The sequence below is a fragment of the Lissotriton vulgaris genome, chromosome 6 (assembly GCF_964263255.1).
Source record: "Lissotriton vulgaris chromosome 6, aLisVul1.2, whole genome shotgun sequence".
Classification (NCBI taxonomy): domain Eukaryota; kingdom Metazoa; phylum Chordata; class Amphibia; order Caudata; family Salamandridae; genus Lissotriton; species Lissotriton vulgaris.
Genome location: NC_141694.1, coordinates 1684672961 through 1684745049, shown reverse-complemented (window position 1 = coordinate 1684745049; position 72089 = coordinate 1684672961).

Here is a 72089-nt window from a genome sequence, read left to right as displayed (position 1 = left end):
TTTAAATTTACATGATTTTTTTTTAACAGCGTGACAAAAGGGTTGCTTTTCCTCTTTGAATTTCTATTACTTTGGGGAATTTGAGATAAAGCCAGTAAAGGTTAACTTATATGCATAATCAACCAATTTTTAAACTTGCACACAGATTCTTAGCAAAATGTAATTGATATTCATTCTTTAAAGGAAGGCTAGGGCTGGCAAGCAATGCTTTTGTCAGCCGGATGCCGCTCTTTTGATGCTTCTTGGCTAACCCAAACTGGATAATTCAAGCATTAATCTAGCAATTGTTGTATTTCTTTGTATGGTCATTGGTCTGTTATTCATGCGATCTTGCAAGGAGGAGATGTGAGCTCGCGAAGCCCGGGATTTAAGTTCTACTGCTGTTTAAGTACCCAGAATTCCAAAACTTTGGATCTGACCAGTAATGCATCTAAGTGCAGTCAAAGCGAACATGTAAGTGTAAAAGTGACCATTGTAAAAGCTCAAAAAAATCCACCTAAATTTGCAAGTGTTAACGTAGTAAACTAAAATTGGGAGTGACAGTGAACTAATCTGGATCTGTCCTAGATATTGTTCCATACATATCTAACATTGGTGGCACTCCAGGCAGCATCTGCAGCCAAATCATAGCTGCCTCTTCAAGACAGTTGCACACTTTCCTATGATTGCCCTCTTACGTCCATCCACCTGGTGGAACTGCTCGGCCATGCGGTAATCTTGTCTGTCACTCCACACAAGTGCACAGAAGTCTTGATTATGTTGCAGTCAGTGCTGCTTACTTCCCTGCATATACATACTCCCTTAAACATGTTGCACTTGCTGTCCTTCTGAGTCCAGAGCAAAACATACATTGTTCGGGAAGCCAAAGATCTGCTTCTCTAATGGCTTCCAGTGAACATAAACTGTTCAAATTTGCATGTATGTTAGCATTACATGCTGCAACAGGCCGTTTTGGATGACAGCTCTTGCTGGTTGGAAAGACAAGTGTCTTATAACTATGATTTGAACAATTCAGAGCCAAATGGGGGTTTGCAATCCTAGAGAGGTGTTCTCTACACAGAATGGGTTTGAGGAGATTTGAATAAAGGTCACACCTGCCTATTTTGGAGCGGGTGAGCCCAGTTCATGTCACGGCTCCCCACTAAACACCCTGTGATTCTGGGCAAATCACGGTATCTCCCGTTCCTAATTATTTTGTTTTTTTAAACAATGAACCTGAATTTGTGTAATGTAATCTGGCGCTTATTTAAATGTAACGAACTCTGGCCAATTTTCTGCTTTATAAAACTACAAAAAACGTACACCTCTTTTCATTGTGGTATATGCTTGTTGCAAACAACAGAAATACTACCAAGAAAGAAGCACCCTCATAAAGGCTGCACACATTATTGTTTGGTATTTACGTTCATCAAAGGAACCACTATTACATGCCCTGCTATTAATCAGCCTGTTATCATTTAAAGCAGAGTCTAGATATAGTTGAAGTGGGCAGTGTACATAATAACATTACAATGGGTGTTAAAATGACGTAATAGCAGCAGGAGCTCAGCTCTTAAATCTCTTTGTTTTCCACTCACACCCACCATAAACTGTAGCTATTTTTAGTTGTTTTTGACAGTGCGTGGTCCAAGGGTTTAAACATAGAAATACATAACAGATTATACCTATGTATAAAATATTACCAGAGAACTCTTTTTCCACAGGAAGAGATACAAACTGTGTGAGCTTAGAGCAACTGATGTGTGCCGTTTTGTGCAAAACATTCACAATTTGCTTACTCTTTATTGTTTTTTTTTCCTTAGACTATTTTGATAGAAGCGTTGTAGTCATTGCAGAATCCTAGATTGCCGTATTGCCGGGGTAATATTTTTTTTTGATTTTTATGTATGTGGTTGGGAAAATCTTAATTTTCAAAATGTTTGTATTCATCGTTAAAATATTTAATTTTTTTTTAATTAAAAAGCATGCACGTTATCAGGTTCACATCATATTATTATACACATTTCAAGCATTATCAAAGGAGAAAAACAACATGATTCAGTGATAGTAAGAGTAACCATACACAAACAAACATCTAAAAGTGTATGTGTGTGTGTGTGTGTGTATATGTGTGTGTGTGCCTTCCATTGCACCCTCACCACTTAGGTAGTGTAGCGCTGGACTTGAGAAAATCCACTCAAGTCATTCAAGAAAAGCGTTCCCCCAGGTAAGTTGCAATCCAACGATACCAAAACCAAATAACTATATCAATATATAACATATGTACTTACATAAGCATGAGTCCAAAGGCGAGTGTATTTTTTAGAATACATGTTTATTTTCAACTAGTTAGCTTAAAAAAGGGTACTTTTCAGACTGGGAACTGTTTATTAAAAACACTTAAGTAACTACTGGACTTTACTGTGTGGTTTTCTGCAGTTAAAAGGAGAGGACAACACTTAGGGCCTGATTACGAGTTTGGTGGTCTTGGATTTTGCCACCACGCCAGTGCCCGCTCCAAGACGCCAAAGTCGCAGTCAGCTGGCCTGCCGGGTTACGAGTTGTAAGCCAGCGGCTGGTCCTCTGACTGCGGTCCCAATGCTGTGCCTTTCTAAAGCTCATAGGAGAGCCTTAGAAATGCACCGTCGTAGGAGCGCCACAGCCTGTTCCTGCGCAGAAAGAAATGCACATCGTTGTGCATTTCTGTCTGGGCAGAAAGAGTGGGTGCAAAAATACAGGGGGCCACAACATGTGCCCACCTGCATGCACCTCCATGCACAGAGACAACAGAAGGCCCGGTAGGGCCCCCATTAGTTTCCTCACCACCACCCTTTTCATGACCGGCTCACCACCATGAAAAGGGTTGCAGTGAGGAAAGTCGTAATATGCTTGGAGATGCTGCAGTAGCACCATCAGCATATCACAGCCTCACATTTCTGCGCCACCACCGCGGGATCAAGGATCCCCGTCGGTTGCCGTCGTCCTGTTGCGGTCCAACTACCGTAGTTGTAATACAGCGGGTGGACCACCAGTCTTTTGGTCCAGGGACCGCCACCACGGGTTCAGCGGTCCCTGGACCGCCAAACTCGTACTTAGAGCCGTAGTTTGTTGAAGGGACAGATTGTTGATACTGATTTTTCGCAGGGCTGCTGACAATGTGTTCTGATTGGATTTAGATTGTTTAGATTGTATTTGCCTGCCATGAATAAATTGTTGCTCAAACAATGGACAGTGGTCAGGGTCAGTGGAATTAGACAATACTGTTACAGCGTCATTTAGCGTATAATGATGGATTTACCACAATAGCCACATAATTTGCAAATAAAACAAATATTTGAAGCTCAAGTGGATCAAAATAATGCTATCGTAAAATGCTGCATAGTGCAGCTTAATTACCCTTTTCTTGCCCCATAATTTCAACAACGTTGCCTTACAATTAGGTCCTCGTTACCACATAATCCTAGTGACCATTTAAAAGCTAAGATTCTGTAGTGTGGTGTAAGTGCTGTCATTAATTATGATAGTCAACCCTTATTTGATAGCTTAGGCAAATCCTAGTATGTTAATACTTCAACCATCTTCTCATATGGATGAATGGCAGCTCTAGAGACCTATGTCAATATATGTGGCTCAAGACACATTTACAATGTCATGAAATACCCAAATCAGATTCTGGGTTAACCTATAAAAACCCAGGCTGGTGCTAAGCGGTCCTGTACTAAATATCAAAACTCATTTTCACATTCATGTGGCAAAGTCATTGGGATGGTCTGTCTACATAGTCCCAGTTTTAACAATGCAGAATAAGTTCAGTCTGAACAGACTTGGACACTTATGTGTGGCTCCCATTCTACTAATGTGGAAATGCACTCTGCTTGTGCAACTGTGAGTTGAACTCAGTGGACTGTGTTGGTCTATCTAATCTGACCCATATACACCTACATGAAGACAGGCCTTCCTACATGGTGTACATTCATTGTATGCATTCACAAGACCATCTACATGGACCTAGTATTCTCATTTGGATCCACCTTCATGCACCCAACTAATCTTACCTGAATTCCAACCCATGTAAAGTGACTCCTACTTGCCTGGGACGAATTTGTCTTCCTACGTGGACTTGCAGCCAACTTCCTGGTCCTGTGTGTGCACCTGAAGAATAAGTTCAAACTAGTAGACCTCAATCTGCATCCAGAGACCTGTCTCCACCTACTTACATATTGTTTCACAGATAATTCATTTGAATTTTTTTTAAACTGATTTATACAGTGTCAACATAGCCAGTACATTTTGAAGCACTACACAACATTGAGAAATATAAAGGAATCTACTTAATCTTGAAGACTTTATCTGAAATTACCATCAAAAGGACCATTGACCTATGAACCATTAACCCTTTGTACCAAAATATAACGTGTAAAATACGTTTTCAGATATTTAGAAGAACCAATAAATCTTGGAGGGTATAATGATCCATAGGGAAGGCTGTCTACCCAGGAAAAGTTTGTGACATACACACTAAACATAGGTGTGTGCATATTCAGGCAGTCCTGACCTGAGAAAATCCTTGTGGCCCACCTATTTGGTTCTGGATCTATCTATTCAAACATTGGTTTTCGTTTGTGGACCTAGACCTGCTTTTGCACTGCTGAATATAGATATAAGTACAACAATATGGAACTGGGCGCACTTATGAAGATCTTTGTGTACCTAAACTGCGTATAGCATGTGCATGGACATCATTATTTATACGAACATGTGAATGCTGGTCTTTAAGTTCAAGTTGTGCATTATAAACATGTATGTAGATATTCAGAGCACAAATCTAGCTACAACATGGAGTGCTGTACAAAAGGTAGGGCAGGAGGAGTGTAGGTACAAAAGGCAGAGGGGAGATAGGATGCAGAGAGGACTGGAGTCTCTTAGGTGGTCATCCATCACCTGGGATTTCAAATAGATGTGGTTTTGATTGAAGGAAAGGGTCTTCAATCACTCCAAAAATGAAGAAGAATCTTAGGCTGTCAGATCCGGGTTGGGAGGATGATTTCTAGATTTGTGCTGCCACAGATGAAGAAGGCTTGTCATCTGTTGTCTCCCTCCTGCATTTCTAATCTTGAGACAGTACTTTCTACTGCTGTGGGTACTGTGTTGGTCATCAGAGAAGACTTGTTTCTGGTACAGGGAGTACCTGGCTTGGCAGTTCGGGCTGGACTGGTCACATGAGGAGCAGGGTCAAGACTAATTTACATTTGTGCGAGTCTAAACTGGGGTGGCGTAGTGTGCCAAAAAACGATGCATCTAACCCAGATCTGTGACTGGGCGTGAATGTTTGCATTGATCAGAATTCCAATCATCATCTGTTCTTTTTGCTTTTCTCACTCTACGTGGAAATGGTATGCCCAGATATTGGCCCCATGCTCACTGTGCCTCTGGATTCTAGCTAACCTGGCTGAAGGATGACACCCCGAAACCAGTCCCAAGATACCTGTTTCCAGTCCAGGAAGGACGTGACCTGGCAGTTCGAGCTGGACTGTTCCCCTGGGGAATAGGGTCAAGACTGATTTGTATATGGCTCGGTCCAAACTGGGGTGGCGTGGTGAGCAAGAATACTACAGATTAAACCCAGATCGATGACTGGGGTGAATGTTTGCATTGATCAGCATTCCATCCATCATCTGTTCTTTTTGCAATAGTTTATAGGACAGAGAAGCCTGGGCGGATACTGCAATTTTCCAGAAAAGCTTATCTGGTTGTGATCTTTTTATCTAAATAGAATGCAGATCGTCACATTAGTTATTTTATTTGTTACTAGTTTTACATTGTGCAGTCCTTGATGTATTGGCAGCGGAGCACATTACAGGTAACAATAGCAATAATACAAATATTTGCAAAGGTAAGCAAAATAGTATATGAGTATTGATATCGAAAAAAAATAGCCTTTGTGTTGGCTTCAGGAGAGATAAATCTTTTGATCCTTTCGGAATGATTGTAGGTTGGTATTGAGTTTGATATTTTTGGGTATAGTGTTCTATGTTGGGCCTGACGATCGAATCCTGTAGGATGATAGCATTGAAGCCGAAGATGAGGGTGTTGACCAGGGTTTGATGTTTAACAATTTTAATGGCAGCAGAGAGAGGCAACAGGATGAGGAGGCAAGTATTGCAGATGAGAGACATCTGCAGTGCGTTGTTGACCTCTTAGATGGGGGCGGTTCCACTGCTGCCTTGTAGTCTGAATCCAGGCGGATGGTCCTGGAGCATGACATTCTTGTGTTAAGTTGCTAAAACCATTTCAATGATTTACTAACTAATGTCAGATGACGATCAGCTAGTACTTTGCAAAGTTGTTGGGATCATGGTTTTGTTTCATGCACTAATTGTGGGATTTGTTGAATCGAGAACGAGTTAGAGAATATGCTGAGGGTGAAAGATACATTGATGATGTTGAGGAGGGGTATGAGGAGCTTATTGGGGCTGGCCTTCATCGTTGATGCAGGAATTATGTTGTCTTCTTATGATGTGGTCATTGGTTACCTCCGAAGAGCTGAGAAATTATTAATGATATGAAGGTCGAAGTAGGTCAGTTTTGGTGTGTCCCCTGGGGCATTACAGGTAAGATAATTTGAACGTCTGTCTGTGTTGCTAATGTGCTGTTTGATTTTTCTGATCTTCTCTGTGAGGAGATAGCTTTCTTTTAAGTGTTGAATTGGGTTCCGGGGTAATCAAGCAGTGCTTGAAACACAAGGGAGTACTTCTTTTGGATATTCGCCCATACATCTGACGACCCTCTTGCTGGTGTGCATTTCCAGAATTATGTCAAAGGCTCCAGGACATTTAGTGGGGACTCAAGACTTTGCTAGAGGTCACATTACACACTTTAATGACATTGGAATGGACCCTCAAATATAACCATGGGTTTTCAGAAAGCGAAATATGGCAATGGAATGTTTACTGTTCTTGTCACACATTTCATGTTATTTCATGCACTGGAACCAAATGTGAAACGAGAAATGTTTCCCCAACATTGCAGAATGTGCAAGACTGGTGCCCCAACCTACAGGCTTTGCAAATGGTGTTTCAAGGTGTCAAATCTGCCTTTGGTTAAGTAGACTTCAACTTTCAATGTTCAGAGCTTGTTAACAGTCGAGAGACGCTAATCTATAATTTCTTATTGTCATATTGTGATTAATACAAGCGACTAGAAAGAATAAAAAATCGTGCAAATGCTTTAGCAGGTTCCTGAAATCTACATGTTTATTGTGCGTGCTTGAAGGGATCTCGTTGTTGTAGCTTTTCAAGAAAACAATCTTTGTTGTTTTCAATGTTATGTAGTTCAAATGCATAGATCCCGGGCATTGTGACTAGGAGCATTAATGAGATGCAGGTACCTTGATGGGAACATTTAGACACTTTTTAGGTTCTCGACACGAGTGGCCTCTTACTACCATTTTAATAAGAAACGTGAGTCACTGTTCAAAATTGGTTGTACGACTGAACAACGCAGGGAAACACATTGCATGCCTTAACAATGCACTTTTTATCACACATTTCTTTTACAACGTATGTTTTTACAACGGATGCAATTACCACTCATTGTTTATTTATTTCTTTCGATAACTTTAGTTCGGTCGCAACGGACCATAAAAGTACAGAATAAAATACATACAAACACTGTAATGCGAGGGATAAATAACATAAAACAGAACAAGGATAATCACAATCATATATATATATATACACCTGCTTCACTAGATTAAAATCATTACCTTAATATCACATATTAAAATAAAATTAAACCATTGAAGATAGTTATCGAGATTATACATTTAATTTCCTACAAATATTTAAATCAATGAATTATTTCAGTAAAAAATTCCTGCGTTTATGCCACATCCCGTTTAAAAAACGGGAGACGGCAAAAACGATAGGGGAGTGCGTATGATATTTTAATACTCTGAAGGCCTTAGAGCATTCTCTGAAGCCAAGGTTCCTACAAATGGGTTTCACCCAGCGTTTGCGTACAACCTGGTAGTTGGGACAGAAAAAAAGGACGTGAATCTCATTCTCAAGATGGTATTTGCACGCTGGGCACTCAGCATTTTCATTTATGTCCCATTTGCTGGTAAATGACATAAGGGGAAGACTACCCATCCTGAAATGCATGTATAGTTTCCTTGCCGAAGCTGGATAAATCAGGTCAAGGAAGTCCTCCTTTTTGTAGTCCTCTTTTACTTGGAGGAACTGAGATGTCAGTCTACCAACTGTGGAACTCGCATGAAGAGACAAAATATTATGGTGCCTATGATGGTATACCAGATCAACCCTAAATATTGGCGAGCACGCTACTTCTGGTGTTCCCCATAACCCGGGTAAGCCAATCCTACTGCAATGTTCCTTGATGTGAGTTAACCACGGGATTTTGTTAGTTCTGATTTCCGCCCACACATCCCTAAACTCATTTTTGTAGGGAGCTAATTCAGGGACTGACCATAGTCTTCTCCAGTAAGTAAGTGGCCTTAAAGCCACTTCCTCCTCTATGGGGAGTAGCCCTAGGTCCAGCCGGAGAGGTACTAATGGGGTGCTAACTGGCAATCCCAACAGGTTCCTCATGAATGTGTGCTCTACCCTTGTAAGGCTAGTGGGCCTATGGTGCCCCCAAAGCTCTGCCCCATACATAGAAGCCACTCTAGCCTGTACTTTATAAATTTCTATAACAGGAGCAGCAGGCTTGTACTCAGATACTCTGTGCACTTTCGATATCCCTCCCACCTTTGAGTTAACTTTAGAACAGCCTTTGCTACCTGAGTATCCCATTCCAGATGTTCCGCAAGGATGATTCCCAGATACTCAAAGGTTTTTACTCGCTCCAAAGGTATGCCTTCCAATACTGGATTTGGGCGGGTCTGCCTGGGAGGATTGAAGATCATAAATTTAGTTTTGGATACATTTATCCCCAGGCCTCTCAATGCACAGAAATCGGCGAAGCCATCTAAGGTACGTTGGATACCCATTGATGTCTTGGACAACAATAAAGTGTTGTCCGCGAACATCAATGCAGGTAACCGACCCGAAACTAACCTTGGGGCATCGATATCTTTTGCACCTAGTAGGTGATCTATAAGCCAGTTTATATATAAACTAAAAAGGGTAGGGGCCAGGATGCACCCCTGGCGCACCCCCTTTTTTACCGGGAAGCGAGCTGACAGTTCTCCATGCTTCCCGCACTTCACTTGGGCATAGGTTTCTGTATGGAGCCTTATTAACACATCCAGGAGGTATAGTGGGATGCCAAGATCTAGGAGTACACTCCATAGTTTTCCCTAGGGACCAGATCAAATGCAGACCTCAGGTCAACAAAAATGAGGTAGAGGCTGCCACCCTCCACACTCACTGTTTTCCAATACTGGACCTTAAGTCTGAATATCTGGGCAATAGTTGGCGTACTCGTCCTAAAACCGGCCTGAAAAGTACTCAAGATCTCATTTTCCTCAACCCAGGCCTGGGCTCTTTCCAGAATAATTCGTCCTATCAGCTTCTGGGTAATGTCTATCAGGCTGATAGGCCTGTAATTGGACGGTAGTAGGGGGCAGCCTTTTTTGTGGATGGGTACTATCTCTGCACCACGCCAGGTGTCTGGCGTGTCCATTCCCCTTAGGATGGAATTAAACAGGACACAGAGATATGGGGCCCATATTTTTGGTTCTGACTGAAATAGGTCCCCTGGAAGCTTGTCAAGACCGGGCGCCTTGTTAGGTAATAACTTGGCGATAGCAGATTCAACTTCAACTGGAGTAATCTCCTGTACCCCCCCAATCGATACTCATGGAGGGGGCCTAAAGTTGGAAGTGTGAAGTCATCATTGCCCGAATATGCATACATGGTTCTAAAATGGGCTTCCCATACTACTGGTGCTATGTTTGGTTCTATCGCTGATTTACCTTCCCTCCCCCCATCACTAACTATTGCCCAAAAGGATTTCAAATCCTTATACTGGAGAGCAGTTTTCAGATCATCCCATTTTTTTACTTCCCAGGCCTTCCTCTCAGATTGGATAACCCGCTTGTACTGCAACCAAAGTTCCTTTATCCTCGGCTTGTCCCTGCCTTTATAGCGTCCAATAAATCTCTTTTAGTTTTACGACAGGAGGCATTATACCAGGGATGAGATGGGACAGTTTTTTCCTTAGTGTTTACTTCCGGATAAAACACCCCAAGCTGCTTGGAGGTCAGCTGATTGGAGGTCAGCTGATTGTGTATTTCTAGCGGCCTGACGTCCTGCCCTACTTGAGTGCCCAATGGCCCGACCCCAGCCATTTCTCTAAGATACGGCACAACCAATGTATCTGTGGGAGGAGCCCCCACACACCTCCAAATTACCTTAAATGCATGGTAAAGGCATCTGTTGCAAATACATAAACGTTGTAAAAACAGGCATGCTTTAAAATGCACTGTTAAGTCACAACGTGGAAAAAAACTCGTTGTAAAGGCTGTTTCCCGACTGAAGATCCATCAATCAGACACACAGTCACTTGGGTCCTCACTGCACCGATTCCCACATGAACCCATAAATCCAAGGGGCAGATGTATCAAAAAAACATTTTGCGAGTCCGTAATAGCGATTTGTAGCGAATCGCAATTTCGGAATCGCAAAATGGTATGTAACATAAAAATTGCGAGAAAATAGCGATTCCTTAAAACTCGCAGAAAATATTGCGAGAAAAATGCGAATCGCATAATTGCGATTTTCGCATTTTAGGAACTCGCAAAAACGGGAATCATGCAATGCTGGCACAAGTTGATGACATCACAAGCAGGAAGTACCAGTGATTGCTTGCACCTGCTCCCCAGAGCCACACCCAGTGGCAGTTGGAAGAGTGTGCTGAGGCAGAGCAGACCTGTTTGTACAGCTATGGAGGCACAGAAGGCACAGGAGGAGCAGCCAATTGAGAAGAAAAAAAGAAAGCAGAAGTTTTCAGAGAGGGAGCAAGAAGTGCTCATAGAAGAAATGGTTTGCAACCATGAAGACCTCTTTGGAAAAAAATCTTTAAAGGTACCTGACTCCAGGAAGAGAAAAATATGGCTGGAGATCCAGGAGAAGGTCAACTCAGTAGGAGTCACCACTCGCTCCATTGATGAGATCAAAAAAAGGTGGTACGATATGAGACTGAGATCCAAGGAAAAACTTGCGGAGAGGCTGAAAGATGGCAACATGACAGGTGGTGGCAGCTCCATGGTGGACAAACCAACACCCCATGAGGAATTGATAGAATCCACACTGACAACTGAAAGTGTGAGTGGAGTGACCAACATAGACAGCTCAGAACCCACAGCACCAGCACAAGGTAAGAGGATATGAAAGTGCATCCATGTGTGTGTACCAAAAATGTGTGTGTGTGTGTGTGCACTGCATTTGAGACTACCATTAAGCCATGAACACTGTGAAACAATACCACAGCAATGCATCATGGGAGTTGTAGTCCCATTGCCCTAGTAACACTCACAATAACATTCACTTATATGACTCCTTAATGTGGGACTACGTAATACTGAAACAGTGCAGGACAAGTAATACAGTGCCATGAGTAAATTTTATTATGTCATGAACACAAATTAATATTTTGCACTCTACATTCACAGGACATACCAGTGAGGACAGGACTGACAATGATGTGGAATTGTCACCTCCCCATGTGATGTCAGATTTAGACAATGAAGTCAGTAATGCCCCTGTGACCATACAGAGGAAGCGCAGACGAGTGCTACCTCTACAACCTATGGAAGAGGAAGAAACCTCTGATGTTGAAGCAGTGTCCAATGACACAGTCACTGTGTCCAGCCAAGATGCACAACAGCCTTCACAAAGTCCACGGAGGTCACGTGCATTCCGCATAGAGCCATCTGCAAATAACACAGGACAGAGTGAAGTTGTGACAGTGTTTGCAGGCCTGGAGCAAAACATGCTTGAGGTACAACGCCTTCAACATAAGGCACTCAGATCCATCAACAGGCAGCTTGTTAAATCCAACAAGAATCAGGAACGCATGGCTGATGCCATTGATAAACTTTGCCTCACACTTGTGAACACAGAGGATGCACGGGACAGGGCTGCACAGGCTGCGCAGGACACAATGCACAGCTACACCAAAGCCATCAACCGGCTATGTGCAGTCACCAGCAACTTCACACGTCGCAGTGTGAACATGCAGCGGGAATTGAGTGATTGCACACGTTCAGTTGGACAGAGTGTGAACAATATGACTTTGGTACTGGAAAGTATACAAACAAACCAATCAGGTGCAAGGGCCCTTCTGTGCTCAGGAGAAAGTGAGGACAACTCCAGTAGGAGTAGCAGCAACCCCACACCAACAAACATCATGGTACAACGCAGGAGTGGAAGGCGTTCCACTACTGGAGCAGAGCAAGAGGCCATGCCTCCAATTGATCAACCTGCTGGCAGTCGCCAACGCAAAAAATGACTTACCTTCTTTAAGTACCCATGAAGTACCCATGCAGCAGTCATGCATGGATAATGTTTAATTTCATTAGTAGTAAGGACATGTTAAATCAAAATGATTACATATAATTTCACATACATATAGCACTGTTTTCTTGTTCTGCATTAAAGAACAATGGCAAAGTGAAAATGGTTTTCTGTATTTTTTCTCACCTAAAAATAGTTCCGTGTAATCTCTGCCCTCCTTTGCCGACCAGCCATGGCTCCTACTCCTGCCACTGCCATTCTTGGGGGAGGGTTATCATCTTCATCATCAGATGTGTCTGAGTCACTCACTTCAATTTCTGTGCCTTTGCGGATTGCTATGTTATGCAGCATTGCACATGCTGTCACTATTTTGCAACATGTCTCTGGATTGTATTGCAATGCACCTCCACTTTTGTGAATGCGTCTGAAACGGCTTTTCAGAATTCCAAATGTACGTTCTATTACCCCACGTGTGGACCGGTGTGCCCTGTTGTAGCGTCTTTCACTTGCATTTGCAGGATTCAAGTATGGTGTGAGTATGAAATCACGCACTGCGTAAGCACTATCACCTGCAAGTTAGAGAGGGAAAAGTGACTCAGAGTTACATTACATTGGTTGGGTTGAAGGGAGGATGGATGAGTATTACTTACCTAGCAGGAATCCATCTCCAAACTGACCAGCACTGAGACGTCTATGTATTGCACTATGTCTGAAGATGTAAGAGTCATGTGTACTCCCTGGAAACTTTGCCACAATGTCCTGTATTATGTATTTAGCGTTGCATATGACCTGGATGTTCAGTGAATGGTAGTGTTTTCTGTTGCGGAAAACATATTCAATGGCTGCTGGTGGGGTGATGGCAATATGGGTTCCATCTATGCATCCAATCACATGTGGAAATCTTGCTATTTGATAGAAATCCAACTTGGCTTCCTGTATGGCTTGCTGTGTATTGGAAAAATATATATGATGTTGGAGTCTACTGATCATTGCATCCAAGAAGACATGGAAAAAACGCGATAGGGCACTCTGTGACACTCCACCAACCTCTGCTATTACTGTTTGAAAGGAGCCAGAAGCCATAAGGTGCAGTGAGCACAATACCTGCACATGTGTTGGTATGGCTTGTGTTCTGGCAGTTTGGCGTGTCAAAAATGGTTTCAATTCAGTAATGAGGTCCAAAATGCTGTGAGGATGTAGCCTGTATTTTTCATATATCTCCTCCTGTGTCTGCTGGAACAGCGTAATGCGTATTCGGAATATCCTTTCCTGACGTTGTCTTCTCTGGGCAAGAGCTTGGATGCGCATCCTCCTGGCAATCAGGTACAGTCCCGCCATTTTGGAGAAAGTGAAAATGCATTCTGGGTGTTCTTTTATATATTTTTTTTTTTTACCACCTGCTTGTACCTGGTGTTAATTGCGATTCTTTATTATGCGAATATGACAAAATCGCAATTTGCGATTTTTTCATACATATCCATGCGAATTTCGCAATTTTGCACCAATGCAATATCGCGATTCGCAATATTTTCTGCGATTTTGAATTTCTCGCACTTAAGGAATTCGCAAACATGCGAATTCCTAATGTGCGATGCGATTTCTTTCTTACATCCCATTTTCGTTTTTGCATGTCGCAAACGCTGGAAAATAGAGAATCGCAGCTTTTGCGACATGCAAAACACATGATACATCTGCCCCCAAGTCTTTCTCAATGGATTAAGTCTTCCAGGTTTCAACAGGAGGCTTTATTCCTGAAACCGGTGCAGTATTGTTGCATGCTGTAAAACCTCAGGTTCCTAATACAATTTTGAGGGGAAACAGCCATTACACGAGGTTATTCCCACGTTGTGTCTTAACCTGCATTTTTAAGCGTGCATGTTTTTACAAGCGTGCATGATAAATATTTGCAGGGTAGTGTTGCGGTCGTGGTAATGACCGCGTTGTAAAGCCATGCAATGGCTTGCGTGGTTCCGTCATACATCCCTTCAGTCTGGATTTCGTCCTGTTGGTTTGGTAGTTAATTTGGGTGGTTCTGATGAAAGGTTTTCATCTTTTTCTACCCAATTCTTAATTTTGCTGTGTTTGGCAATATGTTTGCAATTTGTGACTGTTCTTCTGTTATCAACTAACTCAAAATTAGGATGTTAGTTTGAATCAAGACACAAACAAAATATTGCATTAGGAGGTACACATATTTCTTATGTTCACAATGACAACGTTTAATGAATACTCACTTCACAGTTATGCATTCTCTGCGTTGATCCAACATCTATTGTTTCTTCTCTCTGCTTTGTACGAAAAGGAACAGTTTGCATTTCTCAGTGTTTTACCTAAAACCAAGTACTCATTTTTCTCTCCCGATGTAATTCCACTTATAGGTCGCTTGATCTCACTGCCCATCGAACGCAACTATATGTTTGTTGGTAAGTGAACTGAAAAATCTGCGGTTTCATTTGTTGTGCGGTTCTAACCAATGTCACGTAGTTGTTTACATGGATGATTAGTGGTAGATGACCCAACATCGCCTCTTTGTGTATGCCAATGGGACAACTTTAAAGCAAGCAATTTTCTCCACAGTGTATCTGTGGTTTCAAAATCAACTACATGTATTTGTTCATAAGACTAAAGAAAGTATTTCAGCCCCAGGGCTGAGTTGACCTAAAATCACCTGTTGTGCAAGTTGATCCAAAGATCACCTGCTTGTTTACTTGGGGATTGAAGTTAGAAAGGCAATGATCTCCCGGACGATGTCCAGGTTATCACATCTAGAAAGGAGGGCGGCTGCAGTAGAGCCACTATCTGAAAGAGGTAACCAAGTGGCAGCTTCCGCAGTGCTGCTGTGGAGTCAGATAGCAGTCCTGTTGAGGGTTAAAGATTAGACAGCTTCACCTCCCAAATGCTGTCATTTGATTGTCTCCTAGCCATTCAATATCTACCCACTAGATACATAGCTAGTATCTGAAACATGCCTCATTACAGTATCAATCCACATATCACTATATCGCTACACTTTCACCGCATAACAGCTGCTTGTGATGATCGCAGAGTTTTAAGGAAGTATTGGCAACTCCAATAGGTCTGGCATTGGCCTTCATGCAATTCTTATTTTGTTTTGTCATGTTGTTTTGCAAAACATTATTGTTTGAGAATATGCCAAGCATTAATCAATCTAAAAAAATCATTTACTACTGGAAAAAACGATTTTGGGGTCCAAAACAAACACACATTACCATAGTACTCCCTGGCATGGAAGGTAACACTTTGAGTGTGGATGTATTCCTTGTGAATGCTGTAACGCGCAGTGAAGTCAGCCAATGGCTGACGTAGGCTCATGGTTTGGCCCTTAATGCATGCCGAAATAGGTGTAAGAAAAATGTGAATGACACAAACGACAACTAATGGATAAAGTCTGACTGAACCCCCTATAAGTAACTATGTTACCTAAATGTCAAACAATCTGACATTTGCTGCAAGCCTCAAGAAAGAAAGAAAGAAAGTAATAGAAAGAGGAAAGTGTAAAAAGGAATGCAAAAGAAAGAAGGAAAGAGAAAGAAAGCATGAATGAATGCAGGCAAGAAAGAAGGCAGGCAAGAAAAAAAGATATGAGTAAAGAGAAAGAAGGAAAGTGAAAGAAGGAAAAGAAAACAACAGAAAGAAGGAAAACAAACAAAGAAAAGAAAAAGAGAGAGAGGAAGAAGAAGATAGCTTAATACAAACCAATTTCAAATGGATATAATCAGGAATTCTGTGAAATAGCAGCAGTCAGAAAAGCAAAGCAACCCCAAAGGAATTTATAACAGCATTGGCAGGTGATGTGATCGGATAAAGATGGAAAGTGCTCTGTTTTCACATCAGAAGCATCCTGCTCTCACATCAGGCTCTAAATACAAAGTCAATATCAAAGTAACTATAACATAAAAAACAAAAATACTGGCACTGATGGGAACAAACTTGTGTGCTCCTTATCAAAGAGCAAAATGCAGTCACTCAAACTGAAGTTAACCAGTGGCCTAAGGAGGCGGACTCACTGCCCATTCTATATGCTGTAGTGGGCAGAAGCAAAACATGAACGACACAACAACAGGAGGAAGAGAGGTGGCTGAAAGCCCCAATTTGTAAGTAAGTCACATTTTGTAAGTAAACCCTAGATATTTTAGTAAAATCAAAAGGTCTTAGCTAACACCAGACCAAAAAATAATGTGCTTGCCCTGGGAGACATGTGGATGGAGTCGACAGTTTTAAAATTATTCACTTAGCTGTGCATAAGGCTGAATATGCGTACGAGAACTCTGAAACATTTCTTTTTGTATCATACTTTTAAACTGTTGCGGGTATGTGAAAATTGCTTAGTCCATTAAAGACTTCACTGAGTTTTAAAATATGTGCCTAATTGTTCTTCTTAGTTCAAAATGTTATTGATTTTAAAACAAGTTTTAATTAAATTAATTATCTTTGAATGCACTTCTTTATAAGTAAGGCTCCCCGTTTTCAATTTTTACAGATTTTTACTGATACATACAGACATAAAATCATTTATTTTCCTTTCTGTATTTCATTTTAAATATGGATAAAAACAGAAATGTGGGTAACTAGCAGCAGATATGCACAAAGTTGATACTAAAATGTTCATGTTTACATATAAGTGTATTGATTTATCATCTGTGGGTATGCATATCAATGAAACCTGTCAGGCATTCATCTAAGAGCGTACATTTATCAGTTAAATCTTGTTGAAATATACTAGTTTTAGCTATATTATTTTTACACAAAACCTCAAATAAATATGGATAAATACAGATAAAATGAACACAAATAAATACGGATAAATACAGACTGAAATATTAAAAAAAAGGATTACCATAAAACCAGAAGCCCCGTTTATAAGGTATATAGTGGAACAATTTTTAGACAATAAATATATTTTTAAACATATTTAATTATGCCCTGATATTTACTCACATTAAATAATTTTTTGAAATGAGTACACATTCATGCACTGAGATGCAATTACCGACAAAAGGAAGCAGAAAAAGCAAAACGCAAAATGAAATGTACAAACCAACTTATTCTGAGGGTCTTACTAGCCATTGTAGCAAATCTATCTATTTTTAATATGAGATCAGTCTGCAAATTGCGTCTGGCACCTCTCAAAAATTTACTTCAATACATTTGAATGGAATTTTAAAACAAATTACCAATCAAAATGTTACTGTTTTAAAATTAGAAAAGTATTAAGCAACTGAGAGGATTGCTAGATTCAGGAAATGAGATGCTGAACTTAGCTATCTCCTCATTTATTATTTTGGCTTTTTAAAAAAAAGTTATGTGATAAATGACTAAAATATCATACTTTCGCTCAGAGTTTTGGGACAGCTAGTTTTATTTGTGCATTAACCCCCTGCTCAGCTCCAGTGTGGAGAAGCGTGGCTCAGTGGTTAGAGCAGCAGACCCTGATGCAGAGGTCTGGCCTGGGACCAGGGTTCAATTCCCGCCTCGATGGCTCTAGGACTCACTTTCCCCGGACCTGATAATTCTTGCCTCGGTGCCTAGTCTAATCATGGGTCCCACTCTGTGACTCTGGGCAATAGCTTGCTTCATCTTCACAACGGCTCCAGCAGCGCTGTGGATGCCTGGCTTCACCTTGGGGGTGCCCAGGAGTGGACATTTCAGAGGAAAGCCAAGATGGGTTCCACAGTGGTATGAATACAGCGCTACGAGGCCTCTGGGTAGAAGTGCGCTATATAAATACTCTACATTTACATTTTCAAGTAGCATGGCTTTCAGATGTGCCTCATAACTGTCATGCGTATTTATTGTTAGCATTCTAGCTGTTTATTAGAACTCTGTGGTGAAGCTGAAGTAGAACACCAGGAAATCAACTGCAAGACTGCTACTGCTTTCTCACATGGATGAGTAATATATTTGTGGAATTATAGAAAATGTGTCTTCATTTTAGCTTCTGGAGCTCCCACACGAGAGCCTGAAGTCCTGTTGGAGGGATCCTGAACTTCCACTTCACCTCCACTGCTCTTCTTTTGCTGAAGGACTTGGTGGATCTAGCAGGTCGTTAGAATGTCTCAGTTTAGGTTGGCTCTTAAGGGCAGAGCAGTGGCTCAATATCTTGGACACTGGAGCCAACCCTCTTCTCAGCATTGGAAGCATTACCCTCTTCCCCTTCCTCCCCTGCCAAATGCATTGAAGAGTGGAAAATGCAGTGAACATGAGCCACCAGCTTTGAAGCATGAAAACACCGGGCATCACCTGTGGTGCTGGCTGACTTCTGTAAGCAGCAGGCAGTGCATGTAGAGGAGTTTGGAAGGTAGCCTTCCAGCTTTCTTTCTCCGGTTGAAAATGCACACATTAGTGGAGAAAATGATCAGTACTCCAGCAGTGTCCCTTTACACCTCCTCCAGGCCACATTCACCAACGAAACATACATGTATGTAGGTAAAGAGAATCAGTTAGCGTTGGAGCCCAAGATACCAGACAGAGATCCCTGAGAATACCCCCACCACCAAAATAATATTCTGATTTAGAGGTGAGCGAACCTTAAGTATGTTGTTGACAAACTCCTCTGACAGCCTGACAGAGTACAGGCTGTTGGAGGTTAGCCATCCAACTGCCGACCCAATTTACAGTGGGCGATCGGATGCATTTTTTTGCTGTCCATCAGAAAAACTATAATGACCCCCATACTATGTGAGAGGCAAACAAGCATAAAAACTATCTTTTTTTTGTTTTTGAAAAATGTCTAAAAGTTTGGATGTGACCATCCTGTTTGATGGACCTGGCAATGTTAAACGTTGTCTGTAGGGCTGATGGACAACTGTGGATTTGGTGGGCAAAGGGCCTTTGGAATGGTGGGGGCAATATCCCCTACCATCCTGGCAGAATACCCTCCATCTGCCAAAGTCAACATCATCCCCATAGTCATCCACATTTACCAGAGAAGTTTCTCTGTTCCTACTACTCTGTCAGAATCTAGCACAACCACATGACTTCTACCCAATACACACATTTGTAATCTTTCCTTTCTTATAGCTTAGAACCTAATTCAGTAAATAATGCTACAGCCAACTTCCTCAAATCCCATGTGCCTCGTATGAATCTTATGACATCACATCACTCAAAAGATGATAAAATAATCCCAGAATACAAAAAAATGGCTCCCCACTCTTTTGAGGGATCTATGACATTTCATATTGGCCACCGAACCCAGACATCTGAGGAAGTGTAACCCTGCAATGAGTACACAAAGGCCCATCAGCATAGTTAACTCACAAGCAAATTACATGTTACTGAAGGGATGACCACAGTGACTGTACACAACAACACTACCATATACTGATCTCTAGCCCACAAATTGCAGTGTCCACAACACAACACATATCGAGACACAGGGCACCCTAAACACATAGAAAATCACGCAACAAAGACAAATGCATACCATTTCCACAGTGAAAAACCTGAGTTCGCAAACACTGACACACAATGCACAACTACCACACTCAAACTCCACACACCTAAACCACCTCTACGTACTACTAAGCATTCACTGCCACCAACCTTCAGATCCGGCCAAAACATGCTGCTGAATACCAACTACCAGAATCTATCAACCAATCGCATGTTTCTTAACCCACTGCAACACACACACATAAACACACACACTCTCTCAAAAGGCACATTATAACTCCTGAAACATAAATTATCCACAAACCAATAACACTCACACATTTAACATACATACTTCCCTCATCCAAGTAGGGATGAGAAAATGCACATACACTCACCTTCACAAATCCCATAGCCCAGTCAGTTTCTAAACACTGCCCACACACAAAGGCACCCTGTAGCAAATTCTCCTTCTCTGCACGGCCCCTCCAGATTGTTTGCCTTTTCATGGACCCTATTTTTGCTTGTGTTAGAACTCTCTGCCCTCTGACACTGCTAATCAGTGCCAAAGTGCACGTGCCCTGGTCCAAAAAACATATTGACTAACTTAGTTTCACTCAATTTGTCCATATAACCATGCTGTAAAACCAATTTAAATGCCTCAGAAAATGCAACTACAGGGTGGAAGTTAAATGGCATAGGTCGGTTGTAGGGTGTATTTATACCACCCAAATGTATGACAAAAAGACATATTTTGTTAGTGTCCTGTATGTGGGCTGGAGTCTAAATGACTGTAGTAATAAATGGTAGGGAAAAACGGCCTTTGCCTTGCAGAAAAGCCTATGGTATTGAACTCTTAACTCACCCCTAAAGATTGCCTCCATTGGCCACAGAGCAGGATAATTGTATATCGTTATTATATATGCTTGAGCGCCTGCGGGTAAATGACGTGAACGAATATACTTTGTGCTCGTATGTAGAAGCTGATCGATCTGGTACATTGCTTGCCTGTAAAATATGGCCACAATCTTCACCCACACCCATACTATCAGTACACACTAGGGATCACAAACTGGTTACCGCACAGGTTGAGATTAATGAGGTTTTCCAGGATTATAATACACATATATACGCATCCCCCCCCCCAGCCCTCGTTGGAGTCCACTGATGAGTTCCCAGTGTCCACTCCATCCCTGTTATCCCACATGCAACTGTTGCAGATTTGGTGGCTCCAATTACGCAAATTGAAATTTGTGGAGCTATCAAAGAGCTCGCCCGCAATAAAACGCCGGGCTCCGACGGGCTCCCTATTGAATTCTTCTCCACGTTTGAGACACAATAGTCCTCAAGCTGCTACAGATATATGAAACTTCACAAGAAGAGGAAATTTTGCCCCCCACAACTAGGGAGGCGAAAGTGACTTCCTTAATAAAACCTGATAAACCTCCTATGTACCTTTCATCCTATGATCCCTTGTCTATTCTCACCAAGATGCTTAGCAAGATATTAGCGACACATCTACTTCCCCTCCTTCCTGGGCTGATTCACACTGACCAATGTGGCTTCATACCTCGGCAAAGTACTTTCCTGAATATTCGTTGCATCTTCACCTTAATAAATGCAGCTCAGGATCACTTTCTACATGCAGGATGTTTGTCCTGAGATATCTGACAAGCTTTTGATACTCTCAGGTAGTCTAATTTGCTTGCGACATTGGAAAAATTTGGATTCCCCCAACTATTATCGATGGGTAAAATTACTTTACACCATGCCAATAGCGCAGGCCAAATAGGGATTTGGGGGGTGGCCGACCAACGGGAGGCTCGCCCCCCCCCGGGGATGTTTGGGGCACCAGGGGAGGGGGGGGTGGGGTGGGGAGGAAGCTTGACACAAGGGGCTCGCCGTAGCGGCGTTCTTTGGGCTGGTTGGGATGGTTGGGCGGTTTTGGGCTTCTTTTGGGCTGGGGTATTACAAAACCGGCCATTTTGTGTCACCGCACACTGTTTGTGGTGCGGTGAAACAGCAGCCAGGTCCTAGGCATTTTTGTGGTCAGGGATTGTGGCCTAGCGGTGCTTTGTGGCGGCGGTGCGCGGTGTTTCCGAGCCGTTTGTCGAGCGTTGCCTGACGTGCAGTGTGAGCAGGCGGTGACCGTGGTCGGTGCGCTGTGTCAGCGGTAGGGGGCGTTGCTGTATCGCGATGGCGGAGTACACGGACCCGCGTGTGATGGAGGCGTTGAGGCTTCTGACGGAGGCGGGCCGCTTGGACATAGTGCGGCCCGACCTCAAGGTAAGGCCGCCGCGGCGCGCTGCCATCGGCGCCGCGGCAGCTGTGGCGGCGTGCGACCCGCCGCGATCACGGGCGGCTCAGCGGGGCGGGAGGGGGGGCGTGGGTGCGAGGGGGGGCGGTCGGGCGGCGGAAAGAGCTCCGCGCAAGGCGAAGGGAGGGGCTCAGAAGGCCAGGCAGAAGGGGCGGAAGAGGCCCTTGGTATTTGTGGCAGAGGGAGAGGTGGGTGGGGGCCGCGAGGAGGTAGTGGCAGTGGTTGAGGTGGTGGCCAGGGGGGTGTGGGGGAGGCGGGAGGGGCACGGGTAGTTTTGCCTGGGGAGGATGGGGACAATGGAGGGGGGGGGCAGGGGGATGGGAGTGCGGCTGGGTCCCCGGGGGGGAGGGTTCAGTGGAAGCGGGGAGCAGAGGGGGTTGGTGGGGGGAGGGTCGGGGGGCGGTTTGCCGCTGCTCATCGACGAGACGGATTTGGAGGACGAAGGGGTGGTGGGTGGGGGGAGGACACGGAGCTGGACTGGAGTGGGTCCTTGGCGGAGGAAGGGGGGGCAGGGGCGAGGGGCGGGCGTCGCCTGGGCAGCGGGGACGGGGGGTGGAGACGGGTCGGGTGGGGGGGCAGGGTGGGTCGGAGGCGCTGGGGGCTTGCGCGGAGTGGCGGCGCGACGGGTGAGCGGGGTGGGTCGGGGTGGGTCGGTGGGAGTGGCGGGGGCGAGCCAGGGGGTAGGAGAAGGGCGGAGGGTCCGGGCGGGCATGAGGCAAGCTTTGGGGGGGCAGGGGGCAGTGGCGCAGCCTGGGGGGAGGCAGGGGGGGTGGGGCGAGGAGGGGGGGTGGGGCCGAGTTGGGGTTCCGGGGGGTGGGGCGGTCCAGGGGGATGGGCGGGAGAGGGGGGTTGGGAGCTGGGAGGAGGAGGGGTACCGTCTACGGCCGCCGGGAGTGGGGGAGTAAGGATGGACACGACTATCTCTGAGTTGCCTGCGAGTGTGGTGCTTGGGAGGGAGAGTGTGGACTTGATGGATTTGATGCGGGTGTGTCGTGAGAGAGCGGGTCTGAGCCGGCTGAAACCCCAGGTGGGGGGCCGGGGTGGTGTGGAGCCGGCGGATGGTGAGTCGGAGGAAGAGGGAGAGATTCGGGAGGATGGGGGGGGCTGGTAACGTTGTTGGAAGTGTATTTCAGGTGCCAGCAAGGCAGGAAGCACCCAGAGTGACGGCCCCCTCGGCTCAACTGGTTAGGCGGCGGGATCCAGCGAGGACGCCGACCTTGACGCCAGGTAAGACAGGTGACGGCGCGGGGAGCGCTAGGAGGCGTTGTGTGCAGGTGTCAGTGGGGTCGGGGGGCGATGAGGAGGATGGGTGGCGGCTTGTGCGGGGACGGTATGTACAGGACGCAGGAGTCGGTACGGACGGCGCGGTGCCGGGCGGGGCTGCGCCGAGCGCGGGTGGCGGGGCCGAGGCGGCGGGTGACAAGGCGTCGGGCGGAAAGGAGGCGGCGGGGGGAAGTATGGAGAGTTGTGTGATTCCGGTGCGGAAGCTGCCGTACATGGGGTTGACCAAGCCGCTAGGGGCCCACCTTTCCGTGGCGACGAAGGAAAAGATTTGGAAGGGGGAATACATAGATATTTTGAAGCTGCTACACAGGGAATTGACATCAAAAGAGGGGTCGAAGGAGGAGGAGCAGGAGTTGGCAAGGCGCCCAAAGGTCCCCCTGATGCCGGACAATTGGTCAGCAGCGTTCCTCATTTACGCGAGCGTGTATTGTGAGAAATTCCCGGACAGGTGCGTCGCGCTGTTTAAATACATGGACGTGGCGCGGAGGGCGCAGGTGACTTACGGCGGGTATGCCTGGTCGCACTACGATGAGGAGTTTCGGGCGCGCATGGCGGGGGACCCGGAGGCGCAGTGGGGGGAGCTAGATTCAGATCTATACCAGCAGACGATGGGAGGGGCCAAGTTTGGCCGCACCATTTACACGGCCAGCGATTTGCCGCTGGCGCCTCCCCCCTTTGCGGCGCGCCCCACCTGTGGGGGGGGTGGGACAGGGAGCCTCTGGCAGTCAGGCCGCAGTCGGGGCCTGCTGGGATTTTAATAGGGGAGTCTGCGGGCGGGCGGCATGCCGTTTCCGGCACGAGTGCTCTTCATGCGGACGGAACCATCCGGCACTGCGGTGTTGGGGGCCCGGGGGCCCACCAGGGCAGCTGCCCGCGCAGGGAGGTGGACTTGCCAGAGGGGGACCGGGCGGGGGGAGGGAGGGGGTAGAGGGGGGGGAGCCGGAGCTCTGGGAAAAGGCTCGTACGCCGGTTAGGATCGAGCGGATGGAGCCCTGGTTGGCGGCGTATCCGCGGGCGGAGGATGCTGCAGTGCTGCGCCGGGGTTTCCGGGAGGGTTTTCGGCTGGGGTACGAAGGCCCTCGGATTGCTCGCTAGGCGGACAATCTAAAATCGGTGAACGCGTACAAGGGCATGGTGAGAGAGAAACTGTTCAAGGAGGTCAGGGAGGGGCGGATGGCGGGCCCCTTCACGGCGCCGCTGCTGCCAGGCTTGATCATTTCCCCCATCGGGGTGGTGCCTAAGAAGGAGGAAGGGCAGTTCCGACTGATACAGCACTTGTCCTGCCGGAGGGGGAGTCGGTCAATGCGTACATTTCGGCGGAGTTGGCGTCTGTGACTTACTCGTCGGTGGACGTGGCGCGACGTCTGGTTGCGGCGGCGGGACGGGCACGCTGTTGGCGAAATGCGACATCAAGTCGGCCTTCCGACTCCTTCCGGTGCACCCGGCGGATTACCAGTTGCTGGGGATCCAGTTTCAAGGTCTCATCTTTGTGGATAAGGCGCTGCCGATGGGGTGTTCCATTTCATGCGCACTGTTTGAGCGGTTCAGCTCATTTATTCAGTGGGTTTTTTCCAGGCGCACAGGCTCGGAGTCAGTGACGCACTATGTGGATGATTTCTTCCTGGTGGGGCGGCCCGGTGCGGCGGACTGTCAGCGGCTGCTGGATGGTTTGGCCGGGTTGATGGGGGAATTTGGGGTTCCCTTGGCGCCAGAGAAGACGTGCGGTCCCAGTACGGTGTTGTCCTTTCTCGGTATCGAGCTCGACTTGGTCGCCATGGAAGCACGCCTGCCGGAAGCCAAAGGGTGGCAATGTTGGCTTTGGTGGATGGCATGTTGGCAAAGAGGAAGGTGACGGTGCGGGACGTGCAGGTGTTGTTGGGACATTTGGATTTTGCGTGCCGCGTGGTGCGGGCGGGCCGAACGTTTTGCCGGCGTCTGGGCTTGGCGTTGTCAGGTTTGCCGTTGCCACATCACCATGTGCGCCTCTCGGCGGGGATGAAGGAGGACCTGCGCATGTGGCAGGCATTCTTGGAGCGTTTCAATGGTGTGCCGATGGCGCCGGCGGAGGACTGGGAGTGGGATGTCACCATGTACTCGGATGCGGCGGGCGGCGGAGGTTTCGGGCTGTACTGGGAGGGAAAATGGTGTGCGGAGCAGTGGCCCGACCATTGGCAGGCGGGCGGGAGGAGCATTGCGTTCCTGGAGTTGTTCCCTTTGGTGGTGGTGGTCACGGTGTGGGCAGGGGCGTTGGCGCACAAGAGGGTGCTTTTTCGAGTGGACAACATGGCCGTCGTGCAGGTAGTGAACAGGCAGTCGGCTCGGGATCCGCAGGTGCTGAAATTGATGCGGGTGTTTGTCTTGCGTTGCTTGGAGAATGACATACTGTTTCAGGCGCGCCACGTTCCCGGAGTGGACAATGACATTGCTGATGCCTTGTCTCGTTCACAGTGGGAGAGGTTCCATGGGCTAGCCAGGGCGGCGGAGGAAGTCAGGACGCCGGTGCCGGAGGACCTGTGGTCGGTGGGCGAGGCCGGGTCGTTCAGTTGGTGAAGACGTCGGTGGCAGTGTCTACGTGGAAGGCGTACGAGCTAGCATGGGAGGAATTCCTGCAGTCAGGTGCAGTGCGGAGCGGGGACAGGTGGCAGCGCGAGGAACAGGTGGTAAGATTCATGCTGGCGCTCATGGATAGAGGCTTGTCGCGGGTGTCGATTGCGGGCAAGATGGCGGTGGCGTTCATGGGGAAGATGTGGTGGGGTTACCCTCCGTCGGCAGGGGAGCTGGAAACCAGGCTGCTGGAAGGGTGGGCGAGGGAAAGGGGGGTGAAGGTGCGGCTGCGCCGTCCCATCACGGTGGACTTGTTGGCAGGAGTGATTGGCGCGCTCCCAGAGGTGTGCAGGGATGTGGACGAGACGGTGAGTTTCGCTACCTTGATGTCATGGCTTTTCTTTGGGGCGTTTCGAGTGTCGGAGTTGCTGGGCGCGAAGGGGAGGCAGGGGGGGTTGTGGGGGGACGTGGAGGTTCGGGCCCAGGAGGTGGCGGTGTGTTTGAGACGCTCGAAGACGGACCAGCGGGGGGTTGGTACTTGGGTGGTGCTGGGGCCGGGCGACAGGGAGGGGGTGCCCGGCGGTGTGGGGCAGGAGGTTGATGGCTGAAGGTGGCGAGAAGGAGGGGGAGGTTTTTGGTCGGGGTGGGGGGGGCGGAGTGACGGCGTTGCAAGATTTGTGGGTTCTGCGGCGTGCCCTGCGATTCATGGGGGAGGATCCCCTGGCGTTCGGGCCGCATTCTTTTCGGATCGGGGCGGCGACGGAGGCGGCACAGAGGGGTTGGGGTAAGGAAGAGATACAGAGGCTGGGTCGGTGGTAGTCGGACTGTTACAGGACATATGTGTGGTTGAGGGAGGCGGATGGTTCGTTGTCGCAGTGATTCCCGATTTTCATATATGTGTCTTTGCAGGTGCTGTGGCGGGGCCGGAAGTGGCTGTCCTGAATTTGTATATTGTGGGACATTCGTTCGTCAAGAGGGCAGAACAAGCGGAGTGGGACAGGCATCAGGCGCTCAATTTGGGATTGGATGCGGGGTTGTACAGATGTCATTGGAGGGGGAAAGGGGGTAGGCGTTGGCATGAGTTATTGCCGTTGTTGAACACACTGGTGAGGGGGGGGTGTGCCCGGATGTGGTGGTGATTCACCTGGGCGAGAACGATTTGGTGCAGTGCAAGGGGTTGGCGCTACTCAAACAAATGAAGCAGGACCTGAGGGAAATCAAGAGGCAATGGGCGGGCTGCCATGTCATATGGTCTGAGTTTATTCCCAGGCGGGTGTGGAGGGGAGCTGAGCGCCCAGGGGCCATAGATAGGGCACGTAGGAAGATCAACCGCGAGATGCATGAATTCTGCACCAGGGAGGGGGTGGGGAGGATGGAGCACCCGGAGTTGCGCTATGGTGCGAACTATTTTTTCCGGGAGGATGGGGTTCACCTGTCCAGGTATGGCATAGAGCTGTATGTAGTGCAGCTGAAGGAGGCTTTAGATGGGGCCCTGGGGGTGGTCAGGTATCCCAGGAGGCAGGAGTCCTAGGGGTGGGGTCGAAAGTCGTAAACGACTTTCGAGTGGCGCTGTCCTAAGGAGATAGGGTGGTGTTGCTGGAGGCCTGGGACTGTATGGTAGCGGGGGTGGGGTCATGGAGGTCATTAGGGGCATTTAGTAGAGGGGCAGGTTGATATGCGGATGTTGTTGTATTACTGTTGCAATGTTCGGGTTTACATGTAGGGGTGGGGGTGGGGGGCTGTCAGGCAGTTTGTTATTTAGTGAGCAGTAGTTTTGTTCGGCACAGGCTAAGGGGGACGTGTTATATGTGCACCTGATTCCAATAAAGCGGCCTTTATCACACACTTCTGGTTGTCAGTGTCTCTGCTTCCCCCCCCCTCACCTACTGGTGTGCCCCAATGGGGATTTGGGGGGTGGCCGACCAATGGGAGGCTCGCCCCCCCGGGGATGTTTGGGGCACCAGGGGAGGGGGGGGAGGAAGCTTGACACAAGGGGCTCGCCGTAGCGGCGTTCTTTGGGCTGGTTGGGCGGTTTTGGGCTTCTTTTGGGCTGGGGTATTACAAAACCGGCCATTTTGTGTCACCGCACACTGTTTGTGGTGCGGTGACACAGCAGCCAGGTCCTAGGCATTTTTGTGGCCCGCCCTCTCTCCCTTTAGACTGTTTTATTGCGTGGTCCCGGGGTTTTTTCCTTGTCTGGTGGGGGGGGGGGTCTGGGACATGGTTTCGAGGGGTTTTGTTGGTTGATGGTGCACTGGTTAGGGTTGCAGTTGTGTTTTTTGTCGCTGGAACAGGTGCGTTGTTGGGGCGCTGTCCTAAGGAGATAGGGTGGTGTTGCTGGAGGCCTGGGACTGTATGGTAGCGGGGGTGGGGTCATGGAGGTCATTAGGGGCATTTAGTAGAGGGGCAGGTTGATGAGCGGATGTTGTTGTATTACTGTTGCAATGTTCGGGTTTACATTTAGGGGTGGGGGTGGGGGTTGGGGGCTGTCAGGCAGTTTGTTATTTAGTGAGCAGTAGTTTTGTTCGGCACAGGCCAAGGGGGACGTGTTATATGTGCACCTGATTCCAATAAAGCGGCCTTTATCACACACTTCTGGTTGTCAGTGTCTCTGCTTCCCCCCCCACCTCACCTACTGGTGTGCCCCAAAACGGGTTACTTGCAAACAAAACAGGTGATGGACCGAATGTGGATCAATGTCACGCATTCATCCCAGTCAAAAGATCTGGGCCCAAATCCATCGTTTTTTTGCACTCCACACCACCCTGGGTTAGACAATGGCGATATGCAAATCAGCTCTGACCCTGTGCCCCATGGGAACAGTCCAGTCCGAACTACAAAAGCCATGTCCTTCCCAGAACGGAATCAAGCATCCGAGGACCGGACCGGTTTCGAGGTAACACCTCTCATCAGCCCGGCTAGCTTGACTCCAGTGGTGTGGAGTGCCTGGGACCCACGTCTGAGCATCCCCAGCGCACTTATGGCGGCAATTGCAAACAAAACAGGTGATGGACCGAATGTGGATCAATGTCACACATTCATCCCAGTCAAAAGTTCTGGGCCCAAATCCATCGTTTTTTTGCACTCCACACCACCCTGGGTTAGACAATGGCGATATGCAAATCAGCTCTGACCCTGTGCCCCATGGGAACAGTCCAGTCCGAACTACAAAAGCCATGTCCTTCCCAGAACGGAATCAAGCATCCGAGGACCGGACCGGTTTCGAGGTAACACCTCTCAACAGCCCGGCTAGCTTGACTCCAGTGGTGTGGAGTGCATGGGACCCACGTCTGAGCATCCCCAGCGCACTTATGGCGGCAATTGCAAACAAAACAGGTGATGGACCGAATGTGGATCAATGTCACACATTCATCCCAGTCAAAAGATCTGGGCCCAAATCCATCGTTTTTTTGCACTCCACACCACCCTGGGTTAGACAATGGCGATATGCAAATCAGCTCTGACCCTGTGCCCCATGGGAACAGTCCAGTCCGAACTACAAAAGCCATGTCCTTCCCAGAACGGAATCAAGCATCCGAGGACCGGACCGGTTTCGAGGTAACACCTCTCATCAGCCCGGCTAGCTTGACTCCAGTGGTGTGGAGTGCCTGGGACCCACGTCTGAGCATCCCCAGCGCACTTATGGCGGCAATTGCAAACAAAACAGGTGATGGACCGAATGTGGATCAATGTCACACATTCATCCCAGTCAAAAGATCTGGGCCCAAATCCATCGTTTTTTTGCACTCCACACCACCCTGGGTTAGACAATGGCGATATGCAAATCAGCTCTGACCCTGTGCCCCATGGGAACAGTCCAGTCCGAACTACAAAAGCCATGTCCTTCCCAGAAAGGAATCAAGCATCCAAGGACCGGACCGGTTTCGAGGTAACACCTCTCATTAGCCCGGCTAGCGTGACTCCAGTGGTGTGGAGTGCATGGGACCCACGTCTGAGCATCCCCAGCGCACTTATGGCGGCAATTGCAAATAAAACAGGTGATGGACCGAATGTGGATCAATGTCACACATTCATCCCAGTCAAAAGATCTGGGCCCAAATCCATCGTTTTTTTGCACTCCACACCACCCTGGGTTAGACAATGGCGATATGCAAATCAGCTCTGACCCTGTGCCCCATGGGAACAGTCCAGTCCGAACTACAAAAGCCATGTCCTTCCCAGAACGGAATCAAGCATCCGAGGACCGGACCGGTTTCGAGGTAACACCTCTCATCAGCCCGGCTAGCTTGACTCCAGTGGTGTGGAGTGCCTGGACCCACGTCTGAGCATCCCCAGCGCACTTATGGCGGCAATTGCAAACAAAACAGGTGATGGACCGAATGTGGATCAATGTCACACATTCATCCCAGTCAAAAGATCTGGGCCCAAATCCATCGTTTTTTTGCACTCCACACCACCCTGGGTTAGACAATGGCGATATGCAAATCAGCTCTGACCCTGTGCCCCATGGGAACAGTCCAGTCCGAACTACAAAAGCCATGTCCTTCCCAGAACGGAATCAAGCATCCCAGGACCGGACCGGTTTCGAGGTAACACCTCTCATCAGCCCGGCTAGCTTGACTCCAGTGGTGTGGAGTGCCTGGGACCCACGTCTGAGCATCCCCAGCGCACTTATGGCGGCAATTGCAAACAAAACAGGTGATGGACCGAATGTGGATCAATGTCACACATTCATCCCAGTCAAAAGATCTGGGCCCAAATCCATCGTTTTTTTGCACTCCACACCACCCTGGGTTAGACAATGGCGATATGCACATCAGCTCTGACCCTGTGCCCCATGGGAACAGTCCAGTCCGAACTACAAAAGCCATGTCCTTCCCAGAACGGAATCAAGCATCCGAGGACCGGACTGGTTTCGAGGTAACACCTCTCATCAGCCCGGCTAGCTTGACTCCAGTGGTGTGGAGTGCCTGGGACCCACGTCTGAGCATCCCCAGCGCACTTATGGCGGCAATTGCAAACAAAACAGGTGATGGACCGAATGTGGATCAATGTCACACATTCATCCCAGTCAAAAGATCTGGGCCCAAATCCATCGTTTTTTTGCACTCCACACCACCCTGGGTTAGACAATGGCGATTTGCACATCAGCTCTGACCCTGTGCCCCATGGGAACAGTCCAGTCCGAACTACAAAAGCCATGTCCTTCCCAGAATGGAATCAAGCATCCGAGGACCGGACCGGTTTCGAGGTAACACCTCCCATCAGCCCGGCTAGCTTGACTCCAGTGGTGTGGAGTGCCTGGGACCCACGTCTGAGCATCCCCAGCGCACTTATGGCGGCAATTGCAAACAAAACAGGTGATGGACCGAATGTGGATCAATGTCACACATTCATCCCAGTCAAAAGATCTGGGCCCAAATCCATCGTTTTTTTGCACTCCACACCACCCTGGGTTAGACAATGGCGATATGCACATCAGCTCTGACCCTGTGCCCCATGGGAACAGTCCAGTCCGAACTACAAAAGCCATGTCCTTCCCAGAACGGAATCAAGCATCCGAGGACCGGACCGGTTTCGAGGTAACACCTCTCATCAGCCCGGCTAGCTTGACTCCAGTGGTGTGGAGTGCCTGGGACCCACGTCTGAGCATCCCCAGCGCACTTATGGCGGCAATTGCAAACAAAACAGGTGATGGACCGAATGTGGATCAATGTCACACATTCATCCCAGTCAAAAGATCTGGGCCCAAATCCATCGTTTTTTTGCACTCCACACCACCCTGGGTTAGACAATGGCGATATGCAAATCAGCTCTGACCCTGTGCCCCATGGGAACAGTCCAGTCCGGGCTGATGAGAGGTGTTACCTCGAAACCGGTCCGGTCCTCGGATGCTTGATTCCGTTCTGGGAAGGACATGGCTTTTGTAGTTCGGACTGGACTGTTCCCATGGGGCACAGGGTCAGAGCTGATTTGCATATCGCCATTGTCTAACCCAGGGTGGTGTGGAGTGCAAAAAAACGATGGATTTGGGCCCAGATCTTTGGACTGGGGTGAATGTGTGACATTGATCCACATTCTATCCATCACTTGTTTTGTTTCCAAAACGGGTTACAACATCACCCCTGCATATCACATATTCCGAAGGACACGCCAAGGTTGTCCCCTTTCACCGCTGCTATTTGTATTGCCATTAGAGCCCCTTCCCCAACACTTACGCCAAGCAATGAGGACATATGGCATATCAATAGGCCCTGCCATACACTCCGTACCTCTCTGTGCGACGACATACTGTTATATTTTAAAGACATGCAAATGGACTTACATCCACTAGCAGCTTTTCTGACTCAATTCGAGTCCATATCGGGGCTGCACCTGAATGACTCGAAATCTATAGCCTATTCCTTTTACAGTAATTACAATCTGCCTGTACTACAATTTGGCCCTGCACAGCTCAGGATAGAACCAGTTAGCTTTAAGTACCTGGGTATTCAAATATATAGAACTACTCATGATACATTGGAAGGAAATCTGGTCTGTACAATTAACTCCTTAAAATCACAGGTAACCTTTTGGACTAAATTGCCATTGACCATGGTAGGCCGCCTTGCGGTGGTCAAGATGGTAATGTTGCAGAGACTCCTGTATCATGCTGATGGTTCCGGCTTGGATCTTCAAAACCTTAGACTTTTCATTGACAAGACTGATATGGGGATTGAGACACCACCGGATAGGCCTTGCTAAATTAAAATTACCCAGATCTAAGGGTGGTATGGGGGCCCTGGACTTTAAGGCAGATTGCATCGTTGGACAATTGCAGTGGCTGGCTGTTGGAAAGTGGATTATTTGTAAGGGCAAATGTAGGTCTGCCACTGACAATAAGGCCACTAACACATGATTGGACTCAGCATAGGTCTTAGAAAATTATTCCTATGCTCAACCCTTGGTAGCTTAGCTGCATGCAGGCAGGCTTAACTTCAAAAACAGGTATGTAAAGCATTTAAAAACACCAATTCAGTAAATAATTAAGAGACAACACGGTTGAAAGCAGGCGGCTTGGCTTTTGCGGTTGCTCCCAGTCACTTTTTCTTTGTTGAGACGTAGAACATTTTACAGACCTTTTTTTTGTGGTGTTCCTCAATGCTCTTCACCAGGCTGGATTGGGTCAGGGTTTGTCGGCCTTGGATTTCTTCTACTCCTGGTCAAACTGGAAGTTGGACCTACGGAGCTTTTAGTGGGATGAACCTGGATGGCATGGCCGGCTCGCGATTGAAGGCAGGCGGCTTGGCTGGCCAGGTTGAGTTGGTCCCTCTATGGAGCTTTTTTTCAAAGTTGCTCCAAAGTTGCTCCAAAGTTCTCCAAACTTCTTGAACTTTTTCCTGAAATTCCTCAAGTGGTTCCAAAGTGTCTCAAACTCACTCTAAGGGTCTGCAAGTTCCAAGATGGTCCATGAAGGTTGAGGACTTCAGTTCCCAGAATCCACTTGGACAAAACCCTTACAAATCCCCTGGTGGTCTCCAGGTTGGGGATCCTTGGTGGTGATGGTCCAGGTGACCTCTGTTAACCTGTAGCTTGCAGGGAGTCCACTCTTTAGTTCTTTTGCAGCAAGTTAATCCACAAGGCTGTAGTTTCAGCTGGTACAGTCTTCAGAGGACAGGCCTTAGAACTTTGCACCCCAACTTCTCAGCATGGCAACGTCTTGCTGCCTTAAGTTTCAAGCAGCAGATCCCCCCTCCACGGTGCTCCTAGAATCAATGACGAATTTGGGTAGCACTTTATCACAATGTGGGGAGTGAAATGTGAAATGTTACTTAACCCAGGACATATTAAACTAATTTTATAAGGGTCTACCTTATAAATACCTGACCCCCACCCCTGGGATACCTAGGGGAGACCCTGGGGGTAACTAATATGCCAAAACATTGTAGATTATTCATTTGTAAGTGCACCAAGCCCCAAAGTCGAGTTTGAGCACAATTTACTTTTTAAAAGCAGTCCTGCCACCCAGGGCTACTTTTAAAACGGACCTCAGGCTTCAGCAGTGCACACATGCAACTGCAGAAAAGCTGTTGGCCTCCAAACTGCCATGCCCTATTGTGGGCTAGGGACTTCTAGGTAATTTTAATCCCCCTGCCCTAATATTTTTTTGGGTCTAAGAGTGTAGGTCATGCCAACCACCGGGGTACCTCAACCCTTAGTGTACCCTAGTGTATGTAGGTGTTTTCACTGTATTCTAAATGTTTCTCTTTCAGCATAGCACTGGCCCTGGGCCTGGTTGGGCAGAGCCCAGGATCAGTCAGTTACCACAAGTACCATTCAGCAAAAAGTTGGGGGGTGCCCAGGGCACAGGATGACTTTGCAACACTGGCATACTGGCTAGCGGGCCGTAATCTGTTTGAAATTGGGAATACACCTGCACAACTACAGCTTGGATCACTACGGACACTACCCTACCCAGAATCCGGGAGAATGAGGGATACCTCCTTGCTTCTCTAGACGGCGCTACACTACTGGAAAGTAGCACTGAAATATACTAACACACCTACCCCATACACCCCAAATATTCCCCTCTGTGGCTCGTCGGCCCACATGTGGAGCCTTGGGAGGAGGCTGGAGTTATGATGGTAGGATCCCTGTTCACCGGCGGAAGCTTAATGCCCCACGCCGAGTTTGTGTGCACCCATGAAGTACCTACCACATTGTTTTTGACCCACATCAGCATAACACACTTTATTTGTTGACATTGGCACATAGAGCAACAAGAACCCCACACATTCCAACTATTGCAAGCATTACACATAATGGGTCATGGGAGCCACTTGGTCAGATGGTTGCACCGGGGCTGGAGGGAACACTTAGACATCCCACTAGTTTCTCTGAGGCAGAATTGGGAGATGGATATTGCTTGGGCCTTCACGGACAAAAAGTGGACACCTGTCCTCGTTACCCCAAACAAGTTTCTCATAATGTCTGATTTAAATTCATACAGCTCTCAATATTGCATAGGGCATACTTAACGCCACATAGGGTGCATATAATGTACTCTTCTGCCTCCTCAGAATGTCCTTGCTGTCACTTGCCTGATGCCGGTTTAATCCATATGCTTTGGGCATGTCCCTCCTTATAAGAGTATTGGAGTGAAGTTTCTGCGGGCCTATCACACTTATCCGAACGTCCCTTTTGGTCCACTATCCAAGCATGTCTCTTGGGCCTGTCCCCAATTCCCCAAAAAGTTGTAGTATTGCGCACCTTTACCGATCTTTCCCTAATATCGTCAAAAGAATGCTCACAGAGTGCTGGAAATCCCACTCAGCACCGAGGGAGGGGGGGGGGCATGGGGAGGAAGTCATTCGTTGGGCCACGGCAGAAAGGGAAGTCCTACAGCGGGAGGAATACAGAGGTTTCCAGTAAAAGCCAATCTCAATGGAATGGGCCCACTTACTAGAACAATTTGAAACTTATTCCACTGACGATTTGAAAGAGTCTAAGAAAAGACCCTCCCTATCACAACTGATCACAACTCATGGTAGGGATCACAAGGGATGCTTTGCTTCAGAACTTTTGGCCCCTTCTCTGCCCCCTCCCTCTTTCCCTCATCCCACATGTATATGGCCACTCCTCGAGAGACACAAATATCAATCCATCCAGACCACACAAGCGAGTTTAGGGGGGAAGGGAGGATGGAGTTGATCATGTTGCTTGGAAATAATACCACTTGTTGTAGCTTTATTATAATAGTATTGACTGTAACATATATATGTTCATTAAATAGATCATGATTATTGTCTATTATAACTGTGCAACTCAAAAGAACATGAACAATGTGTTGCTTAAGTTGTAAATTATCGTCGATCAAAAGATGCAGAAATATTACTGTATGTGTGAACAGCACTGAAAAACAAATAAAGTATGTTAAAAGAAAAAAGAGAAAGCAATAAAAGTTATTGGAAAACAGTAGTATTTTTAAAGTCATGTCACTTCTACATGGAAATTCAGGGTTAAAAAAAGTTTTTAAAAAGTGTTGGGAATGGTCGAAGTCAGGAGGAGATAGGCCTCTCAACCACTCTGTTCAGAATCACAGCCAAACCTCCAGCTTCTCCTATTTCTCCAGGTTTTCTAAAAAGCAGCACAGAACATTCTAATTTTGAAACCCTGTTCCTGCCCGTGGTTAATGGAGCAGCATATCAAAGGCAGTGGCTCTTCTGGATAAGTCATATCCCCCTCTTTTTATTTTTGAGTGCAAGCTTAGCTCTTAGAAAGATAGGTTCAAGGAAGAGCTGAAATCAAACAATCCACAGTCCTCCTCTGGAGGGGAATTAATCCATCCATATAGACATTGTCAGTGCTTCTCTGTCTAGCACAATTCTGACTTCTAGATATTGGGAGCCTTAGTTTGTAGGAGAAACTAATTAGTGATTGGTGGGGCAAAGTGGGCACATTTCACCTCTCTTTGATTCACAAGTGTTTGTTAAGCATACGGTTGGATAGACCTATCAGAGTCAAATCTTTTAATGAAATTCCATTGTCTGCCTAGTGGCCTTCACACTGCAGAGGCCAGTCAGTTAAAAACCTTTTTTTCTTCTTTCAGGACACCAAGGGCCTTATTACGAGACTGTCAGTCCGAGGACCACCAGACTTGTGGAGCACGACAATGGCGGTTTCATGGGTCCGCTGCCTCCGCCAGGGACCCGCTGTTTCCTGAAGGTGGTGAGGCGGTCTAGAGGCTGCAATTACAAATTTCCTCCCCACCAAGGTTTTCATGGCGGTTCCTGCTCCATTAAAACCCTGGCAGAGAGGAAAGAAAGGACGCCCTGTAGGGCTTTGTGTCCATGCCGTGCAGGAAAAAGTTGGGGGGGTGCCCAGGGCACAGGATTTTCATGGCGGTTCCTGCTCCATTAAAATCCTGGCAGAGAGGAAACAAAAGAGGCCCTGTAGGGGTGTGAGTCCATGACGTGCAGGAACTGTTTTTGCCGTTTTCATTGCGGTGCCTTTTTTAAAGCCACCACCATGGGAACACCAAAAAAAGCCAGCCAGATATGAGTTTAACTTATAATCTGGTGGCCGGCCCGATCACGGGTTTGGCGGTGCGACGGCCATACCCTGATAGCTTTGTATTTGTATTTGTATTTAATTTATTTATAGAGCGCTAACAATCATCCTGAGTAGGATTTCACGGCGCTAAAGTTAGATGCTGAGAGATACGATAACCACACTGAGTGATGATTTATTCTGATTTAGGGAAGAGTAGTGTCTTTAATTGTTTCCTAAAAGACAGAAGGTCATCTGTCAGTCTAAGACTGGGAGGTAGTTCATTCCACTTAGTAGCCGCCAGATGCGAGAAGGCCCGCTCTCCCATCCTGACAGTCTTCACCCGGGTGGTGGTAGCTCTTCCTAATGTACTGGATCGAAGGTTCCTCGGTGGTCTGTGGAATTCAACTTTATTATGTAAAATGGTAGGGCCTGCGTTATATAGCACCTTGTGTGTGATACATAGTAATTTAAAATTTGCTCTTTGTCGCATCGGGAGCCAATGAAGCTCTTGCATGCAGCTTTTAGCCGAATCAAATTTCTTTTTATTACAGACAGCCTTTGCCGCTGCATTTTGTACTATCTGTAGTTTAGAAAAGAGATAGTCTGCCATTCCGACAAACAGTGAGTTGCCATAGTCCAATCTGCTCATCAGCAATGACTGAACCAGGGTTTTCCTGCATTCAGTCGGGATCCAGGGGAAAACTCGTTTGAGCATTTTCAGCAATGCAAAGCTTTTGCCGCAGACAGTGGAGACATGTGATTTCATGGACAGAGCACTGTCCAATACCACTCCCAGGTTTTTTGCTTTTGGGGTGGGATTCGGAGGCAACGCCAGGTTGCTTGGCCACCAGCTGTTATCCCAGAGCTGGGGATTTTTGCCAAACAAGAGGATTTCTGACTTGTCTGCATTTAGTCTCAGACAATGCTCTTGCATCCAGTTGGCCAGTTCAGTCAGGCAGTTTATCAGTCGGATTTTAGGATCATCCTTTTCATCAATGGTAACCATTAACTGGGTGTCGTCAGCATAAGAACACATTTCGACACCCCATCGTCTTCCAATGGCTGCCAATGAGGAAACGAAAACATTAAACAAAGTTGGACTGACTGAGGCCCCCTGGGGAACCCCATATTTAATGTTTCGCGGGGGAGAGATGAAATCACCCAAACACACTGATTGTGTTCGTTCCTCCAGAAAAGATTTTAGCCATCCCAATGCCTTGTCTCGTATACCTTTCCCTTCCAGGGCTTTCAGTAATTGGTCGTGTGGAACGGTATCAAAAGCCGCTGATAAATCAAGGAGTATCAGGACGACTGTCTTGCCTTGATCTACCTGGGCCCTAATGTTATCCGTCACCGCCAAAAGTGTTGTTTCAGTACTGTTGTTCACCCTGAAACCCGTCTGGGAATCGTCCAACAGTTCATTAGTTTCCAGATAGCTGGAAAGCCGTCTGTTGACCAATTTCTCCAGCACTTTAGAGAGGTAGGGTAACTGGGATATTGGCCGGTAGTTGGCAGGATTATTAACATCTAATCCAGCCTTTTTTACTAGCGGAGTAACTAGGGCCTGCTTCCAGGATCTTGGGAATGTAGCAGAACATAAGGAAAGATTCAGAACTTTCGTTACGGTAGGGCAAATTACAGGGGTTAGCTCAGAGTAAATGTGGTGTGGACATGGATCTAGTGGGGATCCTGACTTAACTTCAAGCATGGCTTTGCCCACCTCAGCTTCTGAGAATGGGCCAAAACCTGTACAAGTAACTTGAGTCGTAGTTGGTACATTGTTCTCGATAATTTCTGGCGTGCAATTAGAGAAGGAGGCGTAGATATTATCAATTTTCTCGCAGAAGAAATCATTTAATTTATTGCAGTTCTCCTGTGATGGAGTAAGTTTTACTGAGAGATTTGTTGGATTGCATAGTTCCCCAACAATTTTAAAAAGTTCCTTAGTGGAATTTTTATTTTCAGTTATTCTGCGTGTAAAGTACTCCTTTTTTGCCTTCTTAATTGCTTTGTTGTAGAGTACCAGCGCTTGTTTATATGCGCTTCTAGTCTCGTCAGATTTGCCTAGTCTCCATTTATGTTCCAGAGAGGTACATTTTCTCTTTAGAGATTTCAGCTCTGGTCCGTACCACCTTTCTGATTTAGTGGTTCTAGGTTTGTGATGAACACGTACGGTGGAACAGAACTCAAGAGCAGTCTTAATGTTTGTGTGAAGTAACTCAATTTCTTCATGAATGTCAGTACCTGCTACGTTTGGGTGTGAAAAGTGTTGTTTGAAGTTGTCTATTGAAAAGTTTTTCCAGCTCCTCGTATTTGTTACACTAGATCCCAATGTTCGGGTATGTATAGTGGGTAAATTGATACAGAAAGTGATCATATGATGATCTGTCCATAGCAGAGATGTTACGGAGTTAATATCAATGGAGTCTATATTAGAAAATATCAAGTCCAGTATGTGACCTGCCAAGTGTGTAGGTTGGTTGACTCTTTGAGATATCTGCAAGATTTACATATCTTCCACTAATTGTTTTGTTAAGGGGTTGTTACATTTATCAAAATGTATGTTGAAATCTCCAAGGAGGAGAATATTTTTGTTCTTCAAACAAACTGGCATCATTTGCTCCAGTAGTTGTGTACTAAAGTTCAATGTACAACCGGGAGGGTTATAGATTAGTACTCCTCCGAATAATACATTAGTATTCAGGGACACAGAGAATGCCATAGATTCACACCTTTCTACTTGTATACTCATCTCTTGCTTACAGGTAAGAAAATCTCTAAATAAAAGAGCGACACCTCCTCCCTTTTGTTTTATTCTATTCACATTCAAGATCTTATATTCTGGAGGGAGGGCTGTGACTATATCGGGGGTGTTATGTTCATCCAGCCATGTTTCTGTTAAAAAAGCCAAGTCGGGCTTATGTTCGTTTAAAAAATCCCAAATGTATGTGGAGTGTTTGGGCAGAGATCTGACATTCACATACATGCACTTAAACGGGGTTGTCAAGGTCTGCAATGGCACATGACTTTCTTTGGGAACGCTTTCCCATCTACAGTTATAGCAGCTAAATGGACCCTGCGTCTCTAGTGGACCCACACAAGCACAAACGTGAGTGTTGTGTGGCGACTTATAGTAGATCTTTCTCAGCTCATGACTGGTGTATGAAATCTTACTTGTGTAGGGTTCGGTAATGGAGGATCGAGCAGGGGTTGTAGTCCCTGGTCCCGTACCGTCGCGGACGGGCGCAGACGGGCTGGACTTTGGCGTGACTTCGGCGCGCTTCAGGCGCGCCCGCTGCGCCAGCCCGCTGCGCCGTCTGCCCATGGTACACATTTATAGGTAGCTGAGGAGGGTAGGAGTCAGCCAGCGACTAGCGCGCTGCCCTGCCTTCCCCCAAGATGGCGGCCGTCTCTCGCCCCATCCCCTAAATCGGCTGGGCGAGGGAGATAACGGCAGGTAAGGTGAAAGTAAAGCGCTGCGAGCGCTAGCGGGACGATTCCCAAGGGTCCTGCACAATTTTAAAGTTAGCAAGATAAAATACACAAATGTTTTAAAATTTGATCAAAACATGTGCAAATTAGCAGTAAAATCAAACAATCAGTGTCAGCTTTTATCAGCACCCCCCCAGCGTGACCAACAGCCAAAGGTCGGAGTGTAAGTGTCCAGCGTTTTTTATAGATTTCCGGGAGGGCAGGAGTCAGCCAGCGACTAGCGCGCTGCCCTGCCTTCCCCCAAGATGGCGGCCGTCTCTCGCCCCAGCCCCTAAATCGGCTGGGCGAGGGAGATAACGGCAGGTAAGTTGAAAGTAAAGCGTTGCGAGCGCTAGCGGGACGATTCCCAAGGGTCCTGCACGATTTAAAAGTTAGCAAGATAAAATACACAAATGTTTTAAAATTTGATCAAAACATGTGCAAATTAGCAGTAAAATCAAACAATCAGTGTCAGCTTTTATCAGCACCCCCCCCCAGCGTGACCAACAGCTTCTTTATGCCATCCAGCAGAACCCGTCCCTAGAACTTTCACTAACATTAGACAACATTTTCGTACAAGAACACTTCAAATCCCACTTACTCTTAGGCAACCCAGCGCTGTTCAGCAGACCTGTCTATCAAAACTGTATTCTCTCTAGATTACCTCATCTAGGCAATGCCAATCTGTGTCCTACCTTGGGCAAACCACCTGCCTGTGCTATTGATTGGGAAAAATAAACCCCACTGTTGGCACAGAGGACACAGCTGTTCGCCTGCTGTGCTGAACTGGATACAAACTAAGCCTGCTTTGCCAATATTCCAACACTCTAACCAGCATCTTTGAATTTTGGCACTATGGAAACTGCACTGCCAGAAGGAAACTAACTGATAGTAGACCATGGTTTTCACTGTGTGGAAATCACTGAGGTGCAGTAGCTCCCACCGTAGTGAACAGAAAGGATTCTTCAAACTCCCTTGTGAAAACCACACTCATTCTTCCTAAACCTTATGTGTCAATGGTGGAACCTTCTTTTCAGACATGACCTCCACAAACATAGTGGGTGAAACTGACAAACTGCCCTAGAAACACCTAAACCTATTATATCTCAAATAAAAACTCCAGTACCGTGTTACACTTAGCTGCAAATCCACAGTACTCACCAAGACACACTGACTACCCTCACAACCAAAACCCTCACATCCTTCTTCTGGATATGAAGCTTACATTCAGCTTCTTTGCGAAATTAGTTATGGAAAACTACAGCATGTACATGCCACAAGCAGGAGCGAGAGAATCATGGTGAACTCTGGCTACCCCCATAGACACAGCCTACGAACCTTGTTGGTTCCAGCAGGGCTATCTATCACTCCTCAAAAACACCACTTCTGCAACCAAACACACACGAATAGTGCCTCCACTTCTTGAATCCAAAAGGCTACTTAACAAGATGCAAGTATGTTTCAGAAAAACGAGAAGCTCAAGTTTAAACCATATTTCAATATTGGACAGTGGCGGCACCTCTGCTATGGCAGAGGAGCGTCGCCCCACTGCTTTTAAGCAGTGCGTAGTAGAAACATAAAATGATAACTTTGCGTTATCATTTTATGCTGCTTCCTGCTGCTTTGCGGGTGGGCGGGACTGCTTGCGCTGCTGTTGGAGCAGGGCAGGAGAGGAGTAGTTTGCCCACTCCAAGGTGCGCAAAGACTGTATGGTTGGCTGTCTTGGGCCGCCCAAACCAGTCTTGCACACATTTCTAGTTCTCCATGCAGGCTGCATTGCAGCCTGCATGGAGAACATGCCCAGGACCCCATTCCCTGGCTGAGCGTCGAACCAGGATGCTCAAAACCAATCACAACGCTGCATTGCGGCGTTGTGATTGGTCATGGGAGCCGGGGTGCTTACCAATCACAACGCTGCATTGCAGTGTTGTGATTGGTCAGTAGGGCCTGCTTCCTGTTCCTCAATGTTCACTAGGAGAGCAGGAGCAGAGACACAGGACTCTGCCTGCGGCAAGGTAAGTTTCTGTTTTACTTTTTTTTTTAAATTAAATTTCTCCAATGTGCGACCCCCCCCTCGCCCACCCCGCCACCCTGAGCCATGCTGGCTGCCTCTGATATTGGATAATATCAAGCATGAGAGAGAGAGACATTGAGTGGATCCAATAATAACTTTTGACAAAATAGCTACTTTTGACAAATCAACCACACCAATCTTCAATACTTATAATCTGAAATGGGGATACTGACCCACTCTCAGTAGGGGCATCCTGACTGTCTGGGTCTCAGTGGCAGCTCCTCCACTATGGCGGAGGAGTGTCACCCCACTGCTTTTATGCAGTACGAAGCAGAAACATAAAAAGATAACTTTGCGTTATTATTATTTTATGCTGCTTCCTGCTGCTTTGTGGGTGGGTGGGAGGGCGGGGCTGCTCTGCTCATGGAGCAGGGTAGGGGAGGAGTGGTTTGTCCACTCCAAACTGCACAATGACCAATCGCCCAAACCAGTCATGAGCACTTTCCCTGTACTCCATGCAGGCTGCATTGCAGTATGCATAGAGAACATGCACAGGCTCCTATTCCCTGGTTGAGCGCTGAACCAGGACGTTCAAAACCAATCATAATACTGCACTGCAGCGTTTTTATTGGTCAGGGGATCCTGGTTGCTTACCAATCACAACGTTGCATTTCAGCGTTGTGATTGGTCAGTGGGACCTGCTTCCTGTTCCTCGATGTGCACGAGGAGAGCAGGAGCAGAGACATGGGACCCGGCCGGCGGCTGGGTAAGTTTATTTTTCATTTTTTATAGTTTTATTTACACCAATGCATGACCCCTCCCCTTGCGAATCCCCCGTGCCCACCCCGCCACCAGCAAGCCATGCCAGCCGCCCTAGCTGGGTCTCCCAGGAATAGTTCCATCTCCCCTCCTATCCGGATATTTTGTGCTCACTTCTCGCATTTTCTCCTCCCTGTTTATATAACACCCAGCTGCCCCCTGGCTAGATATGGGCACTGTAAATAGCATAAGCTACAGATACACACATTACATGCCTAATAACATCTTAGAGTAGATCACCAAATTTTTACATAACACCACAACTGATGTGGTGATTATTTTGTCACTTGTCACAACTACACTGATGATGCACAGCTATCACTCAGAATAAAGAACAATAAATAACTGGTGTAGCACAGATTTGCTTCACTTCCACACAGGCCTCTCGGATAGAACAATGGATGAAACACAGCCACCTGCAGCTAAATACAGAAACAGCCAAAATTGTTCTTTGTGAGACTCTTTATAATTCCACAACCTTTCCTTGGGGCAACAGTCCCAGAGGCCTGCACCAGACCACCCAATTCTAGCTGGAAGTAGTGAACCAATGGACAAAGAAACACCAAGGAAACCACAAATCAACACAATTTATTTTAAATGTCTTCCAACCATACTCTAAGCATTGTCTTTCCAATGTGTCCATTCTTCAAAGACAGTAACATTGGTGCTGTCATTACTCACATAATGACGTTCCCCTCTAATAGGTGCAATTTTTAATCCAACTATAAGATGCAAGTGTAAAGGTCTTTGCACTTCAAACCGATGATGCACAACTCTGAAGTCTGTCAAGTACTCAATTTGCTACCAATAAGGCGCAATGTATTGTTTAACTCATAAATCTTCCCACGGGAGACTACTCAAATCATTAGATCTAGCCTTGCAAGGCTACCAAAATCTACCATGGCAGAGAAACTAAAGCCTGACTCTATTGAGAAGGAGGAAGAGAAACACAGTTCCTGATGCAACAACCTGGAGTGGGCTTCTCGCTCACTCCTTACCATAGCAGTTCACCCTGCTTGTGGCAGCGCCTACAGTGGCTCCACACTCACATACATTAGCAGCAGTGCGAGAGAATACTCTTTCCAGAGGAATTACGATAGTGAGACACTCAGTCAAAATCAAGGCCTGTTCCAAGAGAAGCTTAATGATGAGATTTGTTTAGTCAACATTATCAAGTGCTGAGGATAGAGGAAGAAGAATCAGAATGGAAGAATGTGATACATACAACAGACACAACAGAATCTGACATGTACACTTGTAAGTTACACATTTAAGACATCGCAGTCGAGGACTACACAAAACGAGTATAGTCTGCAGTAGAAAACATATTAAGAGTGAATGAATGCCTTAAATATGTGTACTCTTAATGAGAGAGGAGACCTAGTCCCTGGCTACTCCTTTTCATATCTACCTCAGGACTTTCTTCTCTCATGTATCCTACTGTCTTTTGGACTCTTCTTTTATACAATTGTTCCTGTGTATTTTTATTGATGCTTTATATAACCCCGATATTCACTGCTATTTTGTTCCTTTTCCCGTTGTACACCGTTTGTGTATTCACCACTACTATAGTTATATATTCCTATATACCCTTTACGTACCTCAGGTTGTTATTGTTGTGCTTAGTTTTACCATTACTATATATATCTTGCATTTTTACCACTACTATATATATTTTTATGTACCCTTTATGTTTCTCATGTTAAAATTGTTGTGCTTATTTTTACCATTACTTTGTTTATCTCTATATAGTCGGGATGTTCATAATGTTATCATTGCTGTGCTTATATGGCCTGGGACTACCGAACATCCCCCTCCCCCGCCTTGTATTTAATCAACATTTATTAAAGATGGACATGAGAGGGATTTATTTCTTTGGAGGCATGGGTCGTACAACCCCCGGCCTTATTTATTAAAACATAAAATCAAAATTAAAAATTGAAATAAACAATATTTACACATTTTTACGCAGAAAACGTAGCATGACATTTGATTATAATTACTATATACAGATATCAGATGGCTAACCTTAACATATTTCTAATACAAGGTATTTCCTATCTGAATCTAATATCTGAAACCATAATCATACATTAATTAATGTTCTGCGTATCCTGTTTGGGCCTACGGCAAGGTCGCTAACTGGTGTCAGATCCTTATCAATTAGCAACCCCCTCCCATAGGAGTGCGCATGCGCAGAGGGCCCGTTTAGCGTGAGGGTAATTTCCCCCGGTTACCCCCGTACGCTCCATTAACTCCATTAAAGGGGGCCCTTCCACTCTGCGCCGTTTAGTGACGTCATAGTGCCGGTGCTGGGTGGTCAACCAGCCTAAAGTAAGCTTGACTCCCCCTCCCCCGCACCCATCCAGCCAACCGGCTGTACCGCCCCTAGAGTTCTAGGAGAGACCACTTGTCCCTCCCCTTGGGCGACCCCGTTCAAGAATGGCACCGCCTTCTAAGGACCTTAAGTTTACTGCTCACCAATCATGACCTTACCGCCAGAGGCCAGCGTGGTTGACCGACTATCTGGCCCCCCCTACCCTCCCACTCTGAAAGGTTATGCCTTGCCCCTAAAAATAACTAGCCAAGCCATTAAGTTTTCCAACAGGATTTCGTTACCTAACCTAGTCAGGTGTACCCCGTCTTTTAAGAAGCTTAGTCTCCCCCTGACACACCCATGTGCGATGTTTTGTAGCTGAGGAGACCTGAACAATTTCCCTATTTTATTGTTGATCCTCCTTACCGAGTGATTCAACCCTTTCACAGAATCCTCCCCCTCCATTTCAATCTGGGTACCATCTGAGACCAAACTATGGTGCAGCCCTGGCATGCCTTAGCTAACCAGCCCACTTCAGAGATTATGTCCTCCATCAAACCCCTTCTACCCAGATTCCCTCCCAAATGCAAGATAACTATCGTGAGTGGAGGACTGTGTCTACTCAACAAATCAGTAACAAAAGCCCTGAACTGTCTGAGGCAGAGGCCCCCTTTTCCATGGAAAGAAACCATGAAACCATCCTGCTCAGTCCTGTGTCTGTAATTACCTGAAAGAAAAACAGATTTCAGACGTCTTACATAGGAATGACCAATGACCCAAACAACATGTGCTCCCTTGTCCTGTGGATGTGCCCTTCGTTGTGAAGTATTCTTCTGGTGATGCGCCAATTGCAGTTTCCGCCCTGTGTGACAGGTTCGAGAAACTGAAATGCAAGCAGACAATAGGCCAGGCATCAGGACAGACTGCATTGCCACCCTCACAACATGTATAGCGGCACATAGCACTTGTAACAATTGGAAGACCATCTCCCAATTCTCTTCACACTGTTGCTGTGCAACCCTCTAGCTGTTGCTTCTGTGGCTGCCCCTATTCTGAATGAATGAGTCCCACAGTCCTGTGGATCCAAACCAGTCCTGTCTATCGTCTTGGCCAATACCCTTTTAAACTGGAACCTGGTTAGAGGGGTACTGTCAATAGGCATTAATAATGCCCCCCCTCCCCCATTGCGCCATTCCTTTGTCGGAGGAAGGCTTCTATGTGCATCACTGGGCAGCATGGATTATCCCGTGCGCGGTGAAGTACTATCCCTTCACCACGGGCTTCCTGATCAGTTTTGGATTTCTTAATTGTTATCAGCAAAGTGTCGCCCTGTATCCTCGCATGCTCGAGCTGGAGCCCCCCTCACACATCTTGCTTATTGAACGCCACCAATTCCCCTACCCTGAAGGCTCCATAAAACGCCAGTGAGAAGGCAGCTCTGAATAGCAATGCCTCTACAGTTGCACTGCAAATGCCACCCAGGGGTGCTAGCAGTGATGTCAGCCTCTCTAAGCCAATTGGGTGTCTTGTGTCTTGGGCGGCCCCATGGAGGCGCTGCCACCCCTTCAGTGCCTTCCTCACAATGAAACTGTTAGTGGGGTCCCTGGTGTCCTTGATTTGTGCAAAGAAAGAAACTGCTGCCACATGTCGCCTGGCTGTCGCTGCAGAGTGCCCTTCCTTATTCAAAGTGTCCAAATAGCGGAGGAATGCCCCTGAATTATGCCAGCTCTGTGACCAATCCTGCCCCAGAAAAGCGCAGTAAGACCATAAGCCTTCCTGGTCCTGGGCGCTAAGGGCCCGATGTAGGTGGCCATTTACCGGCCGGTAACAGCCGATTTCGGCCGTTACCGACCGGTAAATGGGGTTTTGGGATGTAGGAGGCCAATTTTACCGATTCGGTAAATTTACCGAATCAGTAAAATACCGAATCGGTATTTTTACCGATTCGGTAACTTCTAGATGTAGGTGGGACTCTTCTGAGTCCCAAAGGCCTTTCAGATTCGGTATTTTACCACCCAATCCAATTGGGTGGTAAAATACCGAATCCAGGTGTGCATGCACATGTGTGCATGCACACCTATGCCATGTGACAGACAGACATGCCCTTAGGGCATGTCTGTGTGCCACATGGCACACATGCCTGTATTTGGGGTGCTAGAGGGTGTCAAAGTGACACCCCCCGCACCCTTGCTGGAATCGGTATTTACCGAATCGGTAAATACCGATTCGGTAATGCCCATTGATTCCTATGGGCTTCAATGCCACCCACCAAGCCGGCAAATGCTGTGCCACCCATTCGCTCCCGAGTATGGCACCAAATCCCACATTGCCAGCAGCATGGACTGGGCCACACTACCTTGCTGTTGATACCCTCCAGAAATGCGATCCAAATCTGCATGTCCTGGCGAACCTCAGACGACAGTCTTGTGTGATGGTTTTTTTCTTGGAGGCCCGTCATGGCCTGAGAGATGGACCGGGAGAACGGTCGTGCCTATTACCCTTAGTGCAAAGTTCAATTGAGCAACTGTCTGTTGTAGCTGATGTAAGGTTACCATATCTTTTGCCAAACATTGCTGGAGTGCTGCTCTAACTTTCACAATTGTTTCCTTAGGTAACCGGAAACACCCCTATACAGAGTCCAACTCAATGCCTAAAAATTCCTTTGTTGTTGCTGGACCCACCGTCTTCCCCGGTGCCAGAGGAACCCCAAAAGCACGCATGAGCATGCAAAATTCCTGAAATGCCCAAGCGCATTCCTGGGAGCCTGCAGGCCCCAGAAAAAGAAAGTCATCCAGATAATGCATGACGTATTGGTGCCCTGTTGCCTGTCTCAAAACCCATTCCAGAAATGAACTGAATTTTTCAAAGTAAGCGCAGGATCCAGAACAATCCATGGGCATGCACTTATCCATGTAGAATTTGCCCTGGAATGAAAAACCTAGAAGGTGGTGATCTAGAGGATGTACAGGCAGCAGCCGGAAGGCGGACTCAATGTCTGATTTGGCTAGCAAGGCCCCAGGCCCCAGAACCCTTAGCATATCTACTGCCTGGTCAAAAGAGGCATATTTCACGCTACAGATTTCTTTGTTGATGGCGTGATTTAATTAATTGCCTCTAGGGGCTGACAGATTATGAATCAGCCTGAACTCCCCTTCCTCTTTCTTCGGGACCACCCCCAGGGGCGAGAAGACAAAATTGTGGACAGGGATCTGATCAAACGGACCCGCTATTCTGCCCAGGCGAAGTTCTTTCGCAATTTTCGCCACTGCTACTCCCGGATTGGCCCTTACAGAAAGCTGATGTTTACACTCTGGAGACCCTGTGTAGTCAACCGCTGGAATCCTAAAGCCATACCAAAAACCTTCTTGTAAAATCCTAGCCGTGGCATGGTCTGGGTACCTGTTTAACCAAGGAGTCATAGCCATAACGTCAATGGGTGAATGTGTTACCATTAGTGTCTTCTCCTTACTCCTGTTTCCTTCTTCCCCTATTTCCTGATTTTTTAAGGCATTTTGATTCTGGGTAAGAAGGGCGATTACATATGGAGCTTGCGTGCCTGAATTTACAAGTGCCTTGGGCCCTGGTGCATGTCTGTCTATTATATTCCCAGCATGTCCCCTTCCGACCCTCCCCCGCTCCCTGGACTGGGGGTGGCACCCGCGTTTTGTGGTGTCCGAAAGGGCTGAGGTGCCTGGGAAGTGTGACCCTTGTTCCAGTTTTGCACTGCATTGCCCGGCTGTCCTGGGCCAAACTGATCAAACCACGAGATTGAGTAGACCCGGTCCCAGGAAAGTGATGGGTCAAATTCCTTAGCCTTCCTGAAATTCATGACATATTCCTTCCACCCTCCGCCCCCATATTTATCATGAGTCATAGTAACCCTACTCTGGTAACACGCCATTTCTGCTTGCAGATTAGGTGAACGCTTAGCTATTATAGCCATAAATACAGAGAAAGCCCTAATCCAGTTGCTCAAAATCTCCTCCACCCTGAACCTCATAATTTCAACACGCCATTCACTAGGAGACATCCAATCCTTCTGTTTTCTGGCATACTCCATTTCTGTGTTATCCACAAGCAAGGAGAACATATTGATGTAGGCACCGGACCATACCAATTCCTTTACCTCGCGCGTTACATGCCTGGCCACATGCTCCGTCCTAGTGGGTAGTACACCCGCGCCCAGCAGTGGCAATGACACTTCCTTACCTATTGCCCCAACTCCAATTGGCTCCGTCACCTTGTCTTTTCCATTGCCGCTCTCCTGTACTGTTGGTTGGGGTAGAAAATGAAGTGCCTGGCCCTTCGCCTGACACCCCGCTTGGGGCTGCAATAATCTTTGCCACCATCCTTTGTGCCTCCGCTAACGGGTCCTCCCCCACTTTCTTTGCTCCCACCGAGGTCGGTAACATTCCCCCCCTTCGCAAATGATTAAACTGGCTTGGACTGGCAGGCATGCGCGAGTGCAATGGAAAATTCTAGGTCTCCCGTATCAGTTGGGTGGCTTTGGTGCTCCTGACTTTGAACTATACTATCGCAGGCAGGCAGCACACTTACACCAGTGGATACACGATAAAGAGAACGCACCATTCGTTAAACTAGAGAAACTCTTTGCTGCCCCAGTGCCCCTGCCGGCTGTGGTCTTTGACACACCAGATAGGCGTACAAGCTTGCTTGACTCTTTAAACTCTCCTAGGCATGCCTGGCACGCGCTACTGCAGTACCATGCCGGTGCGATATTATATGCCCTGCTTATGCCTATTGAGTGGATGACCTGGCTGGCACCATGTAGGGACAAACGAGTTATTAAGGCATTGAAGGCTCTAGGTATGCACACAGCTAGAGACATGTTCACGGAAGGGACGCTTAAAAAAACGTCCGATATAGCAGCGCTGGAGGTACGTCCTACCGTGTTGCAGCGCTTTCAATTCCACAGAATCAGAGAGGCTTGGCGGGAACAGCTGGGGGATGACCTGCAGGAACCCCCAGAGCTCATGGAACTCACACATGTAATTAAAACCGAAGAGCAGAGGAAATTGGTCGCCACTCTGTATAAGCTGACTATGTCCGAACGGGTGGCAGGGTACAATAAGGCTCGTCTCGCCTGGCAACGTGACTTAGATACAATCATCTCTGATGACATGTGGCGTTATTGCTGCTCTAATACGCGGTCCGTCTCAGTGAATGGTAGGCACAGGTTGGTACACTTCAAGTACATTAATAGAGTATATCATACCCCAGAAAGACTGCATCGGTTTGGCTTGCACGACAGCGCGGCGTGTGACAGATGTAATGCACCGGAAGCAGGGTTCATACATTTGGCGTGGGAGTGCTCAGGGGTGCAACACTTCTGGGGGGCGGTGTTTCAGGAACTAAGTAAAACCCTTCAAGAAGAGATAGTTCCATCCCCGTCGCTTGTGTTGCTGGGGTATTCCAAGGCATTCCCTAAGGCGCAGCGTAGGATTGTGGATATGGGGTTGTTGATGGCGAAAATGAGGTTAGCAATGTGTTGGATGAGAGGCCCGCTCCCCACGTCTGTGCAGTGGATTGGTGATTTGACATACTGTTGCACGCAATCAGAGAACTACAGCGAACTCCTTCCCCCCAAGAGTAGACCCAAGAATTTTTGTGGATTATTCTTTGATTATAGGAGGAGAAGTTAAACGGAGACAGCTAGCGATGGGAGGGTTGGGCAGGGTTGCACCACTGGGGAGGCAGATGAGAGTACAGTGATTGGATGAGTAGGCCCCCATGTTTGTACATTAGGAGTGATGAGCTCTAAGTGCACAGGTGGGCTAGGACTATGTTGGTCTAGCTGGGTTCTGTTAAAACTCTTCCGTGATAAGTTACACAGGGTAACGTGATTGCGAGTAAAGAGTACACGCCTCTGGTATGTTAATGGTTGGTTTTCCCTTTTTTGTGGTTACTTTTTATTATAAAAAGGGATGTCTCAATATTGGTAGTTCTATGATGCAAGCTAATGCATTAGTTAATGAATGGAATCCATAAGTCACACGCCGCCCGCTCTCCGGGTTGTGGGCTGAATGGCTGTGCATAGTTAACTGAGAAATGGAATCATGCACCTCACTCTGCTTTCTGGAATACATGTACGATTGTGTGTAAGATGTACGCATAGCAAAAAAAAAACACCTTTTCAAAGTGCTCATATAAAAGAGTTCTATAGGTTGCCAAGGTATGTCTCAAGCAGAGGGTGTATCCATCTGTTCCAGGAAGATCATTGTTTTAAGGACACATGGCAGACGCAATCTGCTAAAGGTAGCGGGTTGTTAGTAGAGGGCGGCTTGCACTTGGTATCAGGTATATGATTGCTGGATTCAACCTTTCAAAATGGCAGATTTCTTAGCTGCTATTGAGTAGCAGATGCTTTGTAAGAAAAGGAAAATAATGAGTAATAACATGTTAACTTTCTTTTTATCCTCTTGTCTTCATATTTTCTATTGCCACAGTGAGTGGGATATTTGACCATTTCGTTTTACCTATTTTCTTGTACTGGCTTTGGGCTCTAATAAAAGTGCTTAATAACAAAAAAAAAAAAAAAAAAGAACTGCCGCTATCTGCGCCACAAGCTCCTGGGGTACCTGATTGACAACTGTTGGTGTTGGGACGGGAGTGGGGGCTACTGGATCCAGAACCGGGGCTACTGGGACTGATGCGGGGCTAGGTGTGGGTACTACTGGAATTAACATTGGGACCACTGGGACTGATGCGGGAGGCACCGGACTTGGTGTAGGGCCGAGCGGGGTAGGAGCGGGGACCAATGTAACTCCTGAGGGACCCTCACCTGAAGGCATATCCCCTAAAGGCTGACTCGGCATGGGTGCCTGGTTCTTCCCTTTCCTGGGCCTAGCCCTCCTGGGGAGTGGGTCCAATACCCCTCAGGGTTTTGGGGTACTATGGTTTGCTTAGGCCTGCCTGCTGGCCCACTCTGCCCATCTACTCTTTGTCTGAGCTCTGCAAGGCTCTGCCCTATTTGCTCAACCTTTCCCCATCTCCTATCCATTGTCGCCATCCTATGCATCATTGATTCCAACATATGTTTCATGCGGGAACGCTTTGCACCACGTTTACTGGCCATAGTTCCTGAGACAACAGTTGCAAGGTAACCTACCCACTGCAGGGCAATAACACAGCGAGCACAATGTTATCTGTTACCTAAATGGGACCTGTCCGGGTCCTTACCTGTGCACGTTGGAGGTGCACAAACCGGCCGTAAGCACAACGCAACTGGAGCCACGCTACACCAGCAAGCCTGGGTGTTGGGCAAATAAACTCTAGCCCGGCGGCCCACAGAAGCAGTGAAATGCAGGCCTGTCTGTGTCCCCTTAAAGCGATGTCCTCTGTCTCTCCTCTTGCTGACCTAGCGTGAAGAGTACCCCTGTGTGCTCTCCTATAATGAGAATTAACAAGGTTACCATATGTTCAGGGCACACAAAAAAGCTTCGATGCAAAGCATACAGTTGTGTTATTTACTTAATTAACTCTTAGGTGCTACACACAATTATTTTGCTATGTGATGAACCCCCTTCAAATTGTCCCTTGAGCTCAATGCACTCTTTAAACACCTTTTAAATTCCCCCCACCTCCTTGTTTTACACACAAGTTATTTTAGTCACTGGGGAGATGTAGTGATTTGCCCTGAATCACAGGATGTCAGTGTTATTGACGAGAATCGAACCCAGCTCTCCAGATATACCCTGCACCTCCTGGGTTACTATGTATTTATTTTAAATGCCCCGTTTCTCACCGCATGCCGTTTCTCATGCAGCACGTCCCCTGGGCATAAGCACCGCTGTTTCTCCCGCAGCACGTCCCCTGGGCATAGGCGTGCGCACAAAGACTCCTGGCCCCCCCGAGAACCAGCCCCGTACCCTCTTCGGTACCTGGAGGCGCTTGCGCCTTACTTAATTCCTAGAGGCACCTCTCTGAAGCCGCCCCTGTTGCTTCCCCCGATCCCGGGGAACAAGGAAAAAACGTCTCCCGCTCTCCGCCGCGCGGTCCAGCCAGCTCCCGCTCTCCGCCGCACCGTCCGACACGACCTGCAGAGGGGATACAAACAAAGAAGACAAGACGGCCACCGTTCGCTCCTCCGCGTTCTCACACCGGAACTGAGGAAGACGAATCGTCTGGTCACCGCGTCTGCCGACGGGATCCTCCACCACGACCTGTAAATCAAGAAAAAAGAAAAAGATTACAGCCTCTTGGAGGCTGGGTGGGGCAGACCGTGGAGCGCGGGTAACAGAGTCCGACTCCCACGCTTCCTGGCCTTTTAAACCCCCCTTCTGGTCAGGCCGGTTCTAACCGGCCTGACCTCTGCTCCCCAGTGACCCGGAAGCGATTCAATCGCTTCAGGGTTACTTTGGAGCCCTGGGACCAATCCGTGATGAGGCGCGCCCACCGCGTCATACATGAGGCGACTGGGCGTGCCCCACCATGGAGAGCCGGCGGGGGGGGGGCGGTGCCCCGCCATATTGACGGCGAGGCCGATGCCGGCCCCGCCTTTCTCTTCTGTAAAGCACTCTGATATCTTCGGGTCAAGTTAGCGCTTTATAAAACTCACAAATAAATCAATAAATAATACATCTATCTATCCATCTATCTATCTATCTACCTATCTTTCTATCTATCTATCTATCTATCTATCTATCTATCTATCTATCTATCTATCTATCTATCTATCTATCTATCTATCTATCGAGCTGTCTATCTATCTATCTAGCTGTCTATCTAGCTGTCTGTCCGTCTCTATTATTTATCTATAAGTCCATCAGTCTCTCTGTATGTCTGTCTATCTATCTAGGTATATCTATCTATCTAGCTGTCTATCAGTCTGTCTGCCTGTATTATTTATCTATAAGTCTATCTGTCTATCAGCCTCTCTGTCATTCAATCAATCAGTTGATGTGTATAGTGCATCTTGTCATACCTGAGGGTATCCAGACGCTGGATATCGATCTGTCTGCCTGTCCATCTGTCCTAACTTCATCTGAGCTAATGACATGTCTTCCTCTAAACACCTTCCTGTAACTCTCTAGCTGTTTGCAGGTCTTGCCCCTGTCATTTCATCCGATTCCCTGTATTTCTCTTAACCAAACACAGACTTGCTGCAATGCTGTCCCTACAGCTATCACTTGTCGGCGTGTCTGCCATACAAAAGTTGTCTCTCTTCAAGATTCCTCACTTAAAAGCACGTTTTCCCGAAGGACATTAGGTTGGCCATGGTTAAGTGCTCGCATTGAATAGCTGCATGCCAGCCGTAAGCAATTCAATATCTACAAGTGTTCAAAAAACTTCCCTTTGGTTTGTGTCTGTGTCCTTGTCGCGTTTTCATTGCTAATGCTTTGTCTCCAAGGTGCTGCGGGGATTTGTTTAGGTAAATAGAGTGCTCTGACGAACCCAGTCCTCTCCACGCGCAAGAAGGTTTTAATTCCCTCGTGGCGGCATGTATGGTTTGCTCCTCTTTCAGTGTCTAATGAAAGGCAATAACACTCCATGAATAATCAGGGTGCATTGTTGTCTTCTCATACAAAAGGTCGAGGCTCATGCTTCTGCCTGAGTGGTGCATGGTTCGGTTCTTCCTGATCTCAGCCATTAGCCACATCTTCTGCTTTAAAGTACTTCACCTGCACCCCAGATGCTTCTTCCTCGTGACACCTCTTTTACCGCTCATCACTCCTGAATGGTACCACATCAGTATCATTCCTCGTTTTTGTATCTGCATCTATTCTGTCCTAAGCTTTCCAGCACGAATGCAATAGATGGACCTGTCATCTCTCCCCAGACGTTGTACTTTGTCTGCATCCCACATTTAGCTGTGGATCTGCTTATCTCTAACTGTGTTCTCTTGTTTTCTTAATGCTCCGCTCTACACAAGAATGAAAGGCAGTTAAATGCTCCTTTAGTACCAGAATACTTAGAAAGTACATTTCTTTTCTGCTGACTGTCCCTCTAGTTTTTGGCCCAAAAATTATACCACGTTGTAGAATAACGTGTCCAAGTGTTGTTTTACAAGTATTATCACCACATCGTTTATGTATGTACCTGTTGAAAGGGCGTGGGAGAACTAATGTAAAACACAAGTGACTGGAGTTAACACTATGTTGGCACTACTGCAGAAATGGGCACATTTGTGACCTCTCTATCACTATCACCATGGTCTAAATGAGGTCCCCTCCCTCGGAACCTCTAAAATCCAATGCATTTCTGTTGGAAATTGGATTATTTTTTTTCAGGAGGTGAGAACACTTTTTATATACCATGGACCCTGCCCTGTGAGCCTTTAGGGCCTACCTTAGGGGTGACGTATATGTATTAAAAATGAAAGTTTAGGCCTGGAAAAAGGTTTATTTTGCCAGGACAAAATGGCAGTTTAAAACTGCACTACAAGCTGCAGGGAGGGGCCCAAGACATGTTTTACCGTACCAATTTAGTGGGTGTCACGATGAGTGCTGCAGCATACTTTTTTTTTAAAACATACTTTACTGATGACCATGACATCAAATCCGATGCAATGAACATTATAGAGAGACCGTCTTTGTGTACTTACAATAGGTACAACATATACGTTGCATGAATCTACCATACATTTTTAGTACTATTCGACAGGAAATGAGGAACAAATGGTATCTGGTGACAACATGAGTATCAGATCATGGCAGCTATGGCAGATAAATTTACAGCATAAAGCTTTTACATTTACGAATACCTGGGTATAACCAATGGATCAGGTGTCCCCCATTTCTCATGTAGTATAAGAGATGTACCAAGTTATGCTGTGGGGGTTTGCTGCGTTGTGGGGCCCACGTGCTCTTTATGTAATGGAATACAGTAGCGTGCAGTAAATATTGTCGTGTTGGTGCACCCTGAAGCCTGAAGAAAGGAGTTGTGATCAAGCAGGCTACCATCACCGAAGAACGCCCCGAAGCTCTCCACCCCCGCTTCCATCCAATCATGCATCCTGGCCTTCGTGAGCCTACCTTGCCGTGTAGGGATACCCGAGAGGGGGATGTTCATCGAGTAAGGGGCAACCAGGGAGGTATATGATAACCCCTTCCTCCAGCACTGTAGGGTAGTCTTCAATAGGGGGGGGGGGGTGTCCATAGGGATTTTGGCATTAGGCAAGAGCAGGGAGTGTAGTGCACCCCGGTCCAAGTCCCTAAGCGTGTACCAAATTTCCTGTAAGTTTCTCCCTGCGGTCCAGTAAGATAGCCATTGGAGTTGACTAGCGTAATAGTAGGCCCTGAAGTCAGGAACTCCCAGGCCGCCACTCCTGATAACACCAATATGGTGTTCAATGTATTGAAAACAGACTGTGGGACTACGACAGCTAAGTTCACAAAATAGTATTATAGGCGAGGGAGCATCACCATCTTTGCGCTGGCAATGCGCCCCATCACTTCCAATGGCAGGAAGTACCAAAAGCCCACACTAGCACGTTATGGCTTGCACTATATTACCTTCAAGTTGATCTACCTGCGTTCTATACACTTGAATACCTGAGTATTTAAAGGTGGTGGGGGCCCCTGGTAAGACATAGTCTCAGAACCGTACATTATTTGGGTATGGTGCTTCCTGACAAAAGTAAGCTATAGATTTTCCCGGGTTTATAGCCAGAACCGAGATACGTTCGACAGTGGTAAAAATATCAGGAAGGGGAGTATTCTCGGCTGTCAGGTCACGTAGATACAAAAGGATGTCGTCTGCATAAATGGAGAGTAGGTGAGTCGCATCATCGATGGGTATGCCAAGTAGTTCTGCCGATCCTCTAAGCACTATTGCCAGAGGTTCCAATTCAAGAACGAACAACAAGGGGGATAATGGACACCCCTGTCTTGTGCCCCTGTGGACTGTATATTGGTCGGAAATGTAACGACCTGTACATGCTCGGGTCATGGGGGATGTATATAGTAGGCGTACCCATTTAAGACATGTGTCTGGGAACCCAAAGCGTTGAAGAGTCACAAACATCAAATCCCAGGAGAGAGAGTCAAAGGAGCGCTGCAGCATACTTGTAGCATTTAATTTACAGACCCTACAAGCCATACGCATGGGCCCCTCTGTATTAGCAAATTAGACTAAGCCTGGATGTTTTTCAAAATGAGCAGCATATGAGTGCTACAGACACAAACTGCACCTAATGGAGATCTGAATCCTTTTATTCCTATCCCAGGTAGGAAATAATAGGCCCTTGTCTGTGTCACCATAACTTATAAATACCTTCAGTACTGAGACTTGCGTTTAGCTTGTGTAGGGACAAATGAAAAGCCAGCATAGAGTCTGTTCCATACCCAAAATGTTCCCTTGTCTCTAGCTGCTCCACTGGATATTTAATCTTTAGCAAAATTATAGGCTCTCAGCCCCGTAGTTGTCTTGAAATTTGTTTGGTTTTGTTTTGCTGTAGGGACTCAAGTCTCAATAATATAAGTTGATGCAAAGCAATCCATTTTCCTGCCCAATGCTAACACAAATTACTATTCTAATCATGAGATTAACAGTTCATTGTACCATGTTTTGTGGTACATTGGTATCTTGTAGTTAATGTTGTGTTTTGAACTTTTCATTCATTTCGATAGTTTTATAATGTACATATATTTAAGATATTTGAGATAATATTGAAAGTCATGAGGATATGTCCTTTACTGCACAGTGATACCTTCCTGTGATTGTTATAACAGTGTTGCACTGTACCTAGACTAATCGCACACACCCTCTCTTGAGTTAAGTCTTGGACTGCTTGCCCATGCCTACCCTAGGTGACCACTCACAAACTGGGACTGAGTCCCCTTGGGTGCTGATAACTAGGGATCATTAACTTTCTCTTATTTAGAGAACTATGGGCCCGATGTAGGTAGGGCTTTACCGATCGGTATCGGCCGAAAATACCGATTTTTGGCCCTTACCGATCGGTAAACAGCCATCGAGATGTAGGGAAGCAAAAACAGAACGAATCGGATAGAAAACCGAATCGGAATGTGTACCGAATGGGAAAGAATCCGATACGTACATACCGAAAATCGGATATGTAACGAATCGGAAAAACACCGATTCGGTTACAAAGACCGAATCGGTCCATGTACCGATTCGTTAGTGACACCGAATCGGAAAATCACCGATTCGGTCCCACTACCGAATCGTTAGTGACACCGAATCGGAAAATCACCGATTCGGTCCCACTACCGAATCGTTAGTGACACCGAATCGGAAAATCACCGATTCGGTCCCACTACCGAATCGTTAGTGACACCGATTCGGAAAATCACCGATTCGGTCCATGTACCGAATCGGAAAAAATACCGATTCGGACATTCTCCGAATCGGAAAACATGCCGATTCGTATGATTCTCCGATCGGGAAATTCCCCGATTCCGACAGTTGGGGAGATGTAGGGAGGCACAGAAACACCGAAATCGGCTCAAAATCGGTAGAATTCACTCGGTATTTACCATGGATTGCAATCAGGTGGTAACCAACTCCAACCCACATAAACAGTCCCAAAATGCATTGCAACTTGCAGGATGGCAGCTTTCTATGTCATTGCGAGGCGGCTACGGCTACAGCAGGAAGGACTGAGGGAATGGCTAAGAAATGAACAGGTCTACAGACAGAGGATAACCCTGTTCATGCTCACTGAGGCTGAGATCCTACAGAGATACAGGCTGGACTCTGACACCATACTTGAGCTCATCAGGGACCTTAAGCCATACTTGGACCACCACACCCCAAGGGCACACGCCATCCCTGCCCACGTCCAGGTGCTATGCAGCCTACACCTGGTAGCGTCTGGCAGCTATCAAAGTGGAGTAGCAGCAGCAGGAGGGGTGAGCCAGAGCAGCCTGTCAAGGTTCTTCCACATATTCCTTGACGCCATGATAGACAGGATGGACCAATACATCTCATTCCCTGCAACCCACGCAGAACTGCTACAAACCAAAGCGGACTTCTACCAGATGGCACACTTTCCCCAAGTCATCGGTTGCATAGATGGCACGCATATTCCGATTTGCCCACCAGCGGACACCGAATACATATACCGCAATCGGAAATCGACACACACCATCAACGTGCAGGTGATCTGCAATGCCAAGTACACCATCACAGACCTGGTAGCAAAATTTCCAGGGAGTACCCATGACTCATATATATTCCAACAGAGCGGCATATATGCACGGCTGATGGCTGGCGATTTTGGAGAAGGATACCTCCTAGGTGAGCCACATCATCAGACCCCCATAACACATAGTAGGTAGGTGTAATACATGTATGCATGTGTCTAATGTGACCCCTTTCTCTTCCAGGCGACAGTGCATATGCCCTCCGCTCATTCATACTCACCCCCTACCTCAACCCCTCCACACCCAGCCAAAGGAGGTATAACCGTGCCCACATACGCACCAGGAATGTTGTTGAACGGACCTTTGGCATCTGGAAAAGTAGATTCAGATGCCTGCACAAGAGTGGAGGTGCAAGGCAGTATACCCCCATCACCTGCTGCAAGATCATAGCTGTATGTGCAATGTTACACAACCTTGCGGTCAAGAAGGGCACTGAGGTGGAGTTGTCTGACTACGAGGACTATGACGACGACGAAGCTGTGCCACTGACACAGCCAGCTGGGGTGTGTACGCCATGTGATGGCAGATACAGACGTGAGGAGATCACTGAGAACTATTTCTGACTGAGTACAGATGCAAAGACAGCTAAATGTTGCTTGGAAAATAAACTTTTTAATAGTGATGCACCACAGTTACATCACTGAAGTGCATATAAAAATGGAGTCTGTCAAAACAAATAAAGTCCAGGGTTCTGGTATGATCATCCCCCCTTGCCAGCCTATTTTTTGGCCCGCTTTCCAGATCCACTGGGGTGTCCCTCGGCCCCCTCCGAATGGCCAGCAGCATCAGCGGAGCGCCTGGTGCTCCTCCTTGGCTCTGATGCAGCGCTGGCCGGGCTGCTGCGGCTGCTGCTGTCACCAGCATCACCCAGGTCCAGGGCAGGATTGGAGGCGGCGTTCGATATTAACATGGCCTCCATGGCCGTGGTGATCCTGGCCATCCCCCTGGTCAGCTCAGCAGTATGCTGACTCTGCACCGACTCCTGATTTGCGCTACGCTGGCACAGCTGTGCAGTCGCCGCTGCAAGGCGGGCCATGGCCCGGTTGAGCACCCGGGCATCCCTCCTGCGCGCAACCTCATGGTCCTCCTGCCTGGCAGAGGAGTGGGTGATGGCAGTGGTCAGCCTGCCCAACCCTGCTGCCACCTCCTTGTTGCTGTCCACAACAGCCTGGAACCCCTTCACCAACTCCCCCATCTGCAGGTTGTGCTGCAGGAGCTGGCGTTGGCAGGCCATGGTGGATCTGGCCTGTTGGCGCTGGATCTTGACCATCTGGCCCTCCAGGCCCAGGAACACACTGCCCTCCCGTGCTGGTGCAGCAGTGGTGGTGGTGGTGGTGGTGGTGGTGGCACGGCGTCTGGCACTGCTGCCTCCGGCCTGCTGAGTGGGCTGGGGTGCCACTGGTGGTGGTGTGGTGCTGGCCGGTCCCGGAGCCCCTGCTCCCAGGACAGGTAGGACGGGTGGCAAGGCCACGGTTGTGGCAGGAGCTGTTGTCGGCGGAATGGTCTGCCTTGGTGGGGAGTTGCATGGTGAAAATTGCAAGGGGGGTGAGCTGGGCAGTACTGGGGAGTGCACTGCCTGGAAATCAATCACCAGGACTCCCTCCATTCCAAGCCCTGGGGTGTCTCCTTCCTCATCCTCTTCCTCCTCCTCCTGGCCAGGCTGGCTGGTGCTCGGCCCTGCCACTGCAGTATGTGATGTGGAAGCTCCCTCTGCTGCCACAGTGGTGCCGCCTGATGGTGCCCCTAGGTACAAAGAAGCATTTGTAAACTGAGTGCCGATGTATTACAGTCAGTACAATTATGGCATTCCACATGTCCTTGCATCTCCTTACACCGTGTCACACTGTTTCCTGTCTTGTGATTCTGCACTGACATATTTGGCTAACTTCTGCTGACTACATGTACCATGATGCTTGTCTCTTGTATGTTGGTGACAGTACAGTGCTGGTGTTTGCCTATGCATTGTGTCTAATGGGGAGGTGTCTGGTAGGGTGTGTCATGATGCGCATGCTTCTTACCTGTAGCTGTGGCCATCGCAGTGCTGTCCAGGGTCCCGATCCCTACAATGCTCTCCCTCTCGATGGTGCTAGAGACAATTTCCTCCAGCTCGGTGAGGGGTGGCGCCGGGTTCTTGCCTCCTCCGGTGTGTCCTGCCTGCCTTTGGAGGTCGGCCAGCTTCCTCTTGGTGAGGCTGCGGAGGTCATAGAACCTTTTCTTAAGTTCCTCAATGGACCTGGGGGTGACTCCAGCAGCATTGACCTTCTGGGCGATGTCTGCCCACAATCGCCTCTTGGTGCTGTCTGGCACGTTGAGGGACAGCTTGCCAAAGAGCTGGCGGTGCACCCTCACCACCTCCTCAACCAGCACCTGTAGTTCTGTGGTGGTGAATTTTGGCTTCCTCTTTTGGGAGGACTTCTGGCTTCCTGCCTGATCTGCCATGTTCTCTTGCTCCTGCTCAGTCTGCAACCTCCTTCTCCCACTGCTGCTAACTGTGTGTTGGGCTCAGGCAGGCTTTCCAGAAACTTCTAGAAACTTCTTAATTGGCTGCACCTGCCAGGGTTGCCACTCCCTGTTTGGGTGGGGGAGGGGGAGCCACCTCATTGGCTGAATCGCCTATTGCCGAGTCTGCTTTTACCGATTCGGTAAAATCCGAATCGGTAAAATCCGATTCGGTATTATCCGATTCGGTAAAAGCCGAATCGGGTCATGCAATGCATTCCTATGGGCTTTTTCGCCATGGGTCTATGATTGCCGAATCGGTTTTTACCGAATCGGCATTTACCGATTCGGTATTCGCCGAATCGGAAATATCCGATTCGGTGGTAGCCGATTCGGTATTTTCCGATTCGTTGTTGGCCGATTCGGTAATTTCCGATTCGGACCTAGCTGAATCGGAACGTACCGAATCTCATTACCGATGCCGACCGAATCGGTTTTCATTCGGTATTTTTTTCCTACATCTCGTTTTCCGATTTCAGAATACCGATTCGGCCCGCCTCGGTATTTTGAAATCGGAAAATCCCGTTTACCTACATCGGGCCCTTAGTGGCCACTGTAATTATCTGATGATAGGAACCTGCCCTCATATTGGTGACTAGCAGAGCCTGGGGTGAGTGTACATGTAATTATGATACAATACCTCCTCCAACAGAAATTATTGTATTATGGACATCAAGGAGTTTGAGTTAGCGAGCATAAATAGTGGTTCTAAATGAACAATGTAAATTGTAGCATGGTAAGTCCTTGAGGTGCCAAATTAAAGTGCCAGAGTGTGACTGCAGGGACGGAGGGGAAACTTCCATAAGCAGTCAAAGTTCTGAGAATCTCTCCCTTCCTTGCCTCCACAAACAGAAGGATCTAGTTGAAGAGTAAGACCAGCTTGAAATGTCCTCACGTTGTCCCATCAGAATGATCATTACGTTCTAGGCTGAATGACTCTTAGAACACTTAGAACATGTGTAATTGAGCAAAAGTATCCAAACAGAGAAAAGAAGATTAAGGATTTGTTGGAAAGGATGTAGACAGTAAACCTGCCAAATTGTCGAAAGAAAGCTAGTAGCAGAGAAAAAAACATTCTGAGCCCACTCAGACAAGAGGTTCATGGTTCCATTTACTGCCACCTTTTCATAACCAGGCCCACTCACCCAGGTAAATAGAGCAATAACGGAAAGAATCAAGAACACAAATCCTGCACTACACTGTGTGTTGCTTTTCTGGAGATAGATTGTTTGAAGGTAAAACACAAATCGCACTAGAAGCATGCTCATCGTGCTCACACAACCAGAAACAATGACCAAGAACAATAAAATGTGCAATTAAAGGATTTCTTCAGCACAAAAAAAGTGACAGAATTAAAGGAGTTAAATAACAAAGGTCAGGCATCACAAAGATCAGTGGCAACATTAAAATAAATAGTGTTAAAGAGATGTACCTACAAATCCAAGCAAAATAGATAAAGTCCCAATGATAGGATGGCTTTGTTAGAGGCAATGTCTAATGTCATTCCCTCTGATCTCCTGGAAGTGATGACTACTTACCACTGGGATCACTAGCTTACCTCCTAGTCCACCTCACAAATAAGGGACAAAAGGGCATGCTTTTCCATCTCCTCCCTGGGACTCCCTCACCCCCAGTCCACATTGTCCACCCCTGTGTAATGCCCATCTGTGGGTGATTTCCTGGGTGAGGCAGAGTCTCCCAACGTGTGCCTTGACTAGTAACAATCATAACACCTGGGTGGTGAAAGGGCACTCAAGCAGTTGCGGCCGGCATTAATCGCGGGTGGGGGGGGGGGGTTGCGCGGGGGTTAATAAATGTAAAAAACTTACCTGTCCGCGGGTCCCGCGTATTCCTGCTCTCCTGCCTCTGGCAGGAACAGGAGGCAGGCAGCCTCCCTCCCCTTCCCTAAGCCAATCACAACACTGCAATGGCATCATTGTGATTGGTCGGGATGCCTGTCAGCCAGGCGCCTATGGGGAGGCCATTTTCTCCAGAAAAGGCGAAGTGTGCATGACTGGTTTGGTTGGCCCCAGAGGGCCAACCAAACAGTCAGCGCCCTCAGTAGTGGGCTTGCCACTCCTCCCCTGCCCTAGAGCAGACCCGCCCACCTCCCCACCCCCAAACAAACCCTCTGCTTTCTCACAGTGTGAGAAGCAGAAACATAAAATGGTAGTTTTACCATTTTATGTTTCTTCTTCTTGCACTGCGAGAGAGAAGTGGGGCGACGCTCCTCCGCCCTAATGGAGGAGCTGTCCCTGCACTCAAGGCTTACGCCCTTCAGAACACCACCCCCTTGTGCTTAGAAGGGTTATGAAAAGCCTTTCCCTCCAAACTCTTTTGGGGCCCTTTGGGAAAATTCTCTGTTTTATCCTAGCCTCCCTCTGTTGGGGAAAATCTGAACAACACTCCCTATAGTCATTCCAAGATACCTTTCCGGACACTCTAATGCCGATCCAGAGGTCAGCATCTCTCAGACGCTCTCTGAGCACAGTGAGTTTGGTATTTACGAATAGCTGACACAACTCTGTAAATTAATTACTCAAAATGTGCTCCTTTGTCATCAGATTATAAAGCCTATCATAATCATTCACTTTACTGCCCTTTACTCAACAGTCCAGTGCCTTACTTGATGTCTCCGCATAATCAACACAACTGATGTGACTGGTTATGGCTATCTCTGAACTTTAGGTGATATTTCGCAGTGATCAGACCAAACTTAATGACAAGGGTTTCCTTCATGAGGGCATATCTCAAGTGGTCAGCTAAGGCCAATAGGAAAAATCCTCCCAGCAACTGCCATGTGCTTCAACAGACTAGCCCCCAGTCCTCCTCTAGGACTCTTCACACAGGGCAACCTCATATACTGCAAACCACGAATCTAGGTCACCCCCCACCACATATCTAGGCACCAGGTTCATGTGGTTGAAGGGTCTTTTACCTCGCCTAGGCAAATCACTGTTGTGGCAATCATCATAAATCGTCTCAGAGGTCTTCTTTGGCTTCAGGTCGAGTTCTTTCTAGCTCACCTCATGGGCCGGCAGGTCCTTTATTTCCAAGGCCAATGTTAACTTTTTATCTTCCAGTCGCAGCTTTTTTTCCTCAAATGCTAGGGTGGCCAATTTCAGCCTTAACTCTCTCTTCCTGCTTGTTATGTTATCCTACTCTGTTTTAACTTATATTACTCAGTGGTACTGTAAAACACGAGCCCTTAGTCCCATCACTGAACAACAATGTACGAAATTGGGTTATTAGTTAAGAAAGATATGTGCCCACCTCTAGTAATAACTACAATCTTTGTTAGAACTTAAGACTTTGACATGGACCAGCACAACCAGATACCTGCAAGTGGTACTTAGTGCTTTTTGGTGCTATTTTGATCTAAAACTTTAAAAACCCATAACACCGGTTCTACTTATTGGATTTGTGTCTTTTTGGTGTCATATTTAATAAATTTTATTTGATTTTTTTTTCTAGATTGGTTTGGGATTTTTTCTACTTTTTTTTCACTCTATTACTATTTGAGTGCTGCATAAATACATTATGCATTGCCTATAAATTAAGCCAGACTGCTTTTGTGCCAAACTACCAGAAGGATAAGCACAGGTTTATTTAGTGACTTTGGTGGTTAATTCTGACATAGATCGTGTTGATTACTTGACTGGGTTCTCACTCCTCTCAAATTATGGCCCCATGTCTTACATTGGTGTTTAGTGGATGTATCCAGTACTTTGTCTTCATCCAATGCCTCTTTGTGATTTGTGTAAAACAAAAAAAAACCTTGTGACATTGCAGGGAGAAGGGGTTGCAGGTGGCAAAAGGCCCCAAGAAAAGAAAGCACCAGATAGCCCTCAGAGCCTTAGGGATGCCCCCCAGCTGCAATCACGCACAGCACAGGAGCAGGAGGAAGATGGAGGTGATGTGGAAGGGGAAGATGAAATGGAGGAAGAGAAAGACAACCCCCTGATCATGGCCGCAGAGTAGAGAGGAGGGCCAACAGGAGTGAGGTCCCCTGCTGGATCCAAAGGAGGAAGCAGTGTGTCCTCCTACAACCTGGGAGTTGAAAGAGAGCTCAAACTGCAGCTGGTCTGGCTCAAACTGGCTGCTAAGGAAACTCATTTAGCTGCTGAAGTACAGAAAGCCGCTGCAGAGGAGAAAATAGCTGAGGCTGAGAGGGACTTAGAGGAGAGGAAGCTAGCCCAGGAAGAAATATTGCTGGCTCACAAGTCAGAAGAAGCCCGATGTAAATGCCAAACAGCTCCCATAGTCCAGCAGCAATGGTGACAACCAATCAAGTCTCCAGTGGAGACAAAACGGTCCACATCCCCAAGGACCTAGTTCATGGCTTTGTGGTGGACAAGTGATTCGTAGCCTATGACCTAGCTCTAGAGATGCATGAGGAGAATTGGGGAATCCATCTCTGTGTTCTAAGGCCTGCAGAGGAGAGGAAGTCCCTGTTGGCCCCAGGGAAGTGTGACAGTCTGAAATATCCATTTATTAAGGAGGCCATTGTCAGGAAATAACACTAAGACATAAAGGTTAAAGTTCAGAGATAGGCAAACGCTTTCAAGTGAGGCCTGGGTGGATTTGGTCGATTACTCCCAGAGAAAGCACTAAATGGTTGCGTGAAGGGCAGTAATATGAGTAGTTTTGATGAGCTGTATCTTTTTCTCCAAGAGCCCATGTTCAATAATTGTTGGGAACTGCTGCATCAACACCTCATTGACTCTTAACTCACTGTACCTGGTGAGCTTGCAAGGAAGGGGACCTCTAGATCAGCACCAGGGTCCAGAAGAAGGTAACTGGAGGGAACCCAAGTAGGTTAGGCAGGGTATTCCCCAGCAGAAGGAGGAGGGAAACAGGGACAAACTTAAAGAGTTCCCTTAAAAAGCCCCCAAAAAGGTTTCCAAGGAAAGGATTCCCAATCCAATCCAGAGCAAAAAAAAAGGTGATTATTATGGGACCTTCAGGCCCCAGTGTCATAAGTTCTATCAGTATTGACACATAAAGTGGGATCCCTTCTGCGAGCACCTAGGGATGGCTAGTATGGTGATCGGGTAGGAGGATGCCCTAGGTAGTGTTGGGGAGAGTGTAGAGGCTTCCCTATTGCCCTAGAATGACAGAAAGATAGTGCCAATGCTCACATTCCAGACAATACAAAGAAATCCAGGCAGTGGCTCACCATCAATGGACAGTGGAGGCTGTGAGAGACACAAAAGCCTGTATGACAACTGTTAGGTGTCATCTGGTGTCCTCAGAGCGAGAAATGTCCTTTACAGCAAAGGATTAAGAACAAGAAGCCAGTGGCATAGCAAGGTCAGGTGGTACCCGGTGTCGAAAAATTCTTGTCTACCCCGCCCACATTGAAATTATTAAAATAAGGAAAAAAAAGATAGTAACACATATTTTTGCCATTTCGTCACTCTCCCTCAGTGTCATTTTGTCACCCCCCTCAGTGATCACACCCAGGGTGGCCTGCACCCACCGCTCCCACTATCTACGCCACTGCGAGAAGCCTTTACAAATAAACCAGAACCGCAACGGAGTTATTACAACGCCAGTTTTTACTAAGATAGTGTCATTACAACGAATGCCATTACTACCTATGTCATTACAGCAAAACGTATCATTGTAGTTTAGAATGCCTGACTTTACCACATAGATATGTACTTAGGTAAGAAAAATATTTTGTAAATTATGAAATATTAGTTAAGGCCTTGAATTAAGCACCACATAAGTTGCATAAACGTGCTTACAATTTTGTTCGAAAACACTGTGCAAACAAAGATGCATTCTCCATATTTTATTGCGCCATGACAATGCTTGAGATCACAAAGAAGCGAGCTCACAGAAGCAGGTTGATTGGAGTGCAGGGTACCCTGATAGCCTGAACATTGCAGTGGAAGCTTTATTTCGCCACCTGCAGAAGGAATTGTGTAGGTGCATAGTGCATGTATCATTCAGAAGCTGCACAGTCCAGCCGTCTGCAGCATGGGAGATGCAGGCTTGCTCCAATAATGAGACGCAGGGCAGCGAGTGACATCAGCCAATATGACAGGAGCAAGCAGTCACCATTAGCAGGGAGGGTCACACAGTTGGAACTCCAATCGCATTGCTTGTGGAAACTGCTTGGGCGCAGCACTGGCCGCGGACGGGTCTGCACTCGGCCCTGTGCTGTCATTTCAACAACTACAGCACAACACTACCCAGCAAGTGCTGCTCTGCACAATCTCCAACCATATCCCCTGCCTGGGAGGAGGAAGAGAGGAGCTGTGCGAGCAGTGTGGCTCACTGGTTAGAGGAGGCAGACCCTGAAGCAGAGGTCAGACCCGGGACCAGGGTTCAATTCCTGACGCGGCAGGGTCTTGAGCCCAAATGTCCATGGACTCGATAATTCTCGCTTCGGTGCCCACTCGAATCGTGGGTTCACACTCTGCAACTCTGGACATTAGCTTGCTTAATCTCCACAACGGCCCCCCCGCGGCGGGATGCCTGGCTTTCACCTTGGGGATGCCCAGTACGGGTTATCTCACAGGGAAAAGCCAGGACGGGTTCCCAAGGCACACGCCGAGATGCCCCAGGGTGATTCGAGCGCTATATAAAAACATACAAAAAAACCCAAAAAAAAACGCAGTCAGCACTCCTCGCGGGGATGAGTTCCAAGGTTCCTGCTTTAGGGCGAGTTGTTTACACAAAAACGTAACACAATCGTCTTGTGAGGCAAACATTCAATCCGCCAGTGTTGGCGAGTGAGGGCCAGTCGTCCCTGTGATGAGTCTTGGTGATGCTACCCACCCAGAGCTAGTAGCATCACAAAATAAAGTTTGACCACTTTCTACTTTTATTACCATTTGGCTTTGTAAAGGTAATCGTTGTTAATGTGTGCATTTTAATGGCGTCCGTTGTAGCAGTACTTAAAATAATTTCCTATGTGGTGGCGAGATAATGGAGTTTGTTGTAAATCTGGTACTGTAACGGAATAGTCATCATTCTGCTTTTGTTGTAAAAGTCTACGTTAAAAAAGCTTTTGTTGTTCTGTCATACATCCCCTCAGAGCAGGTAATCCCTAATGAAGCCAACCAGGTTTTAACAGCAGACAACCAGGTGAGTCACTATCTAGTGGCTCTGGTTCCTTTTGAATGGGGCAAAGCGTCTCAGGTTCCTTAAGAGTAGCTGTGAGCCCTGCCGTGCCTGTGGACTGTCTGCTAGGAAATTACCTGGGGCACACTATCTGGAAAGAAGGGGAGCTTTGGTCCCACTTGGAGGTGTTAGGATTGCCTGTGTTAGTGTGCCTGACCAGATGGTCGAAGGCAGCCACAGGCAAGAGTCAAAAAGACCTGGAGCCTGGAAGAATGACTCAGGTATTTGCCAGAAAGAGGAGGGCAGTGGACATGGGAAACCTGCCCCAGATGTTCTCTCGGCCCGGGTAGAAGCTGATCCTGATGATAAAACCCTGGTACCTATAGGGAATGTACTTGTTGCCCTGTTAGACCTGCCTGGACTAGCCAAATGGTAACCTGAAAGGGGACTCTCAAGCACAGAGTTCTGCTAGGCATAGAAGGAGGGCCCCAATCTTGAGGGCGTACGGCGGCCGACCGAGGGCCAGGCAAATGGAGACACCTCTGGTGATCACTTCATCTATTGGGAGAATGATCTCCTGTATAGCAAGCCTAAAGTTCCTGAGCTTGGGGCCACCAATGTGTTGGTGTTCCCCCAGTGCTAACAGGCTTTCCCATTGGAGCTGGCTCATGATGTGAGGTATCCTATAAGTTCTCCACACTATACTAACCCCAGACCAACTGGCCTGCTGAGAGATTCAAAAAGACCCTCTAAGGCAGTAGTTCCCAAACTGTGCGCCGCGGCACCCTGGTGTGCCGCAAAAACCATCCAGGGGCGCCGCGGTCACAGTTGTTGAGCAGAGTGCACCATGAATTATACCGGGCTCTGGAGTGCAGGCCCAGTGTGTTGTGTCTGGTGACCACTAGATGGTGCACTTGCTGCCTTTGACGTCGCACCGGATACATTAAAGCAGGCAATCTTCTCTTCTGCTAAAGCCTATTGAAGAGATTTTTTTAAAAGACCTTGAATAGACTGGGGCCCAAATATCCAAGGGGTAGAACTCACAACAGAGTCACCGATAAATTCTACAAAGCAGAACTTTGCCACTCTTAAGCATTCTTGACACTACACATAGACAAAATGTGGCCTAAAAATTAGAATGATGAATTGAAGCACGCCTCGACCACATCTCTCTCTGTTTCCTCCTCATTCATCAAGTACATGTCATGAAAGGTCTATTGCCCTATTCGCCTGTCTGCAGGAAGTCCCTCTCTGATTTGCCCTATATCATTTTGCTACATGTAATCTGCTGCATGTAATTTGCTTCATGTGATGTGCTCCATATCATTTCGAGGACAGACAGGGTCAGGCAAGGGGTGGGGTCCCTCCACACTGGGATAAAGAGTGGGTGCTGCTGCTTGATGGATGAGATTTGGTGGAGAAGCAAGGATGTATGACGTTATAACGCATACCATTACAACTACCTACCATTACAACGCGACCATTACAACGCATACCATTACAACGCATAGCGCTTAGAGGTGCTGGATAGTGGTAAGTATAATTTACTATTCCAACTCCAGTCCCCGTGGACACTAGGGAAGGTGTTGGATAGTAAATTAAACTTATTCCCTATCCTAGAGCGCCCCCCAGCGCAATGCGTTGTAATGGTATGCGTTGTAATGGTCGCGTTGTAATGGTAGGTAGTTGTAATGGTAGGAAACCCATTCGTGCCGACTGATCCGGCAATCCTGGCCCAGCACCCCAGCGCGAACGGCGCTTCCGGCATTATCCGGCGTCAAAGGTTCATGCGGAATCGGACCACTCTCCCTCCCCGCCCATGGACAGTCGCAATTAATCAATTCCTGGAATTCCATTGGACCGGAAATTTAATTCGCAACCCTACCTAACTTCGTGCCTGCGCGCTCTTATATGAGCCCCCTCCATATGCCCCCTGGCTAAAGAGGCTAGTAACAAAAAAGGCAACCACTGTTTTGTCCTGATGATGGACCCCATCATTTAGTAAGGGGGTCCGAAACGTCGTCGACCTACTGTGTACCATATACCTGTGGAATTTTCTATACATAATTATGTAATGGTACCCATGAGTAATTCTCTGCTAATAATTTGGAAACTTACAGAGACTGCTGACTTTGCCTTATAAGCCCTTTTGTGTATGTTTTTGTCTTTGTATTGTCGTGGGTTGGTACAGGCTTGTGCCCCACGCACGTGAATTGTTGAAGGTGTTATTGTGTTTTGTAAAATCTATATTTAAATATAAAGTTTGAGGACCTCTGCCCGGCTGGGCACGTCTTCACTAATATAGAACGGACTGAGTCTATATTCATTCTCATTTTAATCCTCTCCCTGCAAGGGACCACTGTTGTGTACATATAACAATTTTTTATGGAGCATCTCTAAGACGCCCTCTGAGAGCATTTTACATTAAAACACAAACTGGCATCAGTGTGGGTTTAACATGCTGAGAAGTTTGCTAGCAAACTTCCCAGGTTTCAGTGAAGCCATTATGGAGCAGTGGAATTCATAATGACCAACTCCCAGACCATATACGTTTTATGGCTTCACAGCACTTACAATGTCTAAGAATGTACGAAGACACTGTTGGGCTACAGTGCACATGCATCTGTACCCTCACCTTTTGTCTAGTGCACCCTGCTGGAGGGGTGACTTACCTAGGCCACAGGAAGTGGATGGCAGGCATGGCACACAGGGATGTGTACCATGTCAACTCTTCACTTTTCTCTGCACCAAAAAACGCAGCCTGCAATGGCAG